Here is a 61,487-nt window from a genome sequence, read left to right on the forward strand (position 1 = left end):
TTGGAAGTGGTGAAGTAGAGAAGAAGATAGATTAAAGATTGGAGAAAGAGCACCTAACATCAACAGCAACTTGTTTAGAGAGTACAGCTAAAGAATGTCAATTTGAAAGCCAATTCCAAGTTGGAGGCTCTTATTTAAAATGCTAATCGCTTATACACAATATATATGTCACAACCATTTAGGGATCAAGGCTAAAAATAATAGTATCGGGTCGTAAATGAATGTCAATAGCATTAGCAGTATAATAATAATTAAGGATATTGAACAATATTTATTGAAGTGATTATAATTTTTTTAAATTCAATAATCATTAAAAAAAAAGAAGAAGAGGTTTTATAATAGTCAAACGAAATTAGTATGGGGGAGACAAAATGCCCATAGGTTTGTGCTGAACTAGGTGAATGTGAAGTGAGGCTGCGAAGCTGTAAGACATATTATTATTATTTTTTTTTGTCCTTTTCTTTTTTTGTTTTTTGTTCGTATAGACAAATTATCGAGGACCTGCACAGAAAATAAAGAACAAAAATATATACATTTGAGCGTTGTTAATAGTACTTTATTTTTTTTAAGATTCTCTCTCTCTTTTTTTTTTTTTTTAAATAATTCTTTATTACAATTATATCCTAATATAAAATTACAATTCTATCTTCATCCCTAACCTTTACACCCTAACCTTTGACTTTATCGAGAGACAAATATTTAAAGTGTCGACCTTAAGTCGATAGGGGGAGAATCGTTAGGGGTATATCGACCCAATTGATTTATTAAAAGAGTTTTAATTTGGTTTAGTTTAGGTATAATATATTTTTATATATTATATCTAATTTGTGGAGACCCAATCTAATTTGATAACAATTAAAATTTTGATGAAACAAACCCAAAATTTTAGATATATATATTGTCCAATAATATATTTAAGGGACATACATTGGTTTCTTCGTCCGAAAGTGTGGCTGCTATAGAATAATTGATTGGAAAAGTCAATTGGGGGTTAAGGTGTGGCTGTGTGTATTGCTTTCACAAACAAGTAGGGGTGAGCAGCGGATATACCGATCCGCCAAAACCGACCGAAACGAACCGATTCGCCGCATTTTGGACGGATGCGTGATGACGAACGGACGGTTGCGGATTGATTTTCTTCAATCCGCCAATTTGGCGGACGGATGGCGGATTTGAGATTTCTTTGGCCGCAACCGAACCGCCAAACCGCGAGCATCCCTAGTAATTTATAAGACTTTGTGTTTTCAATTTGTTTAAATATTATATTTGTGTTTTCAATTGAAAAAGAGTTTAAATATTCTGTTGAAAAAAAGTTTTCAACTTGAATATATTTTTTGAATTGAAAAAAAAAAACGTATTATTTATTTGTATTTTTTGGTTTTTAAATCTAAGTCTAAAAATAATAAATAGAAAATATGATATATGTTGGTTGGTTTTTGTTTTCAAAAACATATATAGATGTAACAATACAGAGACATACAATCTCTACTACTGCTCTGCTCATGGTTTTGGTGGTTTGAATTGTTATTATATTTTAAGAATCACAGATTGTAATACTTTATGTGGATAAATCGTGATTGTAATATGTAGATGAGGCATGCAATGATCATGATATTCTGAAGTTTTAAACTTTCTTTCTTTAGTTAAGACATGTAGGTGATTGTAACACTTTTTAAAGTCATTGACTGTAATACTTTCTTTTTTTTTTTTTTTTTTTTTGAGGAAGTACACAAGTTGAATTATGTTGAAAATTTATAAAATTTTAAACCGCCAAACCGATTCGCATCCATCCGCCAAACCGCCAATCCGCTCAATCCACATCTACCGGATTGGCGGACGGATGCGGATTGATTTTCTTCAATCCGCCAATTTGGCGGACGGATGGCGGATTGGAGGTTTTGTGGCCGCAACTGACCCGCGCCCACCTCTACAAACAAGCAATAGTGTGCTTTCGTTGGTGCTCTACTTTGAAGCATTTCGGTCCTGTTTTGGGAGAATTTTTTGGGTCTTCTTCAACTCTGGTTCTGAAGATTTTGATTCATCTATTTGGTGAGGTATTTTCTCTTTGTTTATTTGTGATTATTTAGAATTCACCTAAGGGTAATTTTGTGAGATCATTGGTGTCTCGTTTGTAATCGTTTGAAAACTCTTTGGTTGTTAGTAGAATCGGATTTCGATCCCGTAAACGTACCTCACATTGAGGGAACCACGTAAAAATTCTTGCGTTGTTTTTGATTTAATTTTTCCCCATTGATTTTTATTCCCATTGATTAATTTACTTGTGGGAATCACATATTTTCCCTAACACTTCCACCTTCACCTCTTGCCATTGTCACCACCATCGTTGGCAGCTCTTCCCCACCTTCCCCTGCAACCTCTAACCCCTTTTCACCCAGCCGCATCCGCATCTTCCTCTGTCCCTCCCCAACATCTCTTTCTCCTCCATTGCCACCCATCAACCTCCTCTTTCTTTTCCCCGATAACCCCCATCCTTTAGGATTAATTTCATTTTTATCTCTTAAATTATTACTTTTTTTTAAAAAAAAAAATTATTTATTATTTTTTTTTATTTATTTTAGTTTATGTGCTCTAATTGAAGACGATTGTGCAAATCAATAGCTATCGAAATTTGATTTGATGAGTAAAAAAGTCATTTCAAAAAATTAAATAACTTAAATCACATAATCAAGCACTTATTATTCTCATTATTTTAAATACACTACACTCTACAACTAATTTGATTAGTGTTTTGTTGTATGATTAAAATTTTCAAATTTCCCAATGGCCATTTTAACTATCTAATTAAGTTTCAACGGTTATTAATTTATACAATCGTCTTCAATCGGATAAAAATTGAAACAAAAAATTATAAGGACCAAATAGATAAAATTGATAATTTAAAGATTAAACATAAAAATGGTGATGATTTAAGGGACAAAAGTGAAATCAACCAAAAATAGTAATTAAATTTCACATGCATGATCACACGTCCCATAATTTAGGAATTATAATTGTATAAATCGTGACATGTGACCAGAGATTATAGTTGAAAACCCTAGAAAACTAACTCAATGAACGTATGACCAAGTTAGTTGACTCTTGAATTCCTTAAAAAAAAAAAAATTATCACGAGTAACAGTTATAATTAAAAAAATAAGAGAATAATGTGGGATTTACGATATTTAACATAAAAATATAAGAAAAAAGCTTTTAAGAGAATAATAGTCTTGATCCTAGTCAAAATATCTAGAAAGGTAAATCTACCAAGAAAAGAAAATCAAGTTTAGATAAGAATAACATTTTCAAAGAGATTGACCGCGGAAAAAGAGAGGCTGTAATTCACAAGCAAACCAAAATTAAAAGTGGGTGCATGTCCACTAGATAAATATGTTGATAAATTTATAAAATATAAATATTAATTTTAAATTAAAAATAAATAGTGTTTATTATTTAAAGTGTTGTTTACCAAATCAATATTAATTCCTTTCAACACCTTAATATTTTATTTTATTGTATTATATTTTTGATAGAAAAATAAGACACACGTTGCATAAGAAGAAGGTTTGGACACCAAATTGATCCTTCACTTAATATAGCAGTATAGATTATTAAAAATCAATAATAATATTTTTTGATTTTTAAATCAATTTAAATTTAAATTTAAATTTAAATTATTTTCTTATATATTTTTGAATTTAAAATAAAATATATTGATGTGATTATTTTGTTAATCTTGTAACGAAGGAATTTTATGTAAAAATCATTTAAATAATATGACAATAATATTTTTATAATTATAAACTATATTGCACATGATTGATTCTATATCTCTAAACTAATTAAATTTTAAAATTTAAAATTTAAAATTTTTAATTTTTAATTAATATTAATAAATATAAACGAGACATTATTTTATATAAATTTTTTGTATAGAGATACTATTAGCAATCTTTTTAAAAATTAGGTAGGCCCCAATTGATGCCACGAGACTTTGCGCATTAGGGATTGTTTGGGGTGTCTTAAATAAGTGTATTTTTTGTCTTTTTGGACTAAAAAATTGAGGAAGAAAATATGGATGTTTGGGTTAACTTTTTGACTTTTTATGAAAAAATGTGTAATAAAAAATTGTAAAAATTGTTTTGTAGGAAAAAATTAGGATTGAGAGTTGTGCGGCCGTAATTGTTGACTTTTGATGAATAGTGTTAACTTTTTAACTTTTTGAGTAACTTTTTGACTTTTTAGCTTTTTTACAATATGCCAAACTTGGTCTTAGTTTGTCGCCTCAATTGAAAAGTTGACTATTTTAATAGTTTATTTTAACAAAAAAATTAACTATTTTAATAAGTTATTTTAATTTTTAATTATTTCAATAGGCTAAAGTATTATGTTTAGAAGGAGAGTTAGATTTTTTTGTAATTAGATGTGATATTTGTGAGATAAAAAATGAAATGATTATGAATTTAATGTGATATTTTGGGCCTGTTTGGTAGGATTTATAAGCTGATTATTTCAGCTTTTAGCTTAATTTAAGCTAAAATATTGTGTTTGGTGTAGCTTAAGTTAACCAGCTTATAACTTAAATCAAGCTATTTTTCAGTTTATCTCAAAAGCTGGTTAGGGGGTGCTTAAGAATTTGACTTAAGTGCTCAGCTGGTGTGGGGGGCTAAAATTACTTAAATGCTCTCGTCAATACCCAACTATTACTAAAAACCCAACTATATAAATCTCATTTCACAAAACACTGTTCATTGCTCACTTGAGAGAGAGAGAGGCGATTTCCGGCAGAGATTTCTGGCGAGAGTGATTTCCGGCGGAGGCAAACCAGAGTTCTCTCTCTTCGCTATCTCTTCTCTCTCTTTTCGCGATCTCTCTTCTCTCTCTCTCTCACACTATCTGAAACTCTCTCACATTGACCACCGCCATCTCGATCTGAAACACTAACCGGAGGGTCGCGATCTGGTCAGAGAAACAGAGCCCTCAACGAACCAGAGCTCTCTCTCTCTTCACGATCTGGTCAAACAACCAGGCTAGGGTTTTGGTCTCGATCTGGTCAAACCAGAGCTCTCTCTCTCTTCTCTCTTCGTGATCTCTCTTTCGCATCTCTGGCATTGTTTCGACGGTGGCTAGGTCATCGACGGTGATAGCGACGGCGAGCCATCTCCGGCCTATACCCAACAATAATATAAAAAATATATATAAAACAACAATTTTTATTTTAAATCACACTAAAATAATTTTTATATTTAAAATACCAAATAATATATAATGAAATATATATAAAATAACAATTTTTATATTAAATAACAAATAATATGTAAAAAAATCACAACATTAATATAAATTAGAACATGAATATTAATTGGTATTAAAATAACAATTTTTCAATCAAATAATTTCTATTAAAAGAATTTTATAACGATGTCAAATTCTTTGGTATTGTAATAAATAAAAAAAAAAACAATTGTTGCTAATGCATATTAATGAAAAAAAATGAAATAACTTTTATTAAATGAAATAAAAAAAATGAAATAACGATTGTTGTAATGAAATGTATCAATTTTTATATTAATTGATACTAATTATATTAACTTTCATTAATGAAACAATTTTTTTTAAAAAAATTAAAGCTGAAGAAAATGAAAAAATAACAATTTTTATGTTCATAAGGGCAAAAATGACAATTATATAGTAAAAAGTTATTTTACAGCTTATTTACCAAACACTACCCTATTGCTTAAATCTATAATCCCACAGCTGCACCAAACATGTTACCAGTTTATGTTCATAGCTATAAGTTATAATCTGTAATCACTTTTCCACAGCTCTACCAACCACGGCCTTTGTCTTATTAATTATTTTAGCTTATTTTATCGTTTTGTGAATTTTAGCCCCCCCAAAAGGGCCTAAAATTGGCTTCCCAAAAGTTTACATTGGACATTTCTGTCACGACCCAAACCCGGTATTCGGAGGTTCATCATTGCAACAAAACAATAACTGAAGTCATAACAAATTAATAGTGCAGCGGAATAAAATAAAAGAGTATCCAAAACTTTATTTAATTAAAAACATATACATTGAAACTTCTATTCATTTACATTGCCAGAGCTGAATAATGACTACAAAGTGCCTCGTGCCTACCCCACCCACTGGTTTTGACACGTCACCTGAAAGTAGTTAACAATTATAAGCACATGACAGAGTGAAAAATATTATACTGAGAGTATTATGGTATAAAAATCACTATAAATAATTATTTGAGCTAAACAGAGACTTGCATGGTAATAGAAATACATAAATTATTTTAAATAACATAAGCATAACGTAGAAATCATATAAGCAAATAATCATAATCATGGTACAGAACACAACATAACAGATGTATGGACTCAAGCAATGACTTGTACGGATTTTAGAGGTGGCTCTTATAATAGTGTAGCATTTAACTTCGCACAACACTTTGTTCCATACTAAAAATCAGAGGGTCAGTGGATCCATGAAAAACAGAGGGTCACTTAAAGTGACAACAGAACATAACAGAGGGTCATATAAAGTGACAAATCAGAGGGCCAATGGATATTAAAGTCTCCCAAGACATGAGACCCCATGGTGGTACTTACAAAATAATTGTTCAAAAACATATTTAACAAACAGTTGTATCCATGGGTTTCTTTTTTTAAGAAAATATGGTTCATTTAACAAATAATATACTTTTAAAAACTAATATGATTTACAAAACATAATTTACATAAAATAGTTTATGATAATTCAAAGTATAATACAACTTATCTCAAACTTGATCATTTACTCTCACGTCTAATTTTGGCTCACTCTCTCAGATTCCCCTCATTTGTTATTCTTGTGATTTCATTATCATGCAACTTACCTATGTATAAGTGAGAAAACCTTTACTATGCAACATTGGGGGTGTTTGGTGAGATTTTTTTGAGCCAACTTATGACTTTTGACTTTTAAAAAGTTATTTTGAACTGTTTGGTTAAACTTATTTAAAACAGCTTCTGATTCTAACAACTTATTTTAAGTCAAAAAAGCTGATTCTGAGAAGTTGCTCATCCCTTACTTCTGATTATCAGCTTCTGCTATGGACATATTAATTCACTGTTATACTCTTAGATTTTTTTATTTTTTATTTTTTTAAAAATAGAAAAAGACCCAAATGGACTATAAAATATTGTTATTATTTTTTATGAGAAATGTAGACAAATAGTGAATAATAAAAAATAAAGGTTAATTGAAAAAGCTACTTCTCAACTTATTTAACAAACATTACTCAGCAACTTAAATCTATAATCCAACAGTTATACCAAACAGATTAACAGCTTCTGATTAAAGTCATAATCTATAATCTGTTAAGCTCTAATCTATAATCTATTTTAACAGTTACACCAAACAACACCATTATATAACACTGTGCAGCCACGTGGTTTCTGTAACACCCCAAAATATTCCAACATAATTTAAGCACATCCTCCAATATTCATTAAAGAGCAATAACAATTTTCTAACCTTTACATCATTAATCAATAAGGTTTGTATACATTTAATGATATTTAATACATAAATCTATAGCATGTAGAACATCAAATCCCAAAAATAAATAAAATGACATTAAGGGCTTACATATTCCAAGACTTAAGTCCGATTACACAAAAATGGTTTCACGAACCCATACATTTATAGCCCTTGGCGAGCAAAATAAACCACAACACACTATAACATTTTCTTAGTTTAGTGACATTTGAAAGTGCCACAAAACTATTCTTCTAATGACATTTTTTGGACTTGTGGCATTTTGAACAAGTGCCACTTGTATCGGTGCCACGGTAGATACTTGCAAGTGCCACTGTACCATCATGGCTGAAAACTTTCAATGACATTTTAATGTCATGGTAGATATTATTTGTGACACTATCAAGCGCCATTAAAAAAAGAGTTAGTGACACTTGTAAGTGTCATTACACCATCAAGACTAAAACCTTTCAGTGACACTTTAATGTCATGGTAGGCACTATTCGTGACGCTATCAAGTGCCATTTATGACGATAATTTGTTGTAGAACAATTTGATCCGCTCTTGCAGAGACTCGAACCGCCAACCTTCCTCACCATAAACCTTATACACCACACTCTTCCCACTATACCTCTATAGCACCACATGATTATATATGCAGCATATATTATTTATATAGTACATTAATCCAGATTAATATAAAAGTATATGCATAAACATAATTATTTTATTGAACATAATTTATGTAAAATAAACTATTTACTACCAAAATAAAAAAGACCACTTTTGGCGACTTCTATACTTCAGATTTGGTCGCCGAAGATGCATTTTCAGCTACCAAAATTTTGGTCATCAAAAAATTTTATTCCCGCCTTAGGATTTTAGTTCTCCCGTGCTAAAAATAACCACTTTTGGCGACTAAACTTATTTTTTAGTCGCCAATTGTAGACTTTTGGCTACTAAAATTTTTTTTGGCCCCAAAAAGCTTTATTTTTGGCTACTAAAATTTTTTTAGTCGGTAGAACCCATATAATCAGCGACCAAACTTATTTTTAGTCGCCAATTGTAGACTTTTGGCTACTAAATTTTTTTAGTCGCCAAAAAGCTTTCCTTTGGGCTACTAAAAATTTTTTAGTCACTAAAACCCATATAATCAGCGACTAAACTTAGTTTTAGTCGCCAATTGTAGACTTTTGGCTACTAAATTTTTTTAGTCGCCAAAAAGCTTTACTTTGGGCTACTAAAAATTTTTTAGTCACTAAAACCCATATAATCAGCGACCAAACTTAGTTTTAGTCGCCAATTATAGACTTTTGGCTACTAAAATTGTTTAGTCGCCAAAAAGCTTTACTTTTGGCAACTAATACTGTTTTGGTCGCTGAAAGTTATACTTTCAGCGACCAAATTTTTTTGGTTAGGAAATTTAGTCGCCGAATATGCTTTTTCCTGTAGTGTATGTTGAGTTTAATTCATTTATTTTTAGTCATTTACTGCATTTTAAAAATTTAGAAAATATATTGACATTTTTTGTTTTTTCAAAAATGTCATTATAAGCTTGGAAAGTTTTTGGCTTAGTGGCATTTCTCAAAATGCTATAAAATATTTGTTTATGACACTTTTCACCTAAGTGCCATAAAAAGTAATTTGCACCTACCTAGTGTCCTGACATTTTTTAAAAAATGCCATTACAACTAAAGTTTAGTGGCATCTGTTGGTAAATGTCACGAACATAATTTTTTGTGTCATTATTTTATAAAATATCATAAAATTGATGTGACATTTCTTTATTGAAATGCCACTAGAGCCTTATATGTTTTGTGATTCTGTGGCATTTTTCTAAAACATTTAATGCCAAATTTTGTTTTTGTGGCATTTTCTAAAAACATGCTACTAGTGTAGTGTCATTAAAGTGTAAATTAGTTGTAGTGACATTTTTGTTGTAGTGAAGTGACACTTTTTTTAATTGAAATGCCACTGGAGCCTTGTATGCTTGTGGCTCTATGACACTTTTCTAAAAAATACCACCAAATATTCTTTTTGTGACATTTTTTAAGAACATACCACTAGTGTGGTGTCACTAAAATATGTTTTTGTTGTAGTGTTGTGACACTTGTTCATTGAAATGTCACTAGAGCCTTTTATGTTTGTCGTTTTGTGGCATTTTTCAAAAACGTGCCACTAGATATCATTTTTGTGGCATTTTGTAAAAATATGCCACTAGTATAGTGCCACTAAAGTGTGTTTTTGTTGTAGTTTTGTGACACTTGTTCATTGAAATGTCACTAGAGCCTTTTATGTTTGTCGTTTTGTGGCATTTTTCAAAAACGTGCCACTAAATAACATTTTTTGTGGCATTTTCTAAAAATATGCCACTAGTGTAGTGCCACTAAAGTATGTTTTTGTTGTAGTGACAAAATAAGAATCATTTACTCTCCACAAAATATATCCATACCCTTAACTGGTCACCATATCTTTTCCTGTACCAAAATCTCATAGGGGTGAGCTTAAAGCCCAGTAGAGAATTCTTAACAAAGTATATACATTTATGTAAGATTCCTAATATAAAATGCACATGCCGTGCTATGTCTTAGAAAGATTTCCTTTACATCTTTTGAAAATCACCATGCACAATGATAACTTGAAAACCTCAACAATTCAGAAATTTGCAATTTAATTTATTGAGGCAGTAAATACGACTCAGGTAATCCCTAGGTTGGTAACTGCAAATAGGCATAACTAGCACTATCAAAACCCCACTTTACCGGTTACTAACCGGAAGGGAAGTGGTACCTTCTCCGCGCGTGTTTTCGGTTTTTCACCCCGGACACTCAGGCTAACTTAATCAATTTCATTTACACCTCCTATCCGGACTTACCAACGTATTTACCCCAAAACATTTCAATAAATTTCAAAACATTTACCCCAAAACATTTCTTTCTCCATGCAAGTTTCAAATCCCAATTCAATGTTTACAATGAGCAAGGTATTTAAAATGTTCATGCAACAATTATCCATGCAATGAAATGATTAACCGCGTAATGAGGTGACTATCCATACGATGCATCATCCTACCATTCACAAACTTCCCCACAACTCTCCGTTTGTGATCACAATTTCCACTTTTCTTTCCAATACATTTCCACATATACAACATATGAATTTATATAGCTATCCAAATGTAGCAACAATTCCACATCTCATGTATCCTCAACCTTTTGTTATTTCATGATTATGTACATATATACTTAAGCAATATACTCCAAAGAAAATCCACTAATTCACATAGACTAAGAAAATTGCCATTTTGCATCCAATATCATGAAATTTCCACTTAAACATTCATTTAACACGAGTAATTCCATAGGTTCTCAATATCCACCAAAACCCCAAAATTTCTAGGTTTTTCACCCAAACGATACATTTCTTCATTTCTTGGTAAAATCTTACCTAAAAAGATCATTCTTAAATCAATGTGATTTAATTCCTCAAGAAAATCTTTTGAAGGGAACAAGAGATGAATCCCTTTTTCAAAAACACCAACTTTTTTGAGCCAAAAACTAATTTTTCAAACAAACAAGGAGGAAATCTCGAGATTGACCAAGAACTTGCAAAGATGTATATATAACTCTAAGAAAAATCTCTACCTCAAGTTTGGAGAAGAAAATAGACGAAATCTCCAAAAATCAACGGTAACGAAATCCAATCTTCACCGCACACAATGTAGCTCTAGAGGAGCTCTTTAACTTTGATAAAGGGACTAAGAGCAAAACTCTAATGAATTAAGAGGAATCAAAGTTTTGATCTTGTTTGGCGTAGGAAATGTAGAGAGAATGGAGAATAGTGTGTTTTTAGTGAGAGAGAGATATAGGAAAAGTGACATACACTGTCACGACCCAAACCCGCCCCTATGGATTTAGCATCGTAACCGGCCAGTAATCCGTGATTACCAAAGGCCTACTTAACAATAATGACAATAATACAGAGTAAGGGGCTGGCGGAAGCCAAACAGTAAATAAAAGATGTCCAATGAGCTGTGAAAATTTGAATGGAAAAAGACTTATATGGACTAGTCCACATTCATAACCATAACCATATATACATATCGGATACACATAACATACAGGTTAGGGATCCAACCCTTTACCATAACTGTACAGTTAGAAGTCTTAAACATTCATTACATAACAGAGACAAAAAGGGTGAATCTGAAACACCCCAAAACAGCCTTGGCTTGAACGGACTCGGAACCTCGAAGTGAGGCACAAAGGTTGGCTTGACGCAACGTGAGCTTAACTTGACGCTTCTTGCTTTGGTCCGGTGCCTGGCCACCTACATACATATATGAACTGTGAGCTAAAACTCAGTGAATAACAACTGTGTAAAGGGGTTAAGAATGAATGTCCTTTCAGTAATTAAAACAGTCGTTTGCATCAGTAGATCAATTATTCAATCAATGGCTCATATTTCATGCCATATCAGTCAATTAGAAATCATAGTAGTCATACGTGGTACATCCAATAGCAAGATAGTATAGTAGGTCTTATTAGACCGAACAGTCAGTTGATGGCCATCGAAACAGTATACAGTATTGGTTCTAAACATTGGAACTAACAGAGATCTCTGTGACAGTAGCAGTAACAGTAACACTAACAGTAACAGTAACAGTAAGTTGCTATGGATGCCACGAGTACAATTTCTAAAATAGGACAAACATTCATTCAGTAAACAATGTCACTTTTGAAAATAGCACAGTTGATCATTTGGAAAATAATCATAATTGAACATATCTTTACAACATTGTTACTTACAGATTACTAGGCTATAAGCAGGCTAATCAGCGTCCTCGGGTGCTAACCATACATAGTAGTAGAACGAACACACACTAAATTACACACTCGGGATTAATAACTTAGCCCCTTAACTTGACTTGGTGTGGTTCTATAACATTATCCTCATTAAGATGTCTTAAACATGGCCTAGGAATGCCTAAGATGGAATGAGGATGCAAAAATGTACTTAACGATACTTTTCAAAATTTGCTGAAAACAGGGGTCTCGCTCGAGGGTGGCTTTCTTTGCTCGAGCGAGCTTACCAAAACAGAGGGGTCACTCGAGCGTAGACTCCCTCGCTTGAGCGGTCTGTAAAAATGTAAAAAGTACTAGTTGTTGAAATTCTCCGCTGGATGCTCGCTCGAGCGTGAGACACAGTTCTTCGCTCGAGCGTAGGTCTCGTCGCTCGAGCATGCGTTTGCACACGCAAAAACCTGAGAGCTTGCAATCTACGTTCGAGCCAGCATTCCGTCGCTCGAGCGGAGTTCTGAACACAAAGGTGGTCGCTTGAGTGTGGAATCCTTCGCTCGAGCGTGGAAGCCAAAATCTGGATTTTCCAGATTTACTTCCAAAGCTCAAACCAAGAATCAAACATGCCAAAACTCATCATTTTGGGCCAATTTTCTGGAACACACTCAGAAACTCATAATACAACATGTTTTGAAGATCATTTTATAAAATCAAAGCCTAAAAGTATGCCAATTGAACACAATTTTAACCCAAAATTCAAGAACATGATGTAAATATGCCATGCATGTGTTCATTTGAATTCAAAGCTTCTAACACATGATCAAATGAGCCATTCTTCCCAAAAACATGATGAATTCTTAGATTACAACTATAATCTAGACATGCATGGAAGAGTTTCATGCAAAACAACTTCAAAACTCCTTGATGTGGACATGCATGTATGAATGGACTCTCAAATCAATACTTTAAGCTAATTCTTGACTCTAATCATCAATTTTCCCATGAACCATGCATGTAACAACTTAAATTCATAATTAAGAGAATGAATTTCCTACCTTAAGTCTTGAATTCCAAATGTAGAAGCCTAATTCCTCAAGTCTCCTTCAAAACCTTCTAAATTTCAAGCGAAACTCTTGTTGAATCAATTATCCTTCCAACTCTCTCTCTCTCTCTCACGTTTTTGTCAAGAAGATGGATGAAGAATGGTGTGTCATACATGTGTAAAGTGTGAGAAGAATTGGCCTTGAATTAATCCACTTAGTGGCAATTGTGTAAACAACCTATATTCAATTAATCTATCATTATTTATTCTAATTTAATCATTCCAAATTGAATTTTAATTAAACCTACCATAAAATCATATAATTCCTAATTAACATATAACACGAAACAATTTCTGAATCGGTCGCCGATAAGACTTTCAATTCACAATTCAAATTTAAAATATGAATAGATCATTTCGTAACAAACAGATAGAAATACATTTAAAACGACACACTCATGTAATTAGTTTAGGATTTCGTCTAATCAATTACTTATCATGCTTAATCACAATTTAACACTAATCAGATGTGAGGGTTGTCACATACACATCCCAAAAGAAAGAAGAAAAAATAGAGTTTTTGGACTCAAGTCCGTCCCGTACGTGCAGCACTTACCCCTGCACGTACGGAGCATGCCTTCAGCATGTGCGGCACTAATCCTCGCACATGCGACGCCTTCCCGCACTTCCCTCCGCACTTGCATATTATGCAGTAGCCAAACCCAAAAAACTTCTCTCTCACCGCATGTGCGGCCTCTTATCCCGCACGTACGGCCCTCTCCCGCATGTGCAACCATGGTTCTTCAATCCAGAATTTTCTCTGCTCAACGCCAGACATCCCGGACCTGACCTCGCACCTTTCGAAACTAGTGAAATTCAACACCGGAATAAACAAGAGCAAAGTTTTGAGAAAAACTCTTGAACACAACAAACCCAAACGATTAACAAGATTCCGAGTCACACTGACACCCCAACCTAACCAACCCAAAGTTAAACGAGAGAAAACGAAACGAGTAGCGCACTCGGTCATCATAGTTTCACCACATTATAGGTGAGAAAACCTTTACTATACAACATTATGTAGCACTGTGTAACCACGTGGTTTCACCACATGGCTCACTGGATTTGGGGATACTGCTGCACACCCGCGCAGCAGCACCTGTTGCGCGCCCAAAACGACGTCGTTTTGGGCTCCAAGGTTATTTCAAAAATGTCAAACATTTCGAGCGGCACCAAGATTTGATCCCATGACCCGCGCACAGCAGCAATCTTACCGCTGCGCCACTTTTCATCCTCAATATTATATACGACACATATATTATTTATTATATTATTCAAATGTATACCCAACTGAAGCGTCATCAAAAACAAAAACAAATAAAAAAAAACTATATGTATACAAATCTAATTAGGTGAATGTCATAATCTCACTTTATTTTGTGGTTCTTACTTTCATAGTGAGAGAATAAATAATGTACATTTAATTTATATTTTTTATGAATTGATGACGACACTCAATTCGATATATATTTGCACTTATTCATCTAAACAAGAAGCAAAATGATTACTTCAAGAATAAACAATATAATTTATCAAATCAATAATTAAAAAATAATAATTATCAAGTTATGCCAAAAACTACAATATGTCCATCCAAAACAACACTAAAAAAAATTCCAAGGCTCAAACAAAATTCTATAAAACCCATTTGAAATATTCAAAATATGTCTCAAAAAAAAAAAAAAACCATTATCTAAGAATTACGATAAAAAATAAAATAAAAATACTACATTTCAATTTTGTGGGGGAGGTTGTGAATGACTACAAAATTTTAAAGAAGTTTCATTATCTAAGAATGACTCGTCCCCCATGGGATTGATCTCCCCTTCATCAAATGACATCCCTTAAAAAAATAAAATGAATAAGTGTGAGAGAATATATTGGAATCAATTTATTTATTTTATTAAAAACAAACTACATTACAAACTTAAATTGCATACCTGAGAAGTTTGTGGATTAACTAATAGTTGTGAAGATAAAGGGGTAGGTTGTGGGTAACTTGATGAGCACGCAATGTTAGCATGGTCAAGCTTGAAACGATTGTGACCATAATTCATCAATTGTGGCCAATAGGGTATCCCAACATCCTAATTCATAAAATACTGTTAGAAGTAAATATACTATTATAAGAAAATTTAAATATAAAAAATAAAATCTAACTTGTGAGCGGCATAAAGAGGAACTTTGAACAATTAACGTGTTGCTTGATTGGCCAATTTTCTAAACAAATTACAACATTTATCAATACATTGCATGAGTCTAAAAGAAAGTAAAAATTAGAATCAAATTAGGTGAACAATACCTTACTAAGGTCAGTAGGTTGTGAAATAATTTTTTCCTCTTATTAGTCTTCTCATGCCAAGGTTTTAATCTACCCCCACCCTTCTGTCCACCTTTTTTTTTTAAGCCTTTAAGTCGTGCAAAGTTAGGATTAGAAGTCATATCAATATTGTTTCCACTACCACAATCACCCAAATCATCAAATGATACCGTCATTTTATTCACTTTTGTACACAGTTCCTTAATCCCTTCATCAACCAATTGATAAGCAGACTTATAAACAGATGCTTGAGTTGCTAGCTTTACCATCCTAGAACAAAGATCTCTGTAACGTGCTGATATATCTAACTTGGGATCATTCTCATCCACTTCAACTTTTCCTCCTTTAATTTCACCACTCTTGGCATCTAATCTCCATCGACCTAATATGTACCTCTTAGGAATTTTCATAACATTCATTCTATCAAGTGCTTTAATTGCATGACCACATAAAATTCCAATGTTTTCAAACTTTTGACAAGTGCAACGAATTTTTTGACAATTTTTTTCTCCTCCTAACTCATTGACTTCCATATTGCCCTCCACAATATACTCTCTATCATCACCATACAAGCTAATCATGTACCGAACTTCTCCTTCTAACTCATGGCATTGCTTCACTTGACAAGAAAGAGACATATTCAACTCATTATGAAATAAGTCAAAGATAGGAGGGGTGTACAAATTCGCAACTTGGTTCAAAATTGGAGACCTTTTCAATTTCATTCTCGGCAATTGTTGTCTAGAGTTATATATAGCTTTTACTTCTTCATACCACTTATCTACAACAATTCGATTGAAGTGGGTAAAAAATTGAACAATATTATGATCAGCTTGCGAATACCTTTTTAATGTTGCGTTCAGGCTTTCACTAAGTTGGGTGCTTCGCATTCCTGCAGTGAACAAGTATTTCATGTAAATGTGCGCCCATTGCTCTCTTTTTTCCCAAGTCTTTTTCATCCACGCATTCTCATACAAGTTGTATTTATCAATCAAAGAATCTCAAGCTTTAATTAACTCATGTTCATCCTTGCATCCAAAAATACAAGCTTTGAAATCACTACCAAATTTTGAACCACTCTTATACAAGTACCCTAAATGCTTCCAAGCATTTTCTATTAGGTGAAAAGTGCATAATCCATGGAAAACCTTAGGCATGACTTCAGATATTGCCTTAGTAATTGCTTGATCTTGGTCTGTGAAAAACCTAGTAGGCTCTTTCCCTGACATTGCATGCAAGAAAGTTTCAAATAACCACTCAAATGAAGCTATAGTTTCATCATATAATAATGAGGCATCAAAAATCACTGTCTTTCTAAAGTGGTTAAAAGCAGTAAATAAAGCTAGTGGCCGATACTCCTTATTTGTGCGAAATGTTGTGTCGAATGATACAGCATCACCAAAAAGTTCATAATCTGTAATCATCTCATAGTCAGCCCAAAAAATATTAGTAATCATCTCATCCACATCCAATTGAATTGCATAATAAAAATATGGATTTTCAGCTGCTTGTTGTTGAAAATATCTTAATAAACTCCCAGCTTTTCCGTATTGCAAAGTTCATTGTCTTTTTCCACGCAAGTAGCTTTTTTGGTCTTCTCTCGTGAATCCCAAATTTTCTTTTCCCCCTGCTAAGGCACTAAGGAGATTGTGTGATGCTTTAAGAGAGATACCAGTGTCATCAGCTATATCAACATTCAAAGCCTGAGGCTGACATAACTTTCTTTGAGATGGTATCAAATGTGTGCACTGAGGAAGATGTAAAGGATGGTTGTGGTTGTCATCAAACTTTTTCACTATCCACTTTGACAAGTCTTGATCTAAAGATACATACATAAATGCATTGTACTTTGTTCTTGTCTCATGTTTATGATGATTTACAAACATGTACCGTTTATCTTTTTCTTTTTCTCCCTCCTTACAACAAACAAACTTCCTGTTAATCATAGCACCATCTTTTCTACTTTTGCTATGGTAATCTCTTCTAATGCCAAACCCCATAATCCTTCCATATTCATTATAGAATTGATATGCGACTTCCTCTGAATGAAATTCCATGCCAAGACATGGTGTTTTATCTTTGGTCAACTCACCCATATCTTTGCTACAACCCTCATGTCCATCATTCTCCATTCTAACACCAACAAATCTAAAAAATTAAGAACAAATATAAAAGTATGGTAAGATTTTTTGAGATTGTCATGACATAAAATTTATATAGATGCCACTGTAAAAAAATAAAATAAAATAAAAAATAAAATATTAGTCTTTGTTTATAATTTTTATAATTTTTTGTTCTACTTATCTAATAAGATGCCAAGTTTTACTATTAAATTTTTTAGAATTATCTTCTCTAATTTTGAAGTAGCATAACATATTCTCTAGAACATAATGCCTTTGGATTAAAAAAAAATGTTTCTAACCTCAAAACAACCTAACATTTAATGGCAGAGAAAAAATTGACAAAGAGCAATCACCAATTGACCAATTGAAAGAATTAAGATTCACCTTTTTTAATTTCACAAAATTCATCATTACAACAATATGTTGTTGACAAATAAAATGATAAATATAATACGGTACAACAATATGATAGATATAACATTATTGTTCTTAGTTTTGAAAATATGAAATAAAAGTTAAACAATAAAAAATCTTAAATCTAGTCATTCATTAATTTTAGAATATTTTGTATTAATTTATTTATATATTTTATTGTTCACTTTATTGATGTCAGAAAAAAATAATAATAAATAAACTGTAGAGACTAAACAAAGCAACGCACAAAGGGGCAACAATAAAGGTAGACACATCTAGCATCTAGTATTAATAACGAAAGCAATAGTTCTAAAGACAAAGAAAAAGAAATAACTCATAACATTCTACAGGGAAAAAAAACCAACCAATCACAATTACAATATTGAAGAAAATTATATGTTTTTTGTTGAGGCCTACCAATATTCAAAGAGCAAATATGTTGTATTCATACAAACCTGAATAGTATGGTGCAAGCGATAGAGAGTCTCCGACGAAGGTAGATAGATGGTTAGCCGATGAGAACAAACTTTTTAGGGTTTTGAGAAATTGATAGTTAAGAGTTTGTTTGAGATTATAAAAATAAATTAGAGTAAAATAAATGATAAGATCTTAAATAGTGTAGTTTTGATTTTTACGATTTTTTAAAAAAACAAAATTCCAAAACGGAACTGGTATAAAATTTCCAAAACGGAACTGTTGCGTACTGTATATTTATAAGGTATAAATAATATATGTTATAAGGTATAAATAATATATGTGTCGTATATAATATTGAGGAAGCAAAGTGGCGCAACGGTAAGAGTGCTGTTATGCGCGGGCGTGGTCATGGGATTAAATCTTGGTGCCGCTCGAAATGTTTGACATTTTTGGGATCAAATCTTGGTGCCGCTCGAAATGTTTGACATTTTTGAAATAACCTTGGAGCCCAAAACGACGTCGCTTTGGGCGCGCATCAGTATCCCCAAATCCTGGCTCACTATGCCATTTATGAGGCTTCTTGAAACAATTTGCACCAATTCCCCCATATTCCCACTATGGTCCAATAAAATGTTATAATTATATATATATATTTTTCTTTCAAAAATTGAGTAAATACATTTTGGGGTGTGACAATTTTTATACACTTTTAGCTATTTTAATTAATTTTGTTTTCAATTTATGTCTCCAATAGATTACTCACTATGTTGATTATTTTATCTCTTGCCATCTTAGCTTCTAGTTACATTTGGAGGCATAAAAAATAATTTATTATTCATCTTTTTCTATCTCTCTTTTATTTATTTTTTTGAGACAATTATACCCCCAAAAAAAATGAGAGTTTGAACCTTCTGACAAAATAAATTTTTAATTTTGTTAATTGAAACTCTAATATTTTGATTTGTTTTTAATTTAAATCATTCGCCTATTTTCGTTAAATAAAACTAACAAAAAAAGAGTATTTTAGTTATTAAATTCAATGTAGATATATATAAAATATCTAAAAAACCATTTTCATTGAATTTAATGATTAAAATACTTATTTTTTGATTAATTTTATTCAATGAAAATAGATAAATAATTTAGATTAAAAATAAATTAAAATTTATAAAATTAAAAATGCAAAGTTTATTTTATTATAAAGGTCATATCCTGAATTTTTTTTTGTAATTTTTCTTTTTATTTTTTATTGGAGAATGCCCAAAAAAAAAAAAAAATTCTTAAAATGACTCGTTAAAATAAAAAGTCATGTTAAAGAAAGGGACTAGCCCTATCTAAAAAAAAGTAAGTGATTAGCTAAAGTAGATATTATATCGCATGCAAGTTGGTTATTTTAGTTTTTAATTATTTTAATTGGATAAAATTTTTATATTTAGAAAGTTAATTAGATTTTTTTATAATTGAAAATAATTATGAATTTGATGTAATATTTTGTCTTATTAACTATTTTAATTTTTTATAAATTTTAATAATAATAAGAAAAAGCCAAAAACTCATGCCAGTATATACTTTTGTTAGGCAAAATGCTAATTGACGTTCGGTTCATTTGACGTGGACGCTACAGTTTGGCAGGGATTGTGTGGTGGTGGTGACTGCCCCAAGTTTGAAAAAAATTTGAATACAAAAAAAGTATTTTTTGTATTTTTGAAGTAAAACAGTAAATTTATTAATTTTGAAAAAAATCTTTTAAAAATTCACTAAATACCAAAAATACAAAAAATACGAGAATTCAATATATTTTTTATATTTTTATGTATTTATTAATTTTTAAAAATATTTTTTCACAAATTTTTTACTTCTAAAAAAGTAAAAAAAATGTTTAAAATTTTAAAAATATTATTAAAAACAAAAAAATACGAAAATAAAAAAACTCAATTTTTAAAAAAGTTTAATTCAAAAAACTCAAACCAAACACACTAAATAATGTTCTATGTTTAGAAAAATGTTCATAATTCAAAGTTTACAGAGTAAATTTATTTTGAATGTGACTAAAAATAAATAAATGAATAAATCTAAACCAAAAATTTTAAACTCTGAACAATTTTCTAGATAAGTTTTTTTTTTTTTATATACTATTTCTGTTTTGAAAATTTCTCTTAGTATGGTAGTATTTTTTAAGAATAATTTAGATTATATAGATATGGGGACGGAGTCCCGTGGGACCAGGGGTGGGTGCACGTGACCCCCTTGAAATTTTAACAATGTCCTCTGTTCTAATTTATAATGGTATCATTTTTTAAAATTGTATTGTTTGGTTCTATTTTTTTAAAAATACTTTTCAAAAAATTCTATTTTATTGTTTTTCATATTTTTTTTTTATTTTTACTGATTTTTTTTAATATTTTAAGTATTTTTTTTTTAACTTTTTAGACATAATTAACATAAATATACCTAAAAAATAAAAAACTTGTAAAAAAAATCTTTTAAAAATTCACTAAATACCAAAAATACAAAAAAATATATGAGAATTCAATACATTTTTTGTATTTTTATGTATTTATTAATATTTTAAAATATTTTTCACAAATTTTTTACCTTTTAGATACATTGAAGTAAGGGGCATCTAAAAAAAGTAAAAAAAAATGTTTAAAATTTTAAAAATATTCACTAAAAACAAAAAAATACGAAAATCAAAAAACTAAATTTTAAAAAAACTTATTCCAAAAAACTCAAACCAAACACGCTAACTATAGTTCTATTAGAAAATTTATCCGATTACAAAAGAACTTATTAAAGTAGGTCATTCTATTATACATCACAAAAATTATAAGTGTGACATATGATAGATATTTTTTTTATGATGTGTTTTGTAAAATTTTTTTACTAAAATATGTCATTTTTATCTCAACCTATCTTCTTTTTTAATTTTTCAATCTACATAAAATGGTTACTCTCAATATTTTTATAAAATTTAATCTCAAATTCTTTAATTTAAAATTCACATTTATATAAATGGACTCTTAATATTTAAGTTTAGTAATATCCCATTATTATTTATTATGAACGAAAAAAATCAATGTTTTCATTAATTTTTGTGCCTCTTAACTGAATTTCTGACTCTGTCACTATACAGATACATCCTCTACTTGTTTTTTGCCTTTTTTTTTTAAAAAAAAGAATAAAAAAAAAAAATTGAATAGTCACCCTGATCTCGTGATCACCTACCGACTTTTTATTTATTTATACTATTAGTGATATTATAAGCGTGAGTGTACTTATTTCGTTAAAGTTATAATCTAACGTCGGTACTTAAAAATTAATCAAAAATTCAATTATAAGCAAACATCAATTTATCTTCTTATTTATAAAATTGTATATTTTAACTCAGGTAATATATGATTTTTATATATGCATGGAATGAATTAATATTTACTAATAATTAAAGAATCTTGGTATAATTAATTCTTAATACTTCTTTCATCTTAAGATAATAGTTTTTTTTTTTTTTTTGAAGAATTCAATATTTTTTGGTAGTATAATTATTATATTTTAAAAATATTAAGGCACTATTTAGCATTCCTTATATTAGCACATTTTGTATCTTTTTATCTTTTTTAAGTCCTATCACTTCTCTATTTTTTTATACATCTTTTCGTAAAAAATCAAAAATTATATTTATTTAAATCATTCCAAACACCCGGTAGTACAATCATTACAATTCAAAAGTAATTTTATTGAATTTAAAAGGACAAAATATAAAATTTATGTTATTTAATTAAGATTCAAAGGGTCATCCCAACCAAATAACAACAACAACAACAAAAACAACAAAAAACAAATCCGTCAAAAAAATAGTTACGATTCAAGGAAAATCACCGATATTCTTATGGGAAATTTAGCTATAAACCTCTCTTATCTTCCTTTTATTGTTAAAAGGATTGAGAAAAAAATTATACTTTTAAAATCTCATCATTATTATAAAATCTTGTATAAAGGACAAAATTTATTATTTAAATATTTTATCAGAGTATTATACCCTCAACTAAATCTTCCATAATCAGCATCTCAATCTCTCAAGTTTCGTCTGATACAACTATTGCTTATACATAGACGATGATGCCATGGTTAGGGTTTCAAAGGAGATCTGGTCGGAGTGACTAGATCAGGTAGCAAATGCCTCCATAGAAACGATGAGAAGATCAAAATAGTAAAAGTTCATCCTCAATCAATGGCTTCGTTGTTTGAACCTAAGGAATAAGCTCTCTGTCTCAAGATCTGGAAAAATTATCACCCGTAACTTTCTCTTCGGATGATTATGACGATGAGCAACACCAATTGACAATGGAGATGGTGGAGGTATGAGAGATGATATGCGGATATGGTGAAGATTTGTAAGAGAGAGCTATGTGTGTATGTGTGTGTGCGTGTATGTGAGAGAGAGAGAGAGAAGACATAATAATGATAGACGACATAATAACTATTTGATCTTCGACATATGTTGATTAATTTTTTTGTTTTTGTTTTTGTTTTTGTTTTTGATTTATTTTTGCTGATTTGCCGAGTTTAATTAGGTGTGTGCTCTAGTTTTTGTTTGACAGAATGAGAGTAAAGTTTTACTATGATTTGTGCTTTGTTTTTGTTTGACAGAATGAGAGTAAATTTTTACTCTGGTTTGTGCTCTGTTTTTGTTTGATTAAATGAAAGTAAAATTTTACTCTGGTATGTGCTCTATTTTTGTTTGATAAAATGAGAGTAAACTTTTACTTTGGTGTTATCTGTTGTGTTTTTTTATACAATGATAGTAAACTTTTACTCTGTTATTGTGTACTTCTGTTATTTGTTTTTGGACTTCTAGTGATACTAAAATTTTATTATCAATTCATTGTAGATTTGAATTATATAATGATAGTAAAATTATAATTTCAGAGTAAAATTTTACTTTGGTTAAAAATATGTTGATTTGCTTAACGATATAAAATTTTACTTTGAATCATAATACACTTTACTCTGATTCAAAGTAAAGTTTTCTATGATTTAAAGTAAAATTTTACTCTGGTTAGAAACATGTTGAAAATTTTACTCTAAAATTTTACTTTGAAATTATAATTTTACTTTGAATAAGAGTAAAGTGTATTATGATAGAATTTTACTCTGATAGATAGTAAAATTTTACTTTGAATGATAGTAAACTTTACTCTGATAGATATGAGGGTAATATAGTAAAAGAAACAAATTTTAAAATATTAGAAGATTTTGAAAGTATCTATATAATTTTTGTCCTTTTGAAAAACAAATTAGACAATGAAGGATCTACCACTAAATCCCCCTATTCTTATTGACTTTTATGTGAGAGAGATATGGGTGTAAAGAAAAATTGAGGTGGTGTAATTAATGAATAATGTTATATATATATATATATATATTAATTGATATATTAATTAGTATATTAATAAATAATATAACATAATTTTAAATTTTTTTAAATATTTATAATTTATATAACGAATGAGATTAATATCAATACCATAATATATATATTGATACACTAATTAATATATCAATTAGTATAATAATTAATTAGCGGGCTTTTCTTCTCAATCTCTCTCACTTTCTCTCTCCATCTATATAATAGGGTCGGCTGGCAACACTTACATATATCCCTTCCGTAACCAACCACATTGCATCATTTCCTTGCAAATGGAATCAAAGGAACCAGAACCCTCTTTCTCTTCTCTTTCTCTCTACTCCTCCAGGTATCCTCTCTCTCAACATCAAAAAGTCCAAGAATTCATAATAGTTTACGAGAAATTTACCCAGAAACTTTATATATGGCTTAGATTCTGTCCTAGTATGAACCAGACTTAAAATGAATCCCAACCATTGAATAATTTTTTTTTTTTTTTTTTGGGTATTTAGCATATGCTATATGATGATATGTGTTTTGCATGGATTCTGTAGATGGTGGTCGAAAGACACAGTAGCAATTGTGACAGGTGCAAACAAAGGTATTGGGTTGTCAATGGTGAAGCGTTTTGCAGAGTTGGGAGTGACTGTAATTTTAACAGCAAGAGACACTGAAAGGGGACTCAAGGCAGTGGAGTCTCTCATGGCTCAAGGTCTTCATGTACACTTCTTTCGCCTCGATGTCTCCGATCCAGATTCCATCAAAACCTTCGTTTCATGGTTCAGACTCAAATTCGGAGCCTTAGATATCCTGGTAAGTCTCTTGTTCTCATATTCATGAAATATTTTAGATGCACTGGACTCTACACATGCATTGGTTGATGCAAATTGAAACATGTTGTATTGGATCCTCTGATCTCAGGTGTTTAATAATCCATATATGTATGAATGAATGTTAGTGATTTTTTGGTATGAGTAATCTATGTATTATATACTGTTTTGCTTTGTTGAAGCATATTCAACTATACAATATATTGTTATTTATTCAGTATTTTATTGGTTTATCAAAATAGACTCGAGAGAGATGACTTCAATCTGATTTAATGTGTTCTTTCCGCTAAATATAAAGTTTATAACTAATAAGTTTTACGAATTTTTTATTCAATATGATACTTATTATATTATTGAAGTGAATTGTTTTTAAGTTCTAATGCATTATTGCATGATGTATAAATTAGTAAGAAGAAATTGTGACTTTCTTTTAAACAAAAATGTCATACACAGGGATTTTCTTACCATTAAATATAAAGATAATTGAGATTTGTGCACATTTATTAATATGAATCCTAATCAGTGTGTTTGGTTTGAATTTTTTTGATTAGATTTTTTGAAAATTGAATTTTTTAGTTTTCGTACTTTTTTGTTTTTAGTGAATATTTTTAAAATTTTAAACATTTTTTTTTACTTTTTAGATGCACCTTATTTAGATGTATCTAAAAAGTAAAAAATTTATGAAAATGTATTTTAAAAAATTAATAAATATATAAAAATATAAAAAATGTACTGAATTCTCGTATTTTTTTTTAATATTTTTGGTACTTGGTGAATTTTTAAAAGATTTTTTCACAAATTTTTTACTTTTTAGGTATATTTAGGTTAGGTATGTCTAAAATTAAAAACAATTGCTTAAAATATTAAAAAAATTCAATAAAAATAAAAAAATACGAAAAACAAGAAAGTAAAATTTTCTAAAAATTATTTTTGAAAAACTATAACCAAGCAAAGTGAATATATATTTTTTATATTGGATTAATTATAATAAGTCTCTTAATTAGTTACGAATATTATTTTATTTCTTTATTTATGAACTCATATATTTTAACATTTTCAGTTATAAAACTGTATCATTTACCACTTTTTAAGAATTGACATCTGTATCTTTATTATAATTGTGGGAGTCCATGTATACGAGTTCAAAATGAGGGAGATAAGGTGATATTTAATAATAATTGAAGGGATATTCATATAATTAATCTTTTAACATTTAATGGTAAAAAAAATAAAAAAAAATTATTTATGTATAGCATTAGAAGGTAGATTCTCTTCAGTCCAGCCTATAATCTGGATTGGAGGGTACAGGTCTCGTTCTGATGATTCAAATTATTTATTTTATCAGGCACTTTGTGTATTCATTCTCATAAAAAACTAAGTCGATTTGATAATCGTAATCTATTTAATTTATTACGTTTGTCACAAAAAAATAAATAGTTTATTTTCAAAAACACAAATGTTGTCTATATTTTTTATCACAATCACGATAAATTGAATATGTTATGATTATTAAATCAATCTAATTTTTTTATGTGAATAAAATATACAAAATGCTCAGAATGGATTGAATAATCAAAATAAATCCGTAGTGGGACTCACAGATCTAAACAATATCATCTAATTTAGATTATAAATGGAAGGGAATCCTCTTCCATAACATTGTAAGTAAAATGGTATTTCAAACCAAATATTACAAAGAATTGACCATGAACCGTAGAACAAAAAAGTCTTCAAGCCACAGAATTTCTTGTATTTCATACCGAATATTACAAAGAATTGACTATGAACCGTAGAACAAAAAAATCTTCAAGCCACAGAATTTCTTGGGCTACAAAGGCACCAACTAAATGAAAGTCGTATAAAATCTTATATATCTTCTTGACCGTCTATTTTTGTATATAAAAAGCTGATTAGGCCGTGAAGTCTCTTAAATAAAAATATTTTTTAAATTAATTTGCAGTTCCAACCCACCAAATCCTCTATTTTAGCATTTTTCCTTGTGGTTACTACCGAATTTGTTTCCCAGGAGTATTTCCTTGTCCTTTTCTCTAATATTTGAACATAAAAGTCAAAGCTATTAATTAAAGATTATGTTATAAAGAAATTGTATGGTTCTAATCATAATATAGAAAAGAGAAATAAAATAAATAAATTGGAGAGAAGATATATGTGATTTGATAATGTGCATAAGAAAAAAAGAGATCAAATTCACTATGAATTTTTGGTCAATCTGAATTTTTTCATCAATGATCTATACAAATTTTATAAAATAAATAGTTCAGATTGTCAAAATCATACTGTTGAGTGATTGGACATATGGTATTTATGAATGATTGAAGTATATGCTTTCTACTAACAAAAACAGCTACCATTTTAATTTTGTTTTGTTTGGATAGGTGAACAATGCTGCAGTGTCATTCAACGAGCTAGATGAGAACTCGGTAGAGCACGCAGAGACGGTGATAAAGACCAATTTCCATGGACCAAAGTTGCTGACTGAGGCTCTCTTGCCCTTGTTTCGCCTCTCTCCCTCCACAAGTCGTATTCTCAACATTACCTCTAGACTCGGCCATTTTGATGTAAGACTTGCTTTCTGTTCAAAGTCAATCTAAAATAAAACATCATATGACTCAACAATAATATTAAATAATTAATATAAAGACTTTGTTTGAAAGGAGGTTTTTCGTAATTTTTTAAATTTTTTTATAGGATGAAAAAAGTAATATATTTAGCTTTGGTTGGGCAATTTGGGTTCGGTTGAGTTTGAAACTATTTTAGTTATAAAAAAACAAAATAAAATTTTTAGTCTAATAAAATAAAGTGTTATAATTAACTTACAATCATTACATTCTTTCTTAAAAAAAAAAAAAAAAAAAGTTAAAAAAGTCAAAAAAATTATTCAAAATAAAATTTTTTAACGCCAAACTAAAACAATCAAAAAAAAAAAAAAATTGAAAAACTAACCCCTCCCCAAACGTACTCTTAGAAATGACTTTTTTTTTTGTACACCACGTGAGTATTTGCTCAATGGCAGACGCAAGGTGACTGACTGCCTTCCCAAAACTTCTATAACATTACACTTTTATCATGTAATTTTTGAATATTTATAAAAAAAAATTGCATTTTAGCCCTTCAAAATTTATATAATTTTCCTTCAACCCCTTAGAAATCTAAATAATTTTACTTTTGCTATCCTAAATTTTGAAAATTTTCATTATTTTCATTTAACTTATAGTAAGTAAGTATAAAATAAGGTAGTATTTTAGCCACCCAAACCTTTTTGAAAAATTTCATTACTTTAATGTATTTTGAGTATTTATAAAATAAATTAGTATTTTAGTTTCCCAAAATCTATATAATCTTCAATTCTTTTAAAATTTAAATAATTTTGCTTTAATCCCCTTGGCACAATTTTTGTGTCCGCCGCAATATGGGCTCATTTAATAATATCAAAATATATAATAACTAAATTAGCATACGGACAGAGTACTAAATTTTTTTTTAGGAATTATTTTTCGTTTTTTTCTTTTAATTCGATTTGCTGAACCCACTCCATACATATGCAGAAGCTCAGAAATCCAAAGATAAAGTCGATAATTTCAGACGAAGAAAAACTGTCTGAAGAACAAATAGACAACATGGTTAGTTTGTTTCTTTCAAACGTAAGGCAAGGAACATGGAAGAGCCAAGGTTGGCCTGAGATATGGACTGACTACTCTGTTTCCAAGATTGCTCTAAATGCTTACTCAAAGTTATTGGCAAAGCAAAACCAAGGTTGTGGTTTGAGTGTGAACTGTTATTGTCCAGGATTCACTCAGACTTCAATGACTCGCGGTAGGGGTACTCACACCGCTGACGATGCTGCAGCAATTGGAGCTATGCTAGCCTTGCTTCCTCCTCAAGAACTTCCGACTGGAAAATTTTATATAGCTCATAGCAATCTCGCGTGCTCTAAGTTATAGATGGATCTTGCTTTGAATGGGTTCTAATTTTCTCAATATATATATATATATATTTTAAAATTTTATATATTGATGTTTTGTTAGAGTCTAGCTAGCCTTTCTTTCACAAGAACATTCTCTCTATTTCTCTCAAGAAGCTTGCGAGGAAAAAAAAATCATCCACTCTTTTTGGTACTGACAAACCCCAATGTCAAGTAGTTATAATCAAGTATGATTGAAGGTGGTGATGAATTGATATAGATCCCGATCAAAATTTGATTTTTTTTTTTTGATTTGCAAATTTTTTTTTTTTATTGATATTAAAAGGGTGAAGCACTAATAAATCTCAAAATGTGGTCTTATGAATTGTTTATTCCTTTTTTTAAAAAAATTTTATTTAATTTTATTTTTTTTATGAACTCAAAGGTCCCATTAAAGTGGAAATTTTACACAAAAAGGTAGTTACTTACACATTTGTGTTTAATTTTTGAGGGATAAAAGTGAGTTTCTCCAAATGTGAAATTACAAATTTGGACAATCTGCAATATAGAAATTTTGGATATTCCCTCATTCTGGAACAAATTTTAAATTACGAATAAGAACGTAGCACATTAATAACGTAGCATTCCAATGTAACACACTAAAAAACTCTTTAGTGTACTTTTTTCAAATGTAACAATGTAGCACTTTAAATTTTTTCTAAACGTAACATTCTAATGTAACACACTCAAACATAATACTCCAATGTAACACACAAAAAAACTCTTTAGCATATTTTTCTTAAACGTAACACTCCAATCAATGTAATCTCAAATTTAACAATCCAATGTAACACACATAAAATAACTTAAAAACTACAAGTGATTTTTTTAGTCAAAAAGTCACTAAAAAAATCAAAAAGCTAACAACCCATATAAAAAAGTCAAAGATTCTTTTTTTTTTACTTTTTGCACATCTTTTCGTAAAAAATCAAAAAGTAATCCCAAGCATACTAGTTTTTTTTTACATCACATTTTAGCCAAAAAGTTACTAAAAAGTCTGTTCCCAAACGAGACCTTAGTGTATTTTTTTTTTCCAAACGTAACACTCATAGTTTGAAATTTTACATTCACCCAAAATTTACTAAGAAATTTTTATACTCCTTTAGGAATGATTTGAAGAATCTCACATCGTTTTACTACAAGAAATGTCACTTTTGGCTATCAAAATATTGGTCGCCAAAAGTCAGTTATTTAGTTGCCAAAATGATTTAGCGACCAAAATTTTTCGTCGCTAAGCTCGTCGCCTTTACCCTGTCGGCGATAGTATTGGCGACTAAAATCTGTTTGGTCGCCGAAAGTGTACACATTTGGCTACTAAATTGGCTTTAGTCGGCAAAATGTATGTTTCCCCTACTAAATAATTGGTCGCCGAAAGTGCACATTTGGCTACTACTTTGAGTTTAGTCGGCAAAAGATATGTTTCTGCCACTAAATAATTGGTCGCGGAATTAGGCTTTTTGGCTACCAACCTGTTGTGGTCGGGGAATGTATCACTTTTAGCTACTAAATAATTGGTCGCCGAAAGTGCACATTTGGCTACTACTTTGAGTTTAATCGGCAAAATGTATGTTTCTGCCACTAAAGTATTAGTCACTAAAAGTGCTACCATAATTTAAGAATAATTATTATAGACCAAATATTTTTGTCACCAATAGAATACATATTTTTAGTGACTAAGTAATTTTTGTCATTGTTACTTTTGCCCACTAAAAGTTTCGTAGCCAAAAGCCTGCTCACATTCACTTCTTCATTTTTTGCCACCAAACATTTTAGTTGCCAAATGATACCATATTTTTTCCGTGACTAAAAAATTTAGTAGCTAATACTTTCTCTATCTCTTTCTCAATTGTTTTAGCTTTGGTCACAAAAAATTAATGGGTTATGTTTTTGCTACTAAATTCTTAGTCACCAAAACATTTGATTACATATTTAGCTACCGAAATATTTGGTGGCCAAATACGTTAACGTTTTTTTTTTTTAAATAAAATATTTGGTGCACCTGTATCCATTATTAATACAACCTGTATCCATCAACGGTAAATATGTTATGAAGCATTCAACAACAATTACACACATTTCAGTTCCAACCATCCAAAAAATTAATATTGAACATCCACTTATATATATATATATATATATATTACAAATTTCATAAGAACCAAGTCTAAGCCCACGTCAATAATTTAATTCAATACATAATACTGGAATAACCAAATTCATTGTGCACCTACAACTTTTGTACCACAACAAAAATTATATTCTGTACTGCCACAAAACTATTATGTACCACGTGCTATGTTAATTGCTACCAACAAAATTTTTTTTACAAACCACTATATATACAGATAGAGATATAAAAAAAATGCCCTCCCGTACTTATCAACAAAAACATATCCACATTTGTATGTCCAAAAACATCTGCAAAAAAGGGGGAAAAAATCATTAGTTCGGTGCGTGTAATGGCACTTCTGGACGACATATATATATCGTAATAATTTCAAACATTAAAAGGCAAGGAGAGTGATATCTATTAACTAATGCAAGACATCCAAACATGAACCCATCATGAGTTCTTGTTTTAGCTTTTTTATCTCTAAATCTATCGAAGTAAATTTTAGTACTTAAATGTGAAAGTAAATTGTGTAGGTATTATGAAATTACCAAACTTTTGGGTGTACTTACCATTTCATCCAAAAATTATTTGTTAAAAAAATGTAAGAAAAGCCATCATTAGAGTTTGTCTGGTATCCATAAAACTCACTATGCTTATGCTTTTGTGACCTCCACGAAGCTTCCAGTTACGTTAGTTCAGTGTTTTTCTGACCTCCACGTATGGAAATTAATATGGTCTTTTTCTTCATAAAAGATTCTAATTTTCTCGAAATACTCATTGAAATTTTGGAAACACTTTCCTTAAAGAATAAACTAATTAGTGGGTTTATAGATGTAGATATGCTTCTGTTTGTGAATGAGTAATGCCTTGGGTTCTTTATAGGCTTATGGGGACGAGCTATATAAGATTATGCTTAACTATTCTTCCATTACACCATCTAATTTTGATACGTACCTTCAATACTTAGCTTCTTTAGTCCTAAGTTCCCTATTCTGTTGCTGAGGAATTATCCTCCCATCAGCCAAATCTTGAGGCCATGTTATATATATGAACTGTCTATTGTTCAACTGTTGCACATTTTGTAGTGGTGATAGTTAAACTTATCAAATACACAATTGCGCCTAAACCTTAGCTGAACTTTACAAATCCATTGTTCCAATTTCCAAAGGACTAGGTCAACAGGATATATCATTCGTCACATTTAGTTCTTGTCCTACTTACGTATTGTGGACACCTACATGTCACATTTATCACCGGGAAGCTTCCCATTACAGAAAAACAGTGGCTCGGGGGCTGTTTTGCATTTTCGCCCCCCGAACCCCTTTTTTCGACAAAGTTTATGACATTTTCAACTCTAATTCCCAAAGTAGGTGTCCTATTTACGTACCGTCTGTCCGTAGATGTCACATTTATCACCGGGAAACTTCCCGTTACCAGAAAATAGTGTTTCGGGGGCTGCTTTGCATTTTCGCCCCCCGAACCCCTTTTTTCGACTAAGTTTATAGCATTTTCAACTCTAATTCCCAACGTAGGCGTGCTATTTACGTACCGTCTGTCCCTACATGTCACATTTATCACCGGGAAGCTTCCCGTTATGAGAAAACAGTGTTTCGGGGGATGCTTTGCATTTTCGCCCCCCGAACCCCTTTTTTTGACTAAGTTTATGACATTTTCAACTCTAATTCCCAACGTAGGCGTGCTATTTACGTACCGTCTGTCCCTACATGTCACATTTATCACCGGGAAGCTTCCCGTTATGAGAAAATAGTGTTTCGGGGGCTATTTCGCATTTTCGCCCCCCGAACCCCTTTTTTCGTCTAAGTTTATGACTTTTTCAACTCTAACTCCCAACGTATGTGTCCTATTTACGTACCGTCTGTCCCAACGTGTCACATTTGTCACCGGGAAGGTTACCATTACTTTTAAACACATATTCGAGTTACTATTCAAAATACCACTGTTGAAGTTTACATGTTACTCTAAACGAAGATTGAAATTCGCTATGTTTTTTTAACATGTTTCTACTATAGTTAATCTTAATCAAGTACATATTTTAAGTACAAGTTCATTGTTAAGAAAACTCAATACCAAACTCTAGTAACTACACAAGAAATCATTAACCCCAAATAACTCAAAAATTGATGACATTTTCAACTCTTCAAGCGAACATATTTAAACAAAGTAAGTGTGACATTAATGAAATTGTTCTTACCAAAAAACAAACGTCGGATGCCCAACTTAGATTCCCAAGAGTTGTGACAGTTTGGCGACTACGTTATTGAGATGCTCGACCTTTGTATTTGTCTCGTCCCTTGCCTTTTGTCCCTCCTCCCGCTCTTTCAACATCTCATTGGATAATTGAATGCGCTCCTCTCGTTCTTTCAACAGCTCATTGTAACATCTCTCGCGCTCCTCTCTCTCTTTCATTAACTCGTCATGATCCTTTTGCCGCTCCTCACGAAGTGCCTCCACCTCAGCTCGCATTGCCTCCCTGTCCTTATCGTGTGCTCGTGTTGCAAATATGGTAGACGGTTGTGGGCCACTCCCAAATCCAAGCAAGTACCTTTTCTTCTGTCCAAGCACTTGCCTTGAAATCTCCTCTTGTGTCAATGGCGTCCCCGACTCGATGGCAGCCGCTTGTACATTGACCATCTCTTGCTGTCATTTCAAATAAATAAGACGCAAAAACTTTGGCAACATATATGTATTATTGGGTACTAAGTACAAGAAAATATTGAATACATATATTTCCTTGTCACATACTTACATGCAGCTCACGACATTTCGGATGGATCCAGTCATTCGTTTTCTTTGAAGTGTGGCTGTCCTCATAGAACTTTGGGAAATCCAACTCTCCATCTTTTGCTACCTGTTAACACATCAATGTATAAATCAATGACACTTTATGCACCAAATAGACAAATTTCCATGAACAGATCTTTAAACAAATTGCTGGACAGATTTGGAGACAGATTTTTAGACAGATTTGCTGCCAGATTTTCAGACAGATTTGCAGCCAGATTTGGAAATAGAGGCAGCACTATTCTAGTTCGAATTCAAAGAGATTATCATTAACAGATTTATATTTTCCAACAGATTTTTGCTAACACATTTGTTCAGAATTTCTCAAACAGATTATGTCCAACAGATTTTCGCACATAGCCACTTATAATCACTTCAGATTATGTGTATTATAACATGTGTATGTACAGGAATATCTGTTTTTTGTGAATGTATTAACTTAAATCTAAAACAAATAGAGCTACAAGACTAATGATCTTAAGTGAAAAACAGGGTATAGTTTAGATTTTGGGCAGTATATATAGTTCAGATTGTGTATTATAGTGCAGACAGATTTAGTTCAGATTGTGTATACTGTATTATAGTCTAGTATAGTGTAGACAGATTTATAAATCTAAACTATACACAATCTGTATTATAGTTTAGACAGATTTTTAGAGTATAGTTTAGATTTTGTAGTATAGTGCAGTACATATAGTTCAGATTGTGTATTATAGTGTAGACAGATTTATATATACTGTATTATAGTGTAGATAGATTGTGTATTATAGTATATTATAGTGTAAATAGAGTATAGTTTAGATTTTGCGAGACAGATTTCGAATGAAAGACAGAGTATAGTGTAGACAGATTTAGAATGCAAACATGTGGCAAGGGTATCATTAACAGATTTTTTCCAGACAGATTTTTTGCAGACAGTAGATGTTTACTAACAGAGTTTAACATATATATATATATACATATGTGTAGCAGAACATAACATTTTTCATATCCAAACAACATATAATGGATTCAAGTTTAAAAAAAATCGAACTCACCATAGCAGCTATTGCGATAGGAAATGAGTGAGACCCATTGGTATGATTGTACGGCAATTGACTCCTATTACTCTTGCCAGCTTTTGACCGTTTCTAAAAATAAGTCAAGCAGATAAACAATTTTTTGGTCAATATTAAGGCATATCACATTTTCACATAGATGTATGTACTCTATCTAGTCTATTATTTTACCTGGTGAGATGCATCTTGCCATGCCACATCGATCAAATGCTTCCAATTATCTAAACTCACCCCTATGGGCGGATGACCATAGATCTCATCACGTGGAAGTCCTTCTAACAATTCGAACTCTTGCTTCAAGGTGTACCTCCAATCTTTGTACAACCCATAGACCTTCTTATTCACAATCTCCTGTGCTTGTAAGTCATTGTGGAAATCGTCTCCAATTTGAAACTTGTCCTACATGCAAAATAAATTGAAATAGTAATCATTACATATTAGTCTTCCTTATTACTCACATAATACAATTACATATTGTGGACAAGTAATATTAGTTACAAGAACTCCTTGGATGACGGCAGCTTTTGTAGTCTCATCAAGATCCAGCCATGACTTCACATCTTTCAAAGGGCACAAGGTTCTAATTTGAATTCCTAACTCGTTAGTTGCTGGAGTGGCATACTTGCCAGTCATTGCATTCAACCCACGATCGATGTGAACATAACATTTTTCCCTTTTTTTGGCTCTAATTATTTTTTGTATGCCCTTGCCAAGTGTCGGTCCGCGTACACGTAGGGGCTTCGAAGTCCCTGTTAACAACATAACATCATGAAAATTGCCTAAAATTTGGCTACAAAAAAACAATGGCAATGGCATGTGCTAATTGACAAATTTTATACACTTTAATCTTACCTACGCCACTCAGTTGCGTTTCGGATGGGGCTTGTGTCTCATCAGAATCAACCATTGGTTGGCTAGTTACATGATGAGATGGTCCCACATTTGATCAGACGGGTAGAACAGGAGACGGAGCAACGGGTGATCCTAAAGGAATAGCAGCTGGCAAGTCTGTTTCTGGCTGCGTGAGTGTCTTCTTCCGAAGCCGACCAGTCTTTAAGCCAGGAACCATTTTCCAATCTGCAATAGCACAAGTAACACTATATACATGAACTAGACAAAAATAATGCTTGATTATTGTAGACAAAAATAATACATGAACTATACAATAACACAAGTAACACCATTTTCCATTTTCCAATATGCCATGATATGCCTGCTTTAAAATAAATTAGACAAAAATAATTTAGAAGGCATGAACTAACTCAACTAATTTAGAAACTGAGAAGTTCATTAGAAGCACCCCCAAATTCATACAGATACAAGGATGAGCTAGAGCTCAAGCAAAGTTCCATCCTCTGGTACTATCTTGCAATGCATTGCATTTGTTTGCATCAACTACGCCAACCAATAAAAACTGAAAAAGAAAATACATTGCCTATCTAAACTAAGCTCTAAAAAAACCTGCACTTCTCAACATATCTAAAGCAGGCAACAGTTTTTCTTAGGCATATGATTCATGAAAATCTAGTATTCACAACTTCAGAGGAAAGATCAAAGTACAATTCAAGTAACTAAACTACCTCAACAGATATTCAGCAGCTTTGGCTCCTGTATCTTTTGAAATTAGCTAATCAAGAAGCACTTGATGATCATAGTGTAACTGCAAACAAGTTAGGAGTGCATGTATTACTTTATTTAATAACTTCGCCTGGTAAGTGAAGAATAGAACATAGAGGCATTTTATTTGTATCAACGAAATAAAAGTATATACATTGGGATAAGAAGTCTTAGTTGTTCCCATTATCTATAAATATTGAACTTGCCTCTGCAAGAAAAAGATGGAATAGGTGTATGGGGTTGAAAAGGTTTGAAACATGAAAAAGCATATCATCACATCTGTCTTGGCAGACCCTACATACAAACAAAAAAACTCATTAAAGACTTCTGCAACCAATACTCTTAATAACCACTAAAACTATTCTAGCATGTGTTGCTTACTGTTGCTTGGCACCAAAGGACACGTGAAACAGTTGCAAAAGCACTTCAAATAGGATATCATCCTACAAATCAACAGTAGACAAGAAATTAGGATATAGCAGGTCTAAAGAAAGGCACATATTCTACGAACAAGAAATTAAACGATTAATAAATTAATATAACCATTCAAGCTACACTAGCAACTATATAAACTGAACTTAGGTTGAAGCACAGAGTGCCTACAAGAAACACCGTAATAGGATATTCTATCTTCGAAGTTCCTAAATGCAACTCAGATAAATGCAACCAAATCCATGCATAGGTTGTACATTATAAGTGTATCTTCAATAATGACATCACCATTAGTATTTTTTGTTGTTATTATTATTGTTGGTGGCGGTGGCAGAGGCTCTATTATTGTTGTCCTCAAGGAGGTTGAAAATGCATTAAATTTCTTACTGGGTACACTACTCGTAAAATAAAATAGCCAAACACAAATCAAATAACTTCAAGACGTGAGGATGACAACAAAATTATCCATAAAACTTTATCCATGAGAAAAATCAAAGATTAAAAAAGATAGAACCAAAGATTAAAGTAAAATAAAGAATGCCAAAGAACAAATCATGGAAAAGATTAAAATGATTCCCATGCGGTATCAGAAGACCTATTCTTCATTCTGCTGAGCTTCCCAAATTCTACCTGGCGAGAAAGATCATTTCAAAGACCCCATTGGTGAACCAAAAATGCCCAGCAAAATTCTAACATTATTGGAAAATAATCAATTTAGAATAATTGAGTTCTATGATTAAAAGTTTGACTTGCAAAATCTGTCGGGACCATGCACCAGCCAAGAAAATTAAAATCATCTAATTTCTTAAAAAAGAAACATGCTCAAATTGATGAGAAAAGGATAAAACTTTCACTCACAACAGGAACCAGTTCTATCAAAAAATGACAGGCAATAGAAGTATAAAACATCATCATCTATAAACGAGCGACCTCTATTAAATAAGAAAAATACAAGAAAAACTAAACAAATTACCTTCCTTCCTTCACTCAGCTTCTGTCTAACTATTTGTCCTAAAGTTGTGCTCTTGAATCTTCTGAAGACAAGTCTCCGGAAAATGTCAAATTTGCATTTGAATGAGTACTGACGACACCAGAACTACTAGGAGTAGTAGCTTGCCGTTTAGGCTGTCTTCTTTGAGCCGCACTAGTTGATCTCAATAGTATCTATGTAAAAAGTATTGCAATGGCAAGCCCTGCTAAAGCCCCAATAGATTGTGTATCCTGCAAATAATTACAAAGTAAAAACCATCATACTATAGCAATTGCAGATTATCCAGAATATTTTTTTTTTATAAATAAATAATTTTATTGAAGGAGCATCAAGATGATGCAACAAAAACAAGACTACAAAAGTAATTACCAACTCCTTACCAACCCAACAAAACTTTGTAATGCTATAGCTTGTAGATACTACATTGTCTCTGTTGGAAAATTTGAATTTAAATTTACTCAAATGGTTGTGTCTCTTGAGACGAAAGGGTGTGTCCTTTTGAAGGATCACAACCTTTCTGAAGAGTCACTTAGAAGTCTTTATATTCCATGTCTCTCACTTCATTTTGTATGGTGAATTGTCATTTTCTTCTTCACTTTGTATTATTCTTCATATTTCCTGAGTCTAATTTTCCTATTAGAGAGTACATGCATAGCGAAGTTCGCTAGGCTTACAATAGTAGTGCTGCTAGTGTAAGACATTGATCGTTGTATCCTGGGAGATAGACGTCCATTGAATCTTAAGCACCGATGGGAGGACGAATCTGTCTTAAGGAAAGAGTGTCACACACTCGACTCGATCAGGTTTTATCTGTTTATGTGCTGTAAGTTTTATCACGTTATTATGTCGATTTATTTCAATTTTTTTTGGTTTTGCCCAAAAATCGTTTGCATAATTTTAAATTATATTTTCTAGATAGTTTAGTACTATTTTATCCAACAATCTTAAGACAGATTCTATCGTGTTTATGGTTTTAGGAAAATATAATTATTTATTATTGTAGAACTGGAAACTTGCAGCATGAATAGATCTTACCATGATAAATATTTGTTTATGTGATGTTAGTCATCATTCGAATATATGATATTAAAAAAAAAATGATTTGTTCAAATCACTTATGTTTTGTGCATTGTTTATTTGGAAAACAAATGGTGTTTTTGTGTAGATAATTGTTTGAAATTTACTTCCATGCACCTATGAATTTTGAAAACGGTTTCAAATTTAAAAAAAAAAAAAAAAAACGTTGAGGGTGTGCCTGCAGTTCCCATCACTGCTTTAATCAGGGAAAAGTGGAGAACACAATTGCAAAGTGCACGTTGAATTGCTTATTGATTCATGGAAAGAATAAGGACCCATACCTCTTTTTCAAAATCATGATTGGTGATAATTTTTTCAAATGTTCTGGTATAGTTATATTTCTACAATTCCTTGTAAGTTATTTTAAAATACTATTTCTCTAACACTTTGGTGTCGGTTCAAGAAGTTTTGGGTTTGGTCCCAACACCTTTACACCCCCATTCCCAAAATGTATGGTAACTGCATACTTCTTAATCTAAAAAAAAAAAAATACCATGTTTCCAAGGGTCTGTTTAGGATGGGTGGTCTTTTGGGGTTTGGAAGTGTTGAGAATTGATGCTGCAATTTTATTTGTAAAATGTTTGAAGGTTATGTTTTGAGATTCGGTTTCCTTTAGAAATCTTCCCCTATGAGGAAGAAGATCCATATGATAGGAAGTGCCACATGACACTCCAAACAGCAGCAGTATACAATGGTCTCTCCAGATTGTAGTTTAATGGGTTATTTGTGACTGTGTCACTTGTCTGGAAATGAATCATGTTGTTTGTGTTAATTTATGCATTATCACAAATGTGGGGGAGAGAGGTCAATGGGAAAATTATGTAGTATGATTATGCAGTATGATTGACTTGTTAATCTTGTCCATGTCTACATATGTTGTAGAGTTGACAATCAAATTATGATGCCATTAATATCAATTTGGTATGTGGTGTATTATAAATGGATGTCAATTATTTATCAAAGTATTGATAAAAAATGTGAACTTATGTGTTTTGACATAAGAGGAATTCTAATTATTCTTTGGAATAATGACTGTGAAATTGGTGTGGTGACCGATAACTCCGTAATGAAATATTATATGAGTTAAAATATTTTATGGGTAAAATATACTATGGTAATTGTCGACGTAGTCACCAACACTGGATAAGACAAATAAGATGTAAATGCATTTATACAGTGATATTTATATTCCATGTTGAGATTGGATTTAAAGGGTTGCAGTAAACAAAAAGAAATTGATTATGGCTAAAGAAATGTTACTTGACAAAGTGTTGTGGCCACAACGGTATTAGTCATTTCTTCTTTGTACTGCAAAATCAAGTTATGAAGTCTAATTGTATTTTAGACAAATTAGTATTGTGATTATATTCACAAAGCAATTTACATCTTGTTATTTAGTTCAAGCATGTCAATTAATGATATACTCTGATTTATCTCAGAATTGTGGAGGTGTATTAATATTTTGTATAATTATACACGAGCAAGAGAAATTAAGTTTCCTTGGAATGCTTAAAATGTGGGGGTGCTTGGAAGGTTTTACCAAAGTAACGGTTCCAATAATAAGTTTACAAAGAATCTCAATTCTTTGTATGGGACAAAGTTGGAGTTGAAACAATAATAATTTCATTAACTCCTAAGGAACAACTCTATATTTATTATTTAAATGGGAGTGACATAGAGTAATGATAAGTCTCGATGTAATCAAAGACCTAACACCGTATGACATTTGCTTTTAGTTGTGAATATTCTCTAAGGATAATATAATGGATTCACTAACTACTCAATGATATCTGACGAAGAAGGTCAAACGGAAAAAATAGCAGCCGCTAAACAAAAAGTTTGACCAAAAAGCAAAGGAGGGAAAGTTCATCGAGAGGAATGTGATTAAAGCCTATTACATCAAAGTCATCATAATGGTAACCCTACTTAGATGACTCGAGATCCCAAGAACTAAGTTCAAAGGGACAACTAAGTTATGTGTGGCTTGCCAGAAATCACTAAAGGAGTCTAACTCCTATCCATTCCTATGATGAGAGTGATATCTGCAACATGTGTTGTATGCAGGGAACTTAGGGTAAGCTATGCTTTTAATGATTACTTATATCTTGGAAATCCTAGAGGGGTATCTTTCAAGAGGAGTATTTAAGAGACTCGAAATAAGGATCACCTATATGAGTGTGAAGGGGCCGCTTCTATGAGAATTGATAAGGCTAAATTCTCTAAAGCACTCAAGAAACACCAGGACTTGCCCAAGGCCAAAACGGGCACAACCGTGAGAACTAAGCTGTGTTTGAAGATATTTTGTGTGAATTTTATTGTCTTGGCTTACACAAACGGCTAAACAGTTCAAGGCATCACGTCCACTGATTAGCTAGTAAGTCCGATAGGCCTTCACTAGGGAAGGTTCAAAGCCGAAAGCTACCTATCCCGATGCAGGATATTTCCATAATGTACTCTCTCTTTGTCTGCATGTTGTTGCATGTCCTTTCCGTAAATTTCATTCATGTGGGGGATTGTTGGAAAATTTGAATTTAAATTTACTCAAATGGTTGTGTCTCTTGAGACGAAAGGGTGTGTCCTTTTGAAGGATCACAACCTTTCTGAAGAGTCACTTAGAAGTCTTTATATTCCATGTCTCTCACTTCATTTTGTATGGTGAATTGTCATTTTCTTCTTCACTTTGTATTATTCTTCATATTTCCTGAGTCTAATTTTCCTATTAGAGAGTACATGCATAGCGAAGTTCGCTAGGCTTACAATAGTAGTGCTGCTAGTGTAAGACATTGATCGTTGTATCCTGGGAGATAGACGTCCATTGAATCTTAAGCACCGATGGGAGGACGAATTTGTCTTAAGGAAAGAGTGTCACACACTCGACTTGATCAGGTTTTATCTGTTTATGTGCTGTAAGTTTTATCACGTTATTATGTCGATTTATTTCAGTTTTTTTGGTTTTGCCCAAAAATCGTTTGCATAATTTTAAATTATATTTTCTAGATAGTTTAGTACTATTTTATCCAACAGTCTCATTAAAGAAATAAAATAATAGAACTTCGGTGTTATTTTCCTCACTTATGCTGGAGACATGCTATTTTTATTTTTATTATATGTATATTTGCAAGACACCACATGCTGGAGACATGTTCAAAACATATGTATTTATATTTGTATTATATGTATATTTTTAATATATATTTTATGTCAAATATTAATTTTATCAAATTTATCAACTTTAGATATGCTATTTTAATTAAAAAAAAATTAAAATTTTTTATTTTTTATTTTCAAAAATAGTACTCAACGTGTTCTTAGCGTGTCCTCATCGTGTTCCAACATGTCCGCAACGTGTCCAACTCTTTCCAGCGTGTCGAACACCTACACACAACCTCCGGAGAGGTGTCCGTGCTTCATAGGTGCATAGTTTCTAGTATAAACACAGTAGTTCAGTTTTATGTTCAATGGAGAAATTTCTGACTCTCTTCAGTTAAACATATTTGCTGGACACACCAAAGGAAAAAAAAATAAACCCACAAAATTGAAGGACAAAGTAACTATCAAATGCTCTTCTTTTGCTTCTTTAAAGTCAATGTCCATGTTCTCTCAATAGCAAAAAATCTTCTAAAATGGTAAAGAAACAATACTCAAGAAAACCAACAACAATGACTTCAATAATGCAAAAACGACAAGAAATAAATTTTAAAAAATGACAGGTGTCCGTTAAACTAGACTATGCGACAAGAACAATAGTAAATTCTGACAAAAAAATACAAGTTGTCATGTAAGAGATATAGTCTGTGAATTTTCTTTCTTTCTTATTTTTGACAAGTATGATGGCCTATGATTTTATCAAACTTATAATCCCAGGCATATCAGACTGGCAAACGAGGATTCAGTAGCTGACCCTAAAGTGATCAAAGCCAGACTGTTCAAAATCTGTACACATACATATTACAATTGAATTCAAACTAACCCTTCCAAACTAACCCTTCCTTCATTTATTCATGGTTAACTCTTATTCTAATCTCTATCTACAAAACCATAAAATAACAACAACAAAGCATAAACAGAGCAGAGGCAGCCCCAAACTTGAACCCAACAACATCCACACAGTAGCAGCACAACAAAAACCCATTGCAAAATAGAGCAGCAACCAGACAAAACCAGCTTTACAGCCATACCAGCCATACCAGCATAGCTGCAGCCAAACAAATGCAGACCAGCTCAGAGCTTCCTATATCAGATGCATTCCACCAAAAGGCAAGATTCAGTTACATTCCACCAGCACACCCCATAGTAACCCATTACACAAACTGCCATGCTGACCATTAAATACACTAACCATTCAGATCTTCAATGAATGCAGGTTTAACTGGGCTCAACTCACAATCTGACCAGCATAGCTGCAGCCAAGCAAGATGCAGACCAGCACCCTTCCATTTGACAGTAGCCCAACAAAACACCACATTTAAAGTAGGCCAACCATTTGACAGCAGCTCCAGAGAATGTACTCCAGGCCCCCTCAAAAAACATTCTACTTGACACAGTAAGCAGCAGTTAGATACCAAAGCTACACCATAAACTTCACTACCAAAGATACACCAAAAATGCCTCCCACTACATTCTGGACAGCAACCCTTCCAGGGCAGATCAACAAAGCCAGGGCAGAGATAAACCAGAGGAAAAAAACATAGAATGGCAGAGAAGAAAAACATGAGTCCAGGGACTGCACTTCTGCACTGAGTGGGTACACCCATAGCAAAACTCCACCCATTTCAGTTTGGGTTAGCTGCCTTAAACACACATTGATTTCTGAGTTTATTGACATTTACGAAGATAGATCCCCCTTCATTATTTTGAGTTTCCTTTGCATTTGTGCACCAATTGAACATTCACATTGCTCAAATTATGGCATGAACTAAAGCATGATATACATCAAGATTCTACATCAACATCTGTATCAAAATCACTTTGTAGGTCATATTCTTCGTCTGTGTCGTCACCCTCCCTCATTAATCCATCTTCATCATCACAGATGAAGGCATCATCTGTAACACCCTTGGCTTCTACCCCTCTGACAGATTGCAAAACTTCCATGGGAATAATTTCAGATTCAATATCATCTCGACGCAAAGCCACATCATCATCAATAACCATAGTAGGTACGACCTCGGTGGTTTCTTCTTGTTGGAACACATCATCAGGTTGTACGACATCCATCTCCGGCACATCCCAAATTCCTCGATGTTGAAACTTTTCAACGACTCTCCAACTGGTACCTAATTTGGTGTCATTAACATAGAATACTTGTTCAACTTGACTTGGTAATACAAATGAGTCATCTTTGTACCATCTACTTGTTACATCAACTGTTGTGAAATGTGGCTCTACACGCATAGTTCTACTACTACCGCTGTTAAACCATTCACATTAGAACAATACAATCCGACGTGTGAACAAATAGTTCAGTTCCCACACTCTGCACAAGTGTCCATAGAAGTGTATCAATTGCCTTTCATGCTCCCCTTCCACGACTAATCCACTATTCTGACTTTTCCGACGGTTGTCACGGTCGATAGTATGATAACGGACACCATTACAAATACATCCTGAATATGTGTTGACTAAGCCACTAGGACCATTGGTTAATGACCACATATCATCAGTTGCTTCGGGGGAATGTTGGCTCCGCAATTCATTCATCTACATGAAGAACATGTGTCATGTTACTAGCATGCGTAACATTTACGTAATGTACGATCTATGGTAGGATATGAGAATAGTAGCTTACATGATCTTTGAACCATTTAGGAAATTCTTTCCGATGTTTGTTTTCGATGTCGAACGCACCGGCTCTTTGGTGTAACAAGTTCTTGTGCTCCCTAGTTACAAGAAATGCGATTCAAAAACTATTTACTAAGATAAAGACTAATCAATTTACAACAAAAACATTATAAATACGTTTGAAGGATTCATACTCTACGTGTTTATCCACTTCTGTGCTATTGTGTAGGACAAACCAATGAGCCAACTCGCGTTCAGCTACGGACACATCGGACGCCCTTGTCATTAGACCAAAGGGACGTACAGTTTGAGTGAATACCGCCAACCCTAGGCCACGGTCACCCATGTCATAATTCCTTTCTGGGCGGTTAAACAATGTTTCAACTCCATCCAAATACATTGAACAAAATGTTGTACATTCTTTGGAAATGTAAGCCTCGGCAATAGAACCTTCAGGATGAGCTTTGTTGACCACAAACCCTTTTAGACGGCCAAGCAACCTAATTTTGCAAGCCGATGTCAATGTTATACTGCAATATTTATATCAGCAGTAAAGCATTAACTTAAATTTGACAGTAATATGAGGGCTGAGTTAATACCTCTTAATTAGGTACATCCATCGATATTGCACTGGGCCTCCAAGCATAGCCCATCGAGGCAAGTGAATTGCCAAGTGGACCATCACATCGAAAAAAGCCGGCGGGAAAAGAATCTCAAGCTTACAAAGTATGAGTACGATTTGTTCATCCAATTTATGCAAATCTGAACGCCTCAATGTCTTTGAACACAATTGTTTGAAGAAATTTCCCAACTCAAAAAGTGTCGTTCCAATTTCCTTATTAAGGTAGCCACGCATCCCAATTGGAAGAAGTCGTTGTATAAGGACATGACTGTCATGACTTTTGAGGCCAGATAATTTTCCAGCTTGAGCGTTTACGCAATTGGAGATATTTACTGCATAGCCATCAAGGTACTTCATTGATTTCAAGAAATCACAAAAGCCTTCTCTCTCTTTCACCGACAATGTGTACAATGCGGGAGGCTTCTCAAAGGACCCATTAGAACGCCTCTTCAAATGTAACTCTTTACGTATTTTCATGTCCTCCAAATCTAAGCGTGCTTTGTCCGTGTCCTTGTTCTTTCCATCTACGCTCAAAAGTGTCCCAACGACATTGTCACATATGTTCTTCTCAATATGCATGACATCAAGGTTGTGTCGAAGCTTCAACGTCTTCCAATAGGGCAAGTCAAACATAATGCTTCTCTTGCTCCAATTCAAATTTTGATGTTCATTCCTTTGTCGTTTTCGATTTTGTGGGTGCTTTCCATACGGCTTGTAAGTCCCAGAATCAATTTGCTCTAGTATTTGGTCCCCTGATAACTCCAAAGGTTTGGACCTATGCTCCATTTGACCATTGAAGAGCTTACTTGTTCGCCAAGTGTGGTTTTCAGGCAAGTGGCGACGAGCACCCATATACCCTATTTTACTTCGTAATCCCTGAGACGATGCATTATTGTTACAATTAGGGCAAGCCAAGTAACCCTTTGTACTCCACCCTGACATGTTACCGTACGCAGGGAAGTCATTTATGGTCCACATTACCGCCGCATGCATTCTAAAAATTTGCCCGTTCGATGCATCATATGTTTGCACACCATGCTCCCACAAATTCTTCAATTCTTCTATTAATGGTTGCAAGTAAACATCAATGTCTCTTCCAGGTGCCGATCGTCCGGGAATAAGCAATGACATCATGCAATATGGCTCTTTCATGCACTTCCACGGTGGGAGATTGTATGGCATTAAGATTACGGGCTACATGCTATATGATGTGCTCATATTCCCAAATGGATTGAAACCATCTGTTGCCAGCCCTAGCCTTACATTTCGAGAGTCATCAGAAAACGTCGGATGTTGCTTATCAAAGTCCTTCCATGCTTCACCATCGGCCGGGTGCCTTAATATGTCATCATCCACACGCTTCTCATTGTGCCATCTCATATCTGCGGCTGTTTTTTTGGACATATACAGTCTTTTCAACCTCAGTGTCAAAGGAAAGTACCGCAATACCTTGTGTGGAATCTTTTTTACCACCATCATCGTTCAACTTGTATCTACACGCATCACATGTAGGGCATTTCTCCAAATTAGCACTCTCCTTCCAAAATAGTGCACAATCATTCTTACACGAATGAATTATTTCATATCCCAAACCCAAGTCACGTAAGAACTTCTTAGCATCATAGAGTGTCCATGGAACTGTTGGATCACATTCTGGTAGAATGTCCTTGAATACCTGCATAACCATATCGAATGACTTGTTGCTCCATTTGTTGTACACCTTCACATGAAGCATCTTAATGACGAATGATAACACAGAAAACTTTTCACATGTCGGGTGAACTTTGCGTTGTGCATCTTCGAATAACCTAGTGAACTTATGCAAATCCTCCCTCTCCAAACCATTAGGTTCCTCGTCGGTATGATCATCCATAAGACCACTCACATAAATTTCTTCCAACATAATAGGCAATTCATCCATGGGCGGATCATCGATATCTGTCATACATTCGCCACTACCTCCATATTGGTCATTTGATACACTAGGACGAGACATGGGAACATGTTCCCCGTGATGCACCCAAGTTAGATACGAAGATGCCATGCCTCTTCGGATCAAGTGCATCCACACAACTTGTCTGCTATATTTTGTGCCATTAATGCAATCGACACACGGACACCTAATTTCATCCTCTACGCCTAAATTTGCCGTAGCAAAATCAAGGAATGACTTCACCCCTTGTTGATACTCTTTACTTGTCAACCGATTATTTATCGTCATCCAACTCTTGTCCATTTTGTCACCTACAACTCACACAAAGATTAACCGAGGAAGCCATGAGAACATGCATTTCAAGTTGAGATAGATTAGGTTGTTTTTCATTCACTGTTTGGCTTGTCACATAAATCCCTTTTAGGGTGGAACTTTATGACACGATTAGTTCTAAAACAAGTTAATTTAAGAAATGACCCGTAATTTTGGACCACTAGATAACATAACTAGTAGAGCACTAGTACTAGTGAAACTATATGGTCAATGATAGAATGATATATCAAAATAATGAAAACCATGTCATGCTCTTCACAATGTGTGTGCATGACATGTTATTTGTTAAAAAAAAAAAGTAAAGACAGAAACACATTTCCAACAGTTGGCTCTACATGGCAACTGTGCATGTCCGCAAATGCATATTCACACATGAACATTTCAGAATAGAAGCATATTAGATGTTATCAATGAGAGATGTATCTACAAAGTCATGTGAAAATCCAGAATAGAAGCATTGACAATACTCATGAACATTTCATACGGCTTAAAGCACATTTTGCAGAAAAGAGAATAAATAAGCCAGACGATGTGGAGGCAAGTTTGCTGCAAGGTAGAATTTCTTTGATATGACATACTCTTGAAAAAACTTGCTGATATGAGAATGTAATTTTGTCTCATGGCAAGTTAGTTAAGCACTCAAATTAACTGAAATTCACAGCATTGCCATTTTCGAAAGCTCTTCATGTGGCCTATTCTAGAGAATTAACATATTGAGCCTCTTTAACAATTAGATATGACGAATGCGTTACTCTGTGAAGACTTAGAGGAAGAAGTATTTACAGATGTTCCACCGGGCTTTGAGGATTTCTCAGTGGATGGGAGTGTGCAAGCTTAAAAAGGCATTATATGAGTTACAAAGTGTGCTAGAGCATGATTTCAGAGGTTTACTTGGGCTATGCTTAGATGTGTTTATCTCACTAAGAACATATGTTTTCGACCTTCTTAAGGACAAAGTGTGCTTGGATATAAAGCTATTGATACCATGTTGGAGCAGAATTGCATGTTAGGGGATGAAACTAAAGATTCATTTGACAGGGAGGGAGAGATATCAGAGGTTGGTTGGTAAGTTAATTTATCCATGTCATACTCACCTAGATATAGATTATGTTGTTAGTTAGCCTAGTGAGCCACTATGCATAATCCTATTATATTAGTTTATAGACTAATCCAGTACTTCAAAATAAACAGTTCAAATTTTTTACAATATTTGCATAACTTTAACAGCAAATATCAGCATCCAGCCATGCAAACTGAGATTCAAGTAGCTTGGGTTACCAAATGAAAAATGAGATGTTATTCAAATGAACAAAAACACAATGAGATGCATTCATATTTGTTATAATTCAGTTAGAAATAGATGATGTTGCACAATGGAAGAAATGCTCTACAAATTTACAAGAAAACTAAATGCAACTAACACATTGTAAATCAATATAATCAAAAAGCACTGTTATGCAAATTTGAAGTATATATTTGAAACAATTAACTAGTGAATACAAGTTCAAGAAGCATACATACAAATGCAAAGCAGAAAACACAAACTCCAAGAACAGGACATGTAATGTGTACCTGTTATTCTATTTCATTATTCTTTGCTTATTTCCAAGAGCAAAAGGGATAAATTAACAAGCATGAATGCATTTACAAAACACAGCTCTCTTTTGATAGATTATCCAAGAATGTCACCGCATCCTTCAACAATAGCAATCATGATGAGATAGATATAGATACAGATAGATATCTTTTAGCAACGAGTTGCACCCAATAACCCCATAACAGAACCCCAGTTGTCTCCATTACTCCACACTGCATTTGGCACAGCATAAGAGTAATCAAAAAAATAAACAATTAAATAAAATAATAATAATAAGAATAAGAATAAGAATAAGAATAAGAATAAGAATAAAAGGATTAGTTTGGTCTTGGAATATAGTATTCAACCTTTTGATGGCTGCTCAATCCAAGGGCCATTCATTATGGTCAAAATGCTACATGCCTCGCTATATTCCAGGTCTGGCAACAGCTTTGGCGTAAGTAAGAAACACCTGAGAGATTGTGCCAAAAATATCAGTTTTGAGTCATTTCTAACATTTTGGGAACAAAAAGAGGCACTACCGCCTTTTTTTATCTGAAGCAAGAGAAGTCAAACACAATTCTTTTAAAAAGCAAGATAGAATGGCTAAAACAAATATCCCTTCCACAGGGTACACAAATGTATGCAATATTTTGCATTCAGTTAATATGTCAAGTCTCTATTGAACTAAAATTCATAATACTTCAGAGGTTTATGCACTTGAAAGCTTAACAAACAACCCTTTTAACACCAAAACAATATGAAGATCACCCTTCAAACCTAGTAGCATGCAGAACATTTTAGAAAAATGAGAAAATAGGAAAAGAACAAGCAAAGACAGCATGACTCTAGTGTCAACCAAGCAACAAAATTGCGTTTCTTTTCCATCAAAACAACCAAAATGTTTCAATTTAATGGGACCCCAACACGAAACAAGATGGGAAGACAGAAAATCAAAATTCTCAGATATCTACTAAATTGTACTAAAAGACAATGAAACACACCAATAAAATGAGTTGTGTCAACCCCATCAGGCATCTTTTACATATGTTAGTTTCTATTTTTAGTTTCTGTAGATACTTTCCAACCTACTGCATGTCATAGACACAAGTGATTACATGTGCCTTACAAATCGGCATATAGACCAACACGACTTCAAGGACCATGTGTATAGTCTACTTGTTCATCCATGCTAAATGGGCTTAAAGAACCAACATCACTTTGTGTGTGCTAGGGCGTGTACTTCATCATTATAGAGCTTGCCAACTTGACATCTCACGGGAGTTGGGATTCTATTCGGTTAGGATTTTGGCAGATTTTCACACCAAACCAAACTTCTCAGTTTGTTGTTTCTATGGGCCAAACTGACCGCACAATGTAAACAACCAAACAGAACACTGGTTTTTGGGGCTGAATACCCATTGTATTGCCTTGTATAATTGAGAGCTATAATCCCTGGTAGTTACACCTTATACTAACTTAAATCACTGGTGATATTTGAACAAAAATAAAGCAATGCAAAATATAACATGCAAGCCCTTCAGGCACAGCACCTTCCGCCTAACTTTGCCTTAAGTAGTCGCGAACCTTAAGCACACCAAGCTCGGCCTTCTTTATGTTGCCTCGCCTAGCCACGCGAAAGGTGCTGGGCTAGTGCTTGGCTGCATTTTGCAACTAGGAGCACGCCTAAGCATGACTTTTATTACAATGAAACAGGTTAAGAGTTATACCACTTAAACTCAGATTTGTTTTCTTAACAAGAGAAGAATGTCAAAGCCCTAGGCTTTTTGACGCTCACAAATCAGAATAGCGAGGGAGGGCCAATTGGAGAAGATGATGGACGAAGGAGGCTGTAATGGTTGACGACAAGGCTATAAAGGTGACGGAGCATTTTACAAATAACATACTTACCGTGGGAAGTTAAAACTCCAAAATCCTATCCATGCAAGTTTAAGTACTACTAGTCCTGCACTAACAATGGACACAAACATATATTATAATATGTGACCTAAAGCAGCTAATAATTAATATCCATTAAAAAAAAAAAAAACCAACCTGAATGACAATCCTGTGCTACAGGATTACCATTAGGGGTTCACAGTGGTCAACGGCAATTGCAGATGGAAATGGCAAGCAATGAAAGAGCATACACGATCAGGGAAATGAGCTGGAGGCAGAGAGAGAAAGAGACGGTGATGGCCACAAAGAAAGTGGTAACTCCACAGAGTAGACCAGCAAGCTCTAGCAAGCAGCCTGGTTTTGGGTAGTTGGCAATGATGTATTTACCGACAATGAGAAAAGCGAGTGCAAACACCATAGAAAAGAAATTTTTAATTAACAAAGTTAAAATCCTTCATCTTGTTGGACAGTACAGGTTTGTAGGAAAGACTTGGATGTGAAACAAAAGTAAGAGGATGTCAACTTCGGGTACAAATCAATTGAGCCAAAGAGTTGTTTGGTGCAGAAAATCCCTATTCATAAGTCCAAGATAAGCATCCCTTGTACAGTAATATGATTATACAAGTATATTTCAAATTACCACGTTGTCATGCAAAATGAAATGTTCCATTCTTCACACCTAACTGTTGGTATTAATATAAAAAACTACCCATGGTACATATCAGCGGTTCACCTCTAACTGTTAGTGTTAACATAAAAAATACCCAAGCTACATAATAGCAGCTGATCAGAGGATGACTGGATCTTCACTAGCAGACAATTTCCTTTAGCAATCAATATGCCTTAGTTAGTTGAAGAATTTATGTTAGAAAAGCAAACTAACCTCACATTGCCTACAACAGAAAACATTATTGTCATGTAAGATTGATGATCCACCATTTAACCAATAGAAAAATGCATTGCCACAGTCCAAACCAAATTAAAATTAAGGCTTGTGTCCTATTCAAGTGAGATAGACTACATAAATCATTTTTCACTATTCTACTCTATCAATGTTTGTATACTTGATTAATTAAACAAATTCACATGGATTACATAATATGCCAAAAGTACTCTTTCACTTGAGCTAACATATTTTGATTCTATAAATCATAGCACCTCCAACCAACCTCATCTTGCTTATTAATAATCGAACCTAAATAATGAGAATGTTCACCAAAAATTGCATTAGTAAATCTCTTTTAGGGTGGAACTTTATGACACGATTAGTTCTAAAACAAGTTAATTTAAGGAATGACCCGTAATTTTGGACCACTAGATAGCATAACTAGTAGAGCACTAGTACTAGTGAAACTATATGGTCAATGATAGAATGATATATCAAAATAATGAAAACCATGTCATGCTCTTCACAATGTGTGTGCATGACATGTTATTTATTAAAAAAAAAAGTAAAGACAAAAACACATTTCCAACAGTTGGCTCTACATGGCAACTGTGCATGTCCGCAAATGCATATTCACACATTTCCAACCTAAGCTTTGGGCATAAACGAGCTTTCTCCTTCTTTGGAAATATGGACTTAAATTACTAAGGAGGCAACATGGGCAATATGCCACCATGATGCAAGCATCATAAATTTCCGATACTTGTAAAATGGAAGCATCGAGGTTATATTCTCCTAAGTTCCCATACAAAGAGCAACCTCCTTGTACTTTTTTTATGTAATGGTGTTTAAATATTACTCACATGTAATTATCATGTTTGCCAAGTAGTTTCGAAGAATTTAACAAGTCAATGCTATCCAGTCAAGGCAAGGCAATGCTATCAATCCACAAAGTACCATGCTTATTTATAGCACAGAAGCAAACATTTACGCTAGGCAATGCTATCCATATGTATGATTTAATTGTATATCTAGCTCAAAACCATAAAAATTCCTTTTGAAAAGGTAATGCTTACGAAAATAATAAACTTACGAAAACAATTAAGTGTAGCAAATGGCTTGATTCACCCCAAGCATAGTAGAGGTGCACTGTTTTTCCCCTTCCGTTTTTTTTTCTTCCTTCAATTCTTTGCAGTTAAGTGTTGGGAAATATTGAAATAGGTAATACTAGAATGAAGACGTGATGGGTCATATGTTAAAAAATGCCAATTTGATGCAACCGTCCATATAAATTATAATAACAAGTGAAAAGAGTTCATTCACAAATGAAAGGGAAAAAAAAGTTTATTATCAAACAAACCAGGTCTTGTTCTGATAGAAACCATTCAGAACCTGATTTAAATCACCCCATTCAGATTACCAAAAATAAATTTCCAATAAACTGAATTAAATATTCTGATCAGCAAGAACATAATGATTTTTTATGGAAAAAATTCCATAGCATTGCGAAAGAGATGCGGCAACTGGCAATATAGGAGATGATTAATAAAATATGAATGCATCTTCGAAAGACTTTAGAGAACATCAAGGAAGATATATTTCTCATAAGCAAAAAGATCAATAATTGCACCCAGTCTTAAATGTACCAGAGGGAAAACTAAGAAATGCGACCCATGATTTAAAACCCCCCCCCAAAAAAAAAATAAGGTCAAGGACAAAGGATGAATGTAGCTTATCACAAGTACATAGAAAATAAAATCCATTTAATCTGAAGAAAATTTTTACTCAAAACCATAAAAATTCCAAAAGCAAAAATAAGGTCAAGGACAAGGTTTGGACCTATATTAAGTACGTCAACATTGTTACAAGGCATCCAAAAGCAACGAGCAGCTAGTATATTTACTCAAAACCATAAAAATTCCTCTTTTATATGTACTACTACTACAAGACTTTGCCCTAGTTTATGTAGCAAATGGGTTGATTCACCCCAAGCATTGCCCTAATTTTTAATTTGAATCACATTTCAATAACAATGCCCTAATTGAGGGCATTTCGTACTTCATATTCTGTGTGTTTTGACACACACACACACACACACATATATATATATATATATATGTATGTATGTGTGTGTGTGTAAACAGAGACAGGTAGAAACTGAGGCAAATCGAGAGGGAGATACAGAGAGAGGGAGAGACAGATGCGAAATTCAAACATACCTGGGAGGGAGTTCGGGGGATGATCCAGTTCGGGGGAGTTCGGGCGATGGAGACTATTCCTGTACAGAAGAGGGCAGAGGCGTGAGTGTGCATATGATTTGGGAAAATAATCGAATATATATGGAATCAATGTTGTGAATATATGATTCGTGTGTGTGTGTGTAAACAGAGAGAGAGAGAGAAAGAGGGAAACCGAAAGGCCGTGTGAGATGTTTAAGAAATGGAGAGGGAGATACAGAGAGAGAGTGCGGGGGATGATACAGCAACTCTTGCGATGGAGACAGAGCAGTGATAGAGGCGGGAGTGCGAGAGGGAAGAAAAAGTAATATTCCCTCCACAATTTCGTGGCACGTTTGGCTACCAAAAACATAGTCGGTGAAACTGCATTATTTGGCGACCAAAATCAAATTAGTCGCCGAAACTAATTATTTGTAAAACAAACTTTTGGCGACCAAAATTTTGGTCGCGAAAGGTAAAAACGTGACATTTTTTTTATTTTTTGTTTTTATTCGACAAAACAAATCGAAAAATTATAATTTTGTTCTAAAATTTCAAAAAAAATTCAGTAAAGATAAAAAATAACAAAAAAATAGTAAATATTTGTTGCTTATTTTGAATTTTTAAAACATATATATTTGTTAGATTCGGCTCGAAAAAATGAATTATCTTAAAATAGGTGTTTTTTTAGATGTTGCCCAATGGTTCATGTGATAGAAAAATAAAATTAAAAATATTAATTGATTATCTTAAAAGAAAATAGAAGTAAATGTTACAAAGTTTGTAACATTAATGTTTTAAAAATCGAACCGGTGAGCAAATCGAACCGTAACATAACAAATATATTAAAATTATATTTAAATAAAAATATAAGTAATAAAATTATAAATTATAAATATTAAATTATCTTAAATATTTGTCCTAATATTTTTTTCAAAATACATAATTTCAAAATTTCAAAATTTTTGCAAATACATAATTTCAAAATTTTCCCTATAATTCAATATTGTAAATATTTTTTTAAAAGACTAATACTATACAAATAGAAAAATTTATTGTGAATTTCTTATTTTAAAATAAATTAATATAAAAAACAAATTTATTTATAATAATCATATTACCGCATTATTGTCAAAATTTATTTATTTATTTTAAAAAATTTTTTGGGGGGTATGAATTAGAATAGAGATGAGATTGAGAAGTTTTTTTTCTTCCACAGGACTAATAAAAAAAATAAAAGAAATCAAACACAAACTCAAACACAGGGAAGCCTTCAAATTGGTCCCAGATTTGAAACTGTCAACTGTGATCAAGATCTTGTCTGCTTTTGTCTTCCCAACTCTGTAATTCACTTCTTTCCAATACATAGGTCGATTGATATATACATATATATATACACATTTCCAGAGACACATGATTTTCATTTTTCTTCTTTTTTCTCTTCTCCAGGATCCCCAAATTCCTCATACATATACACACACATTTGCAGAGATATATTAATAGCGAAACTCACAACTGTTATGTTGCTGATAAAATCCACTCTTGTTCTGAGAGGATTTATGAAATGCTGCATGAACTCTTTCTACCGATGAAGGGAGACACTAATTTTACAGATTTTGAATATTTTATGTAATCAGTACACTGCATTGTGCCTAAGTTATGTGGTGGTGCAACGGACGGAGTGACTTCAAATATAAGAATATTTGAGATTAAAGAAAATTGACTTATAATCTTCTTTAATTCAAACTGTCATCATCAAAATTAAGGTCAATTATCATCAGGATTGCCTCTAGTCTATAAAAGTGGATCAGGCATGCAGTCTTGCTATAGACTAAATTTGTTTTGGTAGCCAAAACTGGTCGCCAAAAATGTGTTTTCTTGTAGTGTTGTTATATAACTATTTTCCCAACTTTGAAAATATTTGTAGAAATGGTGTGGTGCAACCACGGTAGTAGTAGTTGTGGTGGTGGTGATGTGATGATAGTTATGAGGTGGTTTGATGATGTGATGTGGTGATGGTGATAGGATAGTGGTGACATAGACGGTGGTAGCATTGAGAATGATAGTGAATCTTCATCTACTAAGGCCTCTTTTGGGAAGACTAAAAAAGTCAAAAAGTCAGTTTTTAATCTATTTTCGGTCACATCATTCTCTTTATTTTTTTATATGTTTTTCAAAAAAAATAAAAAAGTCAACTTTTAACTAACTTCCCAAAATAACCCTAATTATTGGGTATAATGTTGCTAAAACTTTGGGTTCCAATTATCCAATTTGCTTGATGGGGGTTACTGCGGTCCCATCTCCATGATAAGTATCGTTAATTTCATAATATCCTTTTAAGAGAATTAACCACGTTAAAAATTAAGTTGATCAGATATCGGTAGACATTTCAAAAAATCTAAAATAACCCCTGAGATATTAATTCGTAATCATATTTCAATTTTAACTAATGAATACCAATCTTGATCAAACAATCAATAATAAATCAACACAATGACTTAACATGGAAAAAATCATAATTGGATTACCTCTAATTGTGATAAAAAAATCACATGCCAAAGTCATAAAATAATCCACTAAGAAGACAAAAAAATAAATGAATTACACATGAGTACTCTCAGATAGACAAAAAAATAAAAGATAAAGAGAAGAAAGATGAACGAAAGACACACAGACAGATAGACAAACAGACAGAGAAAGAAGAGTGATGAGTGAAAGAGAGAAAAATAAGAGTGGTGGTAGTTGAATGGCATTTGCAGTAGTGGTAAATGTGGTAGAGAAGATAGGTGGTGAGAGAGAGAGATGAGTGAGAGACGAATAGAGAAAAGAGATAGAGAGACAGAGAAAGAGACAGAGTGATGAGCGAGAAAAAGACAAAGTGGTCGCTAAAAGTGCATTTTTTTGTAGTGGATCGATAAATCGAAAGGGAGCTCAATAAATAAAGAAGACAGATAATTCAAAACTCTTTTCAAAACTTAGTTCAAATCAATTTTTTAAATATTTTAAATATTTAAATATTTTAAAAATATTTTAATTTTGTGAGAGACAGATAAAGAAGAGAGATAGAGAGAGAGAGAGAGACAGAGATAGAGTGATGAGAGAGAGAGAGAGAGAGAGAGATAGACAAAGTGGTTGCTAAAAGTGTATTTTCTTATAGTGGATCGATAAATCGAGAAGGAGCTCGATAAATAGAGAAGATGAGAGTAAGAAAGTGAGCAAGACGAACATAGTAAGAGAGAAATAGACAAATAGACAAGTAGACAGAGAGAGATAGAGAAGAGTGATGAGTGAGAGAGAGATAGGGAGAGAGAGATAGACAGAAAAAGAGATAGAGAGAGAAAGAGAGAGAGAGAGAGAGAGAGAGAGAGATGAAGAGATAGAAAAAGAGAGAGAAACAAAAGATGAGCGAGAGATAGACAAAAAGAGAGAGAAATAGAGCGAATATTTGCTGCTAATTTTTTCGAGTCAATGAAAAATAGATCAGGCTTGTTAAATTAATATTTTTTAATTTTATTTATTGTTTATACTTTTTACTTTATTGGAGTTTTATGACTCAGTTTGTGAAAAAAAAAATTACAAAATTTAGAAATATTTAGAAAGTATAAATTTAAAAATAAGTCATACAAATCAGATTTATTTACTCATAAGTCATGAGTGAATTTTTTTTACACACTTAGCCCTTGTTTTAATAATGAAATTTTTTTAAAACTTTTTAAATATATGTTTTGTGTCTGTAAAATGATTATTTCATTAGTACTGGTAATAATATTGAAAAATTTATTAAAATGATAAATAATTGGGATATTTTGTCTTTTATTTGTGAATTTTGATTTATTCTTAATTTATTAGTGTTATTGAAATATGATGATGTAAAAAGTATAAATAGTTTAATTGTACTTTTTAAAAATAATAAATTTATTATTAAAAATTAAATTTATCAGACTGACCTGTAACTATGCCTTTAAATTTTTGCAATGTAAAACTATCGACAAACAGCCAATAACAAGTTGCCCATTTTAGCATACCTTTCGTGTGAGGGCCCAATTATTAAAAGATGTGCTCAACCATCAAATGAAAGCCGACTACTTCTTCCATCTAAAAATAATAATCTATTTTCAGAATTTAATTTCTTTTTATAATAAAATTATTGCATTTTAAAAATATTAATTTTTCAAAATTACCTTTTGATAGTATATTTTTTCAGACATATCAATTGTCATAATTGTACTTTTTGTATTATTAATGGATTTAAAAAAAGGACAAAATAAGAAATTCATATTATTTTAATAATTAATTTTTTTAAAAAATTAATATTTTGAGATAATAAAAAAAAATAAGATATTAATATTTTTGGATGGTGGGTGTACAACCTCTTAATAAAAATAAAAATAAAAATAATTAATTTTCTTATTTTCATTCGGCTACCAAACAATTTAGTAGTCGAAAGTAGGTATACAGCGACTAAAAGAAATTTTGTCGCCGAAACTTGACATTTGGCGACCAAAAGTTTGGTCGGGAAAGATTAAAAATTAATTTTCTTATTTTCATTCGGCTACCAAACAATTTAGTAGCCGAAAGTAGGTATACAGCGACTAAAAGAAATTTTGTCGCCGAAACTTGACATTTGGAGACCAAAAGTTTGGTCGGGAAAGATTAAAAATTAATTTTTTTATTTTCATTCGGCTACCAAACAATTTAGTAGCTAAAGGTACCTCTACGGCTACTAAATTTTTATTTAGTCGCCAATTGTCATATGTTTAGCTACTAAAAATTGTTTTAGTCACCAATTGTAATATCTTTAGCTACTAAATTTTTTTTAGTAGCCAATGATCAACATTCCCCTACTAAAAAAAATTAGTAGCTAAAAAGTTGACTTTTGCCGACTAATATTATTTTTGGTAGCCAATTCCGTGACTTTTGCCGACTAAATTAGTTTTGGTAGCTAAAAGTGGTCGGCAAAAATGCTTTTTCTTGTAGTGTTTTATAATGGTTTGAAGAATTCTATATTCTTTTTTTTTGGAGTATTACATTGAGAAAAGTATAATAAGAAATTATTTTGTGTGTTACATTTGGAGTGTTACACTAAGAAGTTTTTTTGAAGTGTTACGTTTGAGTGTTACATTGGAGTGTTACAGATTAAAATTATACATTTGCTCAAAACTTAATAAGAAGTTTTTATACTCATTTTGAAATATTTAAAGAATCTCATATCCTTTTGGAATGTTTGAAAAATCTCATATTTCAAGTCATTTTTATACTCCTTTTAATGCTTGAAGAATCTTACATTTCAAGTCATTTCAAATAATAAAGATTTTCATATAAAAATTTGAGATTATTTCATTTTTACCCCTATACTTTGTCATGATTTTTAATGACTCCCCAGACTACTTTTATATTCACGCGTACCCCTATACTATGTAAGTTATTATCAATTTTGCCCCTACCATCAGATTTGAAACCGAAAAAGTTAAAAAAAAATTATATTTTAGTCCCAAATTTCAAAAAAAATATGCAAACCCACCATTTCCTACCAACAAACCACCATGAGCAACCACCACTTTAAGTCATTCTATCTCCTTCGTCATAACTCCGTTTCGCCTCATTTTTACGTCGTTGGATTCAACTCACAGTCTAGTTTTCGTATCACATCTCACACGTCTCGTTCTTCCTCTTTGCATGCTATCGGAGCTCCGAAAGTTGATTTTTAAAAAAAAAAGACTTTTCATCTCATTTTTAACTTTTTTTCAATCATCTTTCGGACTTCATATCTTTCTCGATTCTTGACGGTTCTACTTTATTCTTTCACCATTCTCTTCACCCCATTTCCTACTTCGTCCTGCGTTACCTCGCTTTCTCACTTTTTCGTGTAATGGGCGGTTTGGTATGCCGAAAGTTGTCTGAAAACTAATTTTGAAAATTTTAAAACATTCATCTTTTGTTTCTTTCTTCTCCATCTTCCTCGTTCTTCTTCTTCTTCTTCTTCTTCTTCTTCTTCTTTTTCTTCTTCATTTATAACATGATGTGGAACAGAGTTCTAGGTGGTAACGAAACTGGTGATGGTGGCGGCAACTGTAATGGAGTTCGATGGTAGTGAAGTTAGTGGTTCGGGTAGTGATTTTCTTTTTCTTCTTCTTCTTCTTCTTCAATTATATACATACATATCATCTTTCCTACTGGAATTTTCTCAATCCATTTGAGTGGAACACCGTGCCCATTTAGACTTGGATCGTAAATGAGATGCAAACCTCAACTGTTTTGCCAAGAACAAAAGAAATTTGTGTTGTTAAGAAAAATCTCATAGCAAATAGCTGATTTTGTATTAAAAGAAAGGCTTTCTATTATTAATTTCACCAACATCACCCTCTGAACCACCAGCTTCACTGCCACCGATCTCCATTACTGCCACTATGAACATTACTATCATTACCGCCTTACAACACCAAACCCACTTTTTTCACAACCAAATTCCATTATCGCCACCATGAGCATTACCATCACCACCACCACCACCTTACAACACCAAACCCACCGCCATCGCCAGGCTGCCACCACCACCACCACCATCACCAGTTCCGTTACCACCTAGAATCATGTTTCACATCATGTTATAAGTGATGAAGAAGAAGAAGAAGAATGAGGAAGATAGAGAAGATAGAAACAAAAGATGAATGTTTTGAAATTTTCGAAATTAGTTTTCGGACAACTTTCGGCATACCAAAACTGCCCATTACACGAAGAAGTGAGAAAGCGAGGTAGTGTAGGGCGAAATATGAAATGAAGTGATGAGAATGGCGAAAGAATGAAGTATTACCGTCAAGAATCAAGAAATATATGAAGTTCGAAAGATGGCTCGAAGAAAAGTCAAAAACGAGAAAAAAAGTTTTTTTTTTTTTTTTTATCAACTTTCGGAGCTCCAACAGCATGCAAAAAAAGGAAGAATGAGACGTGTGAAATGTGATACGAAAACTAGATTGTGAGTTGAATCCAACGACGTAATAATGAGACGAAACAGAGTTATGACGGAAGAGATAGAAGGGTTTGAAGTGGTGGTTGCTGGTGGTGGTTTACTGGTAGGAAATGATGGATTTGCATATTTCTTTGGAAATTTGGGGCCAAAATGTAGTTTTTTTTAACTTTTTCTGTTTCAAATCCGACGGTAGGGCCGAAATTGATAGTAACTTAAATAGTATAGGGGTATGCGTGAAAATAAGAGTAGTCTTGGGGGGTCATTGA

The 61,487-nt window shown here is 32.5% G+C and overlaps 4 protein-coding genes, 1 long non-coding RNA gene and 1 other non-coding gene across 6 annotated transcripts; 2 read left to right on the forward strand and 4 right to left on the reverse strand.

The window, feature by feature from the left end:
* Positions 1-2,288: 2,288 nt before the first annotated feature.
* On the reverse strand, positions 2,289-17,880 carry LOC145793638 (protein FAR1-RELATED SEQUENCE 1-like). The gene is made up of 4 exons (XM_082876502.1): positions 17,421-17,880; positions 16,812-16,970; positions 15,804-16,640; positions 2,289-2,491 (listed from the first exon to the last, which is right to left on the reverse strand). Exons 1-4 carry the CDS (start codon positions 17,878-17,880, stop codon positions 2,289-2,291), a joined length of 1,659 nt encoding a protein of 552 aa, XP_082732628.1.
* Positions 17,881-24,333: 6,453 nt separating this feature from the next.
* LOC114265933 (NAD(P)-binding Rossmann-fold superfamily protein) lies at positions 24,334-28,965 on the forward strand. The gene is made up of 4 exons (XM_028206805.2): positions 24,334-24,455; positions 24,661-24,919; positions 27,333-27,515; positions 28,503-28,965. Exons 1-4 carry the CDS (start codon positions 24,400-24,402, stop codon positions 28,896-28,898), a joined length of 894 nt encoding a protein of 297 aa, XP_028062606.2. The 5' UTR covers positions 24,334-24,399; the 3' UTR covers positions 28,899-28,965.
* Positions 28,966-31,017: 2,052 nt separating this feature from the next.
* On the reverse strand, positions 31,018-33,689 carry LOC145792409 (uncharacterized). The gene is made up of 2 exons (XR_014331810.1): positions 33,244-33,689; positions 31,018-31,336 (listed from the first exon to the last, which is right to left on the reverse strand). It is a non-coding gene; the product is annotated as an uncharacterized LOC145792409 (long non-coding RNA).
* Positions 33,690-33,786: 97 nt separating this feature from the next.
* Positions 33,787-35,798, reverse strand: LOC145793639 (uncharacterized). The gene is made up of 5 exons (XM_082876503.1): positions 35,744-35,798; positions 35,390-35,640; positions 35,063-35,290; positions 34,871-34,963; positions 33,787-33,900 (listed from the first exon to the last, which is right to left on the reverse strand). Exons 1-5 carry the CDS (start codon positions 35,796-35,798, stop codon positions 33,787-33,789), a joined length of 741 nt encoding a protein of 246 aa, XP_082732629.1.
* A 3,833-nt stretch (positions 35,799-39,631) lies between these two features.
* LOC145794371 (small nucleolar RNA U49) lies at positions 39,632-39,697 on the forward strand. The gene has a single exon (XR_014334294.1). It is a non-coding gene; the product is annotated as a small nucleolar RNA U49 (small nucleolar RNA).
* A 6,908-nt stretch (positions 39,698-46,605) lies between these two features.
* LOC145793640 (uncharacterized) lies at positions 46,606-47,647 on the reverse strand. Its single transcript, XM_082876504.1, has 2 exons — positions 46,861-47,647; positions 46,606-46,799 (listed from the first exon to the last, which is right to left on the reverse strand). Exons 1-2 carry the CDS (start codon positions 47,645-47,647, stop codon positions 46,606-46,608), a joined length of 981 nt encoding a protein of 326 aa, XP_082732630.1.
* Between the last annotated feature and the right edge of the window lie 13,840 nt (positions 47,648-61,487).

This window comes from Camellia sinensis, chromosome 6 (assembly GCF_055761805.1).
Source record: "Camellia sinensis isolate YWXY chromosome 6, ASM5576180v1, whole genome shotgun sequence".
In the NCBI taxonomy this organism is placed as follows: domain Eukaryota; kingdom Viridiplantae; phylum Streptophyta; class Magnoliopsida; order Ericales; family Theaceae; genus Camellia; species Camellia sinensis.

What these genes read in the sequence shown, in the direction of transcription:
- LOC145793638 (XM_082876502.1), bottom strand. Translation starts at nt 17,880, where the DNA reads ATGGAGAATGATGGACATGAGGGTTGTAGCAAAGATATGGGTGAGTTG. An exon ending in TGATATAGCTGATGACACTG is followed by an intron (nt 16,971 to 17,420) that starts GTATCTCTCTTA and finishes ATGCAATGTCAG; the next exon opens with GGAAAGAGCCTACTAGGTTT. An exon ending in TAAGAGTGGTTCAAAATTTG is followed by an intron (nt 16,641 to 16,811) that starts GTAGTGATTTCA and finishes TGTTCACTGCAG; the next exon opens with GAATGCGAAGCACCCAACTT.
- LOC145793640 (XM_082876504.1), bottom strand. Translation starts at nt 47,647, where the DNA reads ATGGACAAGAGTTGGATGACGATAAATAATCGGTTGACAAGTAAAGAG. An exon ending in TAAAAAAGATTCCACACAAG is followed by an intron (nt 46,800 to 46,860) that starts GTATTGCGGTAC and finishes CCAAAAAAACAG; the next exon opens with CCGCAGATATGAGATGGCAC.
- LOC114265933 (XM_028206805.2), top strand. Translation starts at nt 24,400, where the DNA reads ATGGAATCAAAGGAACCAGAACCCTCTTTCTCTTCTCTTTCTCTCTAC. An exon ending in CTTTCTCTCTACTCCTCCAG is followed by an intron (nt 24,456 to 24,660) that starts GTATCCTCTCTC and finishes TGGATTCTGTAG; the next exon opens with ATGGTGGTCGAAAGACACAG. An exon ending in CTAGACTCGGCCATTTTGAT is followed by an intron (nt 27,516 to 28,502) that starts GTAAGACTTGCT and finishes ATACATATGCAG; the next exon opens with AAGCTCAGAAATCCAAAGAT.
- LOC145793639 (XM_082876503.1), bottom strand. Translation starts at nt 35,798, where the DNA reads ATGGTTGATTCTGATGAGACACAAGCCCCATCCGAAACGCAACTGAGT. An exon ending in CCGTCATCCAAGGAGTTCTT is followed by an intron (nt 35,291 to 35,389) that starts GTAACTAATATT and finishes TTTTGCATGTAG; the next exon opens with GACAAGTTTCAAATTGGAGA. An exon ending in CTATCGCAATAGCTGCTATG is followed by an intron (nt 33,901 to 34,870) that starts GTGAGTTCGATT and finishes ATGTGTTAACAG; the next exon opens with GTAGCAAAAGATGGAGAGTT.